Genomic DNA, 71,207 nt, shown 5'->3' with positions numbered 1-71,207 from the left:
GAAGGACCTGATCGCAGTGCCCAACATAGCAGACAGGTTGAAGGTGCCGGTGAATACTGATAAGGTGCTGGGACCGCACAAGGATACATGGTGTGAGTTCCACTAGGCGTTTGGTCATCTGATAAACAACTGCTTGGCATTGGGACATCAGCTGGATGAGCTTGTGAAGAGTGGTTTTCTGAATCACTACCTGGCGGGGCCATCAAGGACCGAGACCTTGGCAACGCCCGCGGAGGACCAAGCCCACGAGATGCCCATCCATGGGGAGATCCACACCATCTCAGGTGGATTCTCAGGTGGAGGGTGCACTGCCTCTCAGTGCAAGAGGTATGTGCATTCAGTAATGTCAGTGGAGGAGCAGATGGTGAACGACTCGCTCGATGTCGACCTCACGTTCACGAAGGCCGATCTTCACGACGTCGTCCCCCATGATAACGATCCAGGGTGATCTCTGTTGTAACCGTTGGGAGGAAAGTACATCGAGTGCTTGTAGACCAAGGCAGCTCGGCGGATGTGATGTTCTGGTCTACATTTAATAAGTTGCAGTTGTCTCCTGACCAGCTTAGGCCATACACAGGGTGTTTGTATGGTTTCGCGGGAGATCAGGTAGAGGTGCGTGGTTATTTGGAGATAAGGACGACCTTTACAGATGGCTCTGCATCTCACACATAAAACATAAGGTACCTAGTGGTAAATGCCCAGTCAGCGTACAACATCTTGTTGGGAAGGCCGACTCTAAATTGATTAAGGGGGATGTCGTCTACACGCCACATGAAGATGAAGTTCCCCGATCTGAGTGGGAAGTTGATCGTGATTAAGTCCGATCAGTAAGAGGCCAAGAGGTGCTATGAGAATAGTCTCAAAACGAAGAGAGGTGTGTTCATGGTAATGGAGCGCCCACCCATGGAAGAGGACCGTGGAGGCGTCGCTCGCGCAGAGAACGCTCGGGAGAGGCGACCCAAGCCAGCTGGGAACGTTATGGAAAGGCAGATTGATGGTAAGACGTTCAAGCTTGGGAAGTCATTGGACCAAGTAGAGCAAGATCTAGTAGTTGGGGTGATAACGCGACACTTAGATGCCTTCGCATGGTCTGTGATATGAATCCAATAGCATGATAGAGATGATTCTTTGACATTCTATGGAATCAACTTGAGTTGGAGATAGCTTAGGCACTTTTAATAGAATTGGATCAAGGTTCTATGTTTCAAGAACTCACCAAAACTTGCACCAAAAACCAAACTCATATGGAAGATCCATCTATTGCCAATTGAACCGATTAAAATGTGTAAAAAGGCAAATGAACTGATTGAAACTCTTAAGAACACAATTGAACCGAACAGAATATGAAAAGAAGCTGCTGAACTGAATTAAAACAAAAGGAAATGAAAATAGCCGAACATAACTGCAAGGAAAGGAAGATGAACCGAATAAAAGAAACTAAGACATGTTTAAGGAATTTCATATGAATATGGAGATGAAAGAAAGAAGAACTTATGGAGATGGATGCTTTGGTTTGATGATCACGCCACTTAGAGGATGAAGGCTCCAAGATGAGTGAGCTAGTGCCGCCACTTGAGAGAACCAAATGCACTCAAGATAAGACAAGGTGAAGGAGAAGACAAGTTCTCACAAATTCTTTCTCAAATTGAGTAGAGTTTCTCTATTGCTAATTTCCAATCTGAATTATAAAGGACCTAAGCCCTCCTTTTATAGGAGCAAGGGTTGGTCATTTACATAGCTTATTCCCTAAGCTACCCAAAATGCTCCTAAGCTTACGCCCCTCTTACTAAGCTCACTCCCCAAGCTTCTAGAATTTTCTAAACTAAAGCCTAGAGATGTTTTTACAAAAGAGGTGTCTAATGTTTCCCTCTAAGCATCTTTCTAAACACTATTCTACATTATTTACAATTTAAAAGAAACTATAAAGAGAGATATTTAATTGAAGCCCATTCTTGAAAGCTTGTAGACTTCTTTGGCTTTAGGCTTGATCCTCTCTTTATTTTATGTCTTCTTTTAATTTTGAGAAGACTAGAAGGAAGAACTTCAAATGTGAGGGTGAATGCTCTCTTCCTTCATTAATAAAAGCCTCCTTTATTTTATTCTCATCAGTTTGCCTCGGACATGCCACGCATCGACCCCGGTTTTCTATGCCACCGTCTCACCATGGACCCCAAAGTCCGACCTGTGCGCCAGAGAAGAAGAAAGTTTAATGAAGAGAGGCAGCTGGTCGTACAGGAAGAGACAGGGAAGTTGTTGAACGCCGGCCACATCAAGGAGATTCAATATCCTAAGTGGTTGGCCAACGTGGTCTTGGTGAAGAAGGCCAATGAGAAGTGGAGGATGTGCGTAGACTTAACTGACCTCAACAAGGCGTACCCAAAGAATTTGTACCCTTTGCCGAGCATCGACGCTTTGGTGGACAACGCCTCGGGCTGCAAGATGCTCAGCTTTTTGGATGCGTTCTCCGGGTACAACCAGATCAAGATGCACCACCGGGATGAGTGCAAAACGGCGTTTATGACTGAAACATCTTGTTACTGTTACACAGTGATGCCGTTCGGTCTGAAGAACACGGGCGCCACTTATCAGAGGTTGATGGACAAGGTCCTCGCACCCATGTGGGAAGAAACGTGCAAGCCTACATGGATGGTATGGTGGTGACTTCGCAGGAGAAGGGTCAGCATGTGTCCAACCTGGAAGAGCTATTTGCTATAATGGCTAAGTATTGTTTGAAGTTGAACCCCGAAAAGTGCGTATTCGGGGTCGAGGCGGACAAGTTCTTGGGGTTCCTACTCACTGAGTGTGGGATAGAGGCGAATCCAGACAAGTGTGCGGCGATCCTCGCCATGAGGAGCCCCGCTTCGATGAAAGAAGTACAACAGTTGACAGGGCGCATGGCAGCCCTGTCCAGATTCGTATCCCCTGGAGGAGATAAGGGTCACCCCTACTTCTAGTGTTTAAGAAGAAACAGTCGGTTCGTGTGGACCGAGGAGTGTGAGGAGGCGTTCCTCAAGCTAAAAGAGTACCTGACCGCTTCTCCCGTGTTTTGCAAGCCACAGATGGGCGTGCCACTCCGGTTATATTTTTTTGTGACAAAGCGGGCGATCAACTCAGTCCTCGTCCAGGAGCAGGACCAAACACAAAGGCCAATATACTTCGTGAGCAAGGTACTACAAGGACCAGATACGAGGTATCAGGTCTTAGAGAACGCAGCTCTGGCCGTGGTGTTCTTGGCTAGGAGACTTCGTCATTATTTCCAGAGCTTCACAGTGGTAGTGATGACGGACCTCCCTATTCGAAAAGTGCTGCAAAAGCCAGACGTGGCGGGAAGGATGGTGCGATGGGCGGTGGAGCTATCGGAGTTCGACGTCCAGTATGAGCACCGAGGCCCCATCAAAGGCCAAGTCTATGCGGATTTCGTGGCAGAGCTCTCCCCAGGAAATGCGCAGCAAGAAGAGGAGGTTAGTTTCTTATGGGTGTTCTCTATTGATGGGTCATTCAATTAGCAAGGGAGCAGAGCTGGTGTGAATTTGGAGGGGCCTAATGGGCTGTTGATTGAGCAGACCCTAAGGTTCGCCTTCAAAGCCTGTAATAACCAAGTAGAGTATGAGGCCCTAATAGCTGGAATGCTCTTGGGCAAGGAGATGGGTGCACGGAGCTTGCTAGAAAAGAGCGATTCCCAGTTGGTTACGGGTCAAGTGATCGGGGAGTACCAAGCCAAAGATCCACAAATGGTTGCATACTTGGGCTATGATCAAGTCTTGAATGGGGCGTTCATAGTGTTTGAGTTGCTACACGTCCTAAAGGAGCAGAATGCCCGTGTTGACCTGCTCGCCAAGCTGGCCAGCTCGGACAAGGGGGCAAGGCAGAGGACGGTAATACAAGAAACCCTCGAAACACCACGAACGTTTGTTGCAGAGAACATGGTAAGCGTCCTTCAGATCATCACGTTTAAGGGAAGGGCGAGAAGTCATCGGTCGCTGACTCAGGAAACGCTGAGGACGCCCAGCGTAAGTGTTTATCCGGTCTCACTGGGACGGGAGGATCCTATGTAGGTATGCGTGCTTGAAGATGGGGATACGTGGATGACGCCATATAGGCGCTACCTTGCCGATGGGATACTCCAAGTAGAGCCCGAGGAGGGCAAGAAGATAAAGAGAAACTCATCAAGGTACACCCTTATGGATGGAGTGTTGTTCAGGCATGGGTTCACACACCCGATCTTGACGTGTGTGAGCGGAGATCAGTGCACGAGGATAATGGTTGAGCTCCACGAGGGGATTTGTGGGAGCCATGTTGGTGGTAGGTCCTTAGCGTCGAAGGTTGTCCGTGCAGGGTACTATTGGCCAACAGTAAGAGAAGATTAAGTGAGGTACGTCCAGCGGTGCAAGCAATGTCAATAGCACGCCGACTGGCACAAGGCACCACCAGAAGAGCTGAGATCCATTTATAGTCCGTGGCCCTTTCCGTTAGCAATAAGGCAGATGAAGTATTTGATAGTGGCCATTGAATACTTCATGAAGTGGATTGAGACCGAGTTGGTAGCACAGATCACAGCCACAAGGTACAACACTTTGTGTGGAGAAATATTATGTGTTGCTTTGGCGTACCGAGGCGTCTTGTCTCTGACAATGGTACACAATTTGCGAGCTAGAAATTGGGCAAGCTCTGTGCAGAGGTCAGCATAAAACAGGTGTTCATGTCTGTCGAACACCCCCAGACGAATGGGCAAGTGGAGTCTGCTAACAAAATCTTGCTTAGAGGATTGAAGAGAAGACTTGAGAAAGCTAAGGAGACCTGGGCGGAAGAGGTTCCCAGGATAGTGTGGGCTTACCACATCACGCCTCAGTCCTCCACTAAGGAGACGCCCTTCAGCTTGGTGTATGGGTCGGATGTGATGATCCCGATAGAGATTCAAGAGAGCTCGCCACGTTTTTAAAGTTTCATGGCCGAGGAGTCCAACGAAGAGAGAAAGGTGAATTTGGATTTGTTGGACGAGGTCAGAGAGGAAGCGAGGATCAAAGCCGAGGCGGTGAAGAGAAGGGTGGAGCACCAGTACAATTCAAAGATAAAGCCCCAGCAATTCCAAGTTGTTGACTTGTTAATGCGAAGGCTCATCCGTGCCAACTGGAGAACAAGCTTTCCACCAAGTGGACTGGTCCCTTTAGGGTAACCGAGGTCCTAAGAAACAGGGTGTACAGGCTTGAGACCTTGGAAGGAGGCGCCATCCCTCATACTTGTAATGCAACAAATCTCAAGTTTTATTTTAGTTAAACACTCTGCATTGTATACAGTTTAAGGGGACGCTATTTTTCCCTTTTTAAGGGTTTTTCAATGAGGTCACCCAATAAAGTTACATTTTGAGCATATGTACCCTCAAGTTTTCTTTACAATGTAGGGAGGAGCACTTTCACTTTGGTGTTTAGACACCTCGGGCGGGAGTAGTAGCTTCCTTTAAGATGCCTTCCCGAGCGTGGGCACCAAGCGAGGACTGCACGGTTTAGTAAGAGACGAACTCGTGGCCTTGATGTTTAGACACCTCGAAAGGAAGGGACGGGGGGGGGGGGGGCGCCTGGGCATCAAGCGCGAAAGGTAAGTTCAAAATCAGTGATGAACTGGACGCCTTAGTGTGTGGACACCCCAAGCGGGAGTGGCGGTGTCCTTCGGGAGACCTCCTCCTCGGGCGTGAGCACCAAGCGCCCTAGTCGTCTTGGTGCTTAAACACCTCGAGAGAGAGCGGCGGGGGACGCCTCCTCCAAGCATGGGCACCAAGTGCACTGATCGCCTTGATGTTTAGACACACCGAGGACGGGCGGTGTTGCTCTTAGCACACCCCTCCTCGGGCGTGGGCATCAAGCACAAATAACAAGGTCTGATCGGTCGTGAACTGGTTGCTCTGGTGTTTAGACACCCCGCGGGAGAGTGGAAGCGCCCTTTGGGACACCCCCTCTCCAGGCGTGGGCACCAAGTGCACCAGTCGTCTTGGTGTTTAGACACCTCGAGGAGGGTGGCAGCTCCCTTCAGGACGCCTCCTCCCCGAGCGTGGGCACCAAGCACATCGATTGACTTGGTGTTTAGACACCTCGAGAGAGAGCGGCAGGGGGGGCGCCTCCTCGAGCGTGGGCACCAAGCATGAACAGTAGGCTTCGGCCAAGTTAAGTCCTCCTTCGCCTTTGAGCGATGATGAGGCCAGCAACGCACCTTAAGGCTGGACACCTCGAGATCGCGAAGTACGAGTAAGTGCTAAGTAAAGGAGCTTCCATGCCCACGTAAGAAGGAAAGGTAAGGACAATCGAAGGTTCGTGCACACTTGCTTCATTACAGATTGTTTAAACAGTTAAGTTAAAAGGTGAAAGGGCGTGTTACCTATAGTTCGAGAAAGCAAAGTTACCCAGAACAACGAATGGTGTTAGTATCAAGCCCTATTAGTGAAGGTAACAAGTTGAAGTCAGTAAACGAGGAAGAGTTAAGCAGAACGAACACAAGTATATTCAAGTTATCGAATTTTGAAGGCACACGAGTTTAAAGTTACATGAGTGTGAAAGCATAAAAGTACAAGTTTAAACAACGTCCTTCTTAGCGCGCCTTGGCACTAATTGCCCATCAACGATGCAGTTCTTCGTCGAGAATGGAGAGACGTCCATGTCAGGATGCTTAGAAGCAAACTGGGCGACGACATCTTCAAACCCAATGGCGTAGGCGTCGGCAGCATCGTTGAGAAGTCCAGCTTGGCCTTCTTAGCCTCTTCAGCTTGGGTGGTAAGGTCCTCTTGAGCCTTCTTCAAGGCTTCATTTTTCTCAGCAAGTTCACCCTCCACCTTGCCTAAGTGCACTTCTCGCTCAATGGATCGCTCAGAAAGCTTAGCCATCTTGGCTTTCTCAATTGCTGAATCTTCTTGAAGCTCCACCAGCTGAGTGCGCAGTGACACGACTTTGCCTAACAAAGTGGTGTTCTCTTGGCCCTTGTCGTGAAGCTTCTTGTTCGCTTCCAGCTCAGCTTGATGAAGGGAGACCAATTCTTGTTTGAGCGCAATCTCACAAAGGAGAAATCGTGAGCTTGTTTCTCAAGTTGCTCTTTCGCCAAGGTTGCTTCGCCCAGCTGCTCCTTGATCATGGCCAGCTCTTTCGCCAGGGCTTGGTATTCTTCAGCTTTTACCTTCGCTTCGCTGAAAGAGGCGTTGGCGCGAGCAAGCAGTTCTCCAAAGCCGATGGCCAAGGTTTCTAGCACCGCTTCGGAGTGTGAATTTCCACTTTCCCCTGTTGATAGCCCTTCAGGAGATGTTGAAGGATAAGAGGAAGTTCAGGAGCAGGGGTCGGCATTAGCTCAGGCGCGCTCTCCCCCCCACCTTCAAGCGCAGGATGATATTGAGGCAGGGAAGCGCTAGGTGGGTGATCCCTGAGAGAGCCAGCGCGCCTAGCAGAGAAGGAGTGGGAGGTCACCACCTTCGTTGTTTTTCGCCTCTTAAAGACTGGGCCCTCAGCAGAATCCTCATCAAAAGGGCCACCCCTTGGTTCACCTCAAGTGGGGCTGAAGGTGGAGGGACCCTAACCGCCACCAGAGGCACCGCGGAGATAGGGTCTGATGAGGAAGGTGCCGGAACAGTTGGTGTGGAAGGAGGTGTTGATGTGGCATGAGCAGCGATTGGGGGAGGGGGGGCTGAGGTGCCCACCCCAACGTCAACATCCTCCCGAGAGGCTAGGAGTTCAGCCAACCTAGTCCTTTTCTCAGCATTCAACACCATCCCTGCACCAGAGAAAACAAGTTAAATCCATAACAATGAGTTAAGCATGAGAAGAACAACATAAGTATGAGTTAGCATATAAAAGCATGGTGATGTGTTCCTGCGGTTGACTCGAACACCTTCGTGCGTCTCTACAAACTCCGCTTCAAGAACCCCTTTGCTTTTGTTCCAACGTTCTCCTTCTTCCGTCGTGAACACCTGAAACAGAGAGACAAATGGCGCCCTCACGGTCGTTTGCACTCCGAAGGTCAAGTCAGCTATTGGACAGGAAACACCAAACACTTCTCGTCGCAGAACACCGTAAGGTCAATGTTCAGAGAAATGCGTAACTGAATCGTAACAAAAAATTCTAGCTTATAGTTCAAATGTCTTTGAATGTGTAAAACGTACCTTATTTTGTTTATCATAAAACCTTATATACCTTCCCGGTGTTTTTGTCCACGTGTCAGCCTGAGACTTGTGCATTCTGTGGGTGCTCCTTAGCAACTTTGTTCCCAGTCTTAGGGCCCTCTCAGTGTGTAAGGTTGCCCTATCGAAGTACAACTCGCGCGAGGGTAACTGCATGGGTGCCAACTCATGCCCCCATTCTCTGAGTCATCCACCCTGGGAGTTCCCTGCCTTCCTCACGTGCCATGCATGCAGATCACCCTCTGGGACGTGACCCTCCCATGGGTCGTCTCTGCCCTAGTGGTTTTCCAACGGTGGTGCGTACTGTCGCGTCCCTACACCTCATGCATGGATCCCTCGTGAGTTGGGTCTCTCCCTACTGGTAACTAGGGGTGTGACTTGTAAACCACCTTTCTTTATCTATTATTGTTGTCTGGGGTGCGGAGGCCCAAGGCCTCCACGCCCCTACCGTGCCACCTCCTACTGTGTCGCCTCCTCCACGGTTATCCCTACCCGTGGGTATCAGGAAGGGACACTTCCCTGGCCTGCCAAGTTTCCCAGGCGCCTTTATTATGCTGGCCCTGGGCGACGCCCGAGGCCGTGGACCTTAAAGAAACTCCTTTCTGCCCTGCAGTACTTTCTAGTGGATCCCTCCATCGGGGTCCCACCGCTTTGACTTTGGTCAACGCCCGAGGACGGTACGGTACACAAGCCCCCCAATCTCGAGCTGACAACTTGTTCAGCGAAGAGACTATGGCCTCGCCCTACCGTCCTACGTGGCATCCTGTGACAGGACAGGCACAGTGCACTGAAGTGACGCCTTCCTGTTCAAGTTGTGATCAACGCACACGTGGCTTAATCGTGCGGTGGGGACTTAATGTCGCTTGTGCTTCTCAAGTTTACGTTAAGTCTTTCAAAATTGCACGCTCCAGGAACTGTTCCATCACTTGCACTTGTTCTTACACTTTTCACCTTCTTCCTCGAGCTTTCTCTGATTCCTTCTTGCGAATACCGAAACTTTCGCTGATCAACCATCAAAGGTATGATTTTTACGCTTTGATTGCTCTTTACTCTTGATTTCATGTGTTGATAAACTGCCTAGGACTGTTAAGATTTCTTTTATTTTTTAAACTTCCTTTGCATCTTCTTCGCTCCTCTGTTTCTGGGTTTTTCGCTAGAATAGGGTTTTTCTGAACTTCTCATTTCGCACCGTAGTTCCCCTTGTTGAACCTTTGTTTCTTCCTTTCTTTGTTTTTCTTAGCTTCCCTTCATCATAGTGCGGACTAAAGTCACTGTCAATCCTCCTCCTCCTAGCATCAACTACAAACCCCTGTACCCCTGGGCCTCCGACGAACTCCTCGTCGAGCCCTCCTCCCTAACCTCCATTGTTGACTGGAGGGCTCACTTAGATAGTGAACGTGACTTCAAAGGAAGGGCATTCGGGAGGGAATGCGACGCCTACATCTCCGTTCACCCTTGTATAGCTGGTGAACCGGTTTGCATCGATAATCACTCCAACAACGGGGAGTCGTTCTTCTTTTTCTACCAAACTGTATTTAAACGTATTAGGCAACGCCTCCCCTTCACTAGCTTTGAGAGGAAGCTCCTAATGAAGATCAACGTTGCTCCGGCTCAGCTGCACCCCAACAATTGGGCTTTTATCAGAGCCTTCTCTATTCTTTGCAACTTCTTCGGCCACGCTCCCTCAGTAGATGTCTTCCTGCATTTCTTCGAGGCAAAAAGCCTCGGGAAGAATCTCTGGGTCAGCTTCAGTGGGATAACGGGAAGAGTGATCCTCACGTTATTCCAGCAATCCTACAAAGGATTCAAAGGTAAATTCTTTAGAGTGTGCTGCTCTGAGCATGACCAAACTGCTTTGGATGGATTCCCCCTGTACTCGGTGAGGGCACTAAAACTTAAGAAGGCCAAGACCTTGGATGAGCTATCTTCAGCTGATCGCGAGGTGTGCCAGGTCTTGGCCAGCCTGGGGGTAATTTTCAACACTGCTGAACTCATCAAGAATGTGTATAGCCCAACTGGGCTCGCTGGATATATCGGTATGGGAATCCTTTCCCAACCTTCTTCAAACATTGCTTTGTTTATACCTCTTCTGTACCTCTGCACACCCAGCCCCGCCTGCCTCTCCTACCATTCCTCTTGCCCCTTCTGCCCAGGCCATTCCAACACCTGCTTCACCACAAACAACTCTCAACCTTGTTTCTCCATACACTGTACCTGACCCCACCTCACCACATACAACACCAACCCCCACTTCTCCAACCCCAATCGCGACTATTCCTTTAGCCACGCTCAGGGCTTCTCCTCCACCAGCCTCCTAAAGAAAAACAAAGGGGTGGTGGTCATTGCCTCTGACGACGATGAGGACTCTGTGAAGGGCCCTAACTTCAAGAGGAGGAAAATCATGATGGTAGCCACCTCCCACTCATCTCCGAAAGACGTCCTGCCTCGCTTAGGGATAATCCTCCCAGTGCCTCCTCACCTCCACAATATCTTGCCCTTAAGGAGGGAGCTGAGACAGTTCCTGAGCCCACTCTTACACCTGCTCCTGAGCTTCCCCGGGTCATCCAGCACATCTTGAGGGGCTATTAGCAAGAGACCCTGGGGAACTTTACTGATGAGGCGTTGCAGAGAGTATGGGCCTCAGCCTTGGTGGGTTCCTTACTCGCGCCAACTCTTCTTTCCACTAGGCTGAGGTGAAGGCCAAAGAGCAACAGGCCCTTGCAGATAAACTGGCCTTAGTGAAAGAACAAATGGCCAAACAGGCTCAACGTTTCTTTATCCAGGAGGCCGCCTTGACCAAGGAGATGGGAGTTCTTCGAAAGGCTGAGCTGGAGGCCAACAAGAGGCTTCACGATGAAGGTCAGAAGTACACCACACTTCTAGCCAAAGTGGTGGCTCTACGAGTTGAAATAGCGGAACTCAAAGATGTTGCGGCCAACCAAGCCAAGATGACCAGCCTTGAAGAGCGCTCTGTTACCCGGGAGGTACACCTGGGTAAGGTTGAAGTTGAGCTTGTGGAAAAGGCTGAAGCCTTAGCAAAAGCCAAGGAGGAACTGGCTGCACAAACTGAGGCCCTTGAGAAAGTCAAGGTTGAACTAGCTGAGCAGGCCAAGAACTTTGAAGAGACTAAACAAGAGCTTTCACAGAAAACTGAAGCCCTTGTCCAAGCTGAGAAAGAGATGGTTGCCCAAGCTAAGGGCTTCAAAAAGGTTGAGACAGAACTCATCGACGACGTTGCGGATGCCTACGCTGCCGGGTTTGAAGATGCCCTGGCTCAAGTTGTTTGCAAACATCCTGAGATGGACACTTCGCCCTTTGCTACAACGAACCACGTCGTCGAAGGAGAAATCGTGCCAAGGAGCCTTCCACATGATGCTGCTTAGCTTTTGCAGTCAAAAGTTGTATTCTTAAGAACTCTTCATACTGTTAATGTATCTTGCACTTTTAACTTAACTGCTTTGCTTATTCCTGCTTTACTAACAACGCTTTTAATGCTTACTTCGCTCATTACTTCGAGTAGCCTTGTCTTCTCAAACTATAGGTAGCACGCCTTGTATTCTTTTAACTTTGTTGTCAAAACAATCTGTAATGAGACAAGTGTGTGTGGACCTTCAATTGTCCTTAACTTTCTCTCTTACTCGAGCATGGGAGCTCCTTCACTTGGCACTTACTCGTACTTCGTGGTCTCAAGGCGTCTAGCCTTAAGAGCATTACTGGCCTCATCATTGCTCAAAGGCGAAGGAGGACTTCTCTTGGCTAAAGCCTACTGTTCATGCTTGGTGCCCACGCTTGAGGAGGCACCCCCTGCCGCTCTCTCTTGAGGTGTCTAAACACCAGGTCAATCAATAGGCTTGGTGCCCACGCCCGGGGAGGAGGCGTCCCATAGGGAGCTTCCACCCTCCTCGAGGTGTCTAAACACCAAGTCGACCGGTGTACTTGGTGCCCACGCCCGGGGAGGAGTCGACCGATGTACTTGTTCTCCAGTTCATATGGATGAGCCTTCCGCATTACCAAATCAGCAACTTGGAACTGTCGGGGCTTTATCTTGGAGCTGTACTAGTGCTCTACCCTTCTCTTCAACACCTCGGCTTTGATCCTCGCCTCCTCTATGACCTCGTCCAACAGATCCAGATTCACCTTCCTCTCTTCGTTAGACTCCTCGGCCACAAAACATTGAAAGCGTGGCGAGCTCTCGTGGATCTCTACCGGGATCATCGCATCCGATCCATACACCAAGCTAAAGGGCGTCTCCTTAGTGGAGGATTGAGGCGTGGTGTGGTAAGCCCACACTATCCTAGGAACCTCTTCCGCCCAGGTCCCCTTAGCTTTCTCAAGCCTTCTCTTCAATCCTCTAAGCAAGATTATGTTAGCAGACCTGCTTTATGCCGACCTCTGTACACAGCTTGCCCAACTGTTGGCTTGCAAACTATGTACCGTTGTCGGAGACAAGATGTTTAGGTACGCCAAAGCGACACACAATATTTCTCCACACAAAATGTTGTACATTGTGAGCCGTGATCTGCGCTACCGGCTCGGCTTCAATCCACTTCGTGAAGTATTCCATGGCCACTATCAAATACTTCATTTGTCTTATTGCCAACAGAAAGGGTCCCAGAATGTCGATTCCCCACGTATGGAAGGGCCACGGACTATAGATGGACCTCAACTCTTCTGGTGGCGCCTTGTGCCAGTCGACGTGATGCTGGCACTACTTGCACCATAGGGCGTACCTCACACAATCTTCTCTTACTGTTGGTCAGTAATACCCTGCGCGTACAACCTTCGACGCTAGAGACCTACCATTAACATGGCTCCCACATATTCCCTCGTGGAGCTCAGCCATTATCCTCGTACACTAATCTCCACTCACACACGTCAAGATCGAGTGTGTGAACCCATGTCTGAACAATGCTCCGTCAACGAGGGTGTACCTTGTGGAGTTTCTTTTTACCTTCTTGCCCTCATCGGGCTCTACTGAGAGTATCCCATCGGCAAGGTACTGCCTATAGGGCGTCATCCACGTGTCCCCCTCCTCCAACACGCATACCTGCATAAGATCCTCCCCTCCCAGTGAGACCGGATAAACACTTTATGTTGGGCGTCTTCAGCGTGTCCTAAGTCAGTGACCGATGACTCCTTGCCCTTCCCCTAAACGTACTGATCTGAAGGACGCTTACCCTGCTATCTGCAACAAACGTTCGTGGTGTTTTGAGGGTTTCCTGTATTATCGTCCTTTGCCTTCCCCCCTTACCCGAGCTGGCCAGCTTGGCGAGCAGGTTTGCACGGGCATTCTGCTCCCTTGGGACGTGTACCAGCTTGCACACTGCGAACGCCCCCTTCAAGACTTGAACATTGCCCAAGTATGCAGCCATCTGTGGATCCTTGGCTTGGTACTCCCCGGTTACTTGTCCCGTAACTAACTGGGAATCGCTCTTTGCCAGCAAACTCCGTGCACCCATCTCCTTGGCCAAGAGCATTCCAGCTATTAGGGCCTCGTACTCCGCCTAATTGTTACTGGCTTTGAAGGCGAACCTCAGGGCCTGTTTAATCAACAACCCATTTGGCCCCTCTAAGATCATGTCAGCTCCATTCCCTTGCTGATTGGAGGACCCATCAACTTAGAGTACCCACTTGAAACTAACCTCCTCTTCTTGTTATGCACTCCCTGGGGAGAGCTCCGCCACGAAATTCGCGTAGACTTGGCATTTTATGAGGTCTCGGGGCTCATACTGGACATCGAACTCCGATAGCTCCACTGCCCAGCGTACCATCCTCCCTGCCACGTCTGGCTTCTGCAGCACTTTCCGGATAGGGAGGTTCGTCATCACTACCATCGTGAAGCTCTGGAAGTAATGACGGAACCTCCTAACCGAGAACACCACGACCAGTGTTGCCTTCTCTAAGACTTGATACCTCGCCTCTGGCCCTTGTAACACCTTGCTCACGAAGTATATTGGCTTTTGCGTCTGGTCCTGCTCCTGAACAAGGACTGAGCTGATCGTCCGCTCGGTCACAACAAAATACAACCGGAGGGGCACACCCATCTGTGGCTTGCCCAGCACGGGGGGAGCGGCCAGGTACTCTTTTAGCTTGAGGAACGCCGCCTTACACTCCTCGGTCCACACGAACCGACTGTTTCTTCTTAAACACTGGAAGTAGGGGTGACCCTTGTCTCTTCCAGCAAATACAAATCTGGACAGGGCCGCCATCCGCCCTGTCAGTTGTTGTACTTCTTTTACCGAGGCGGGAATCCTCATGGCGAGGATCGTCGTACACTTGTCTGGGTTCGCTTCTATCCCACGCTCGGTGAGTAGGAACCCTAAGAATTTACCCGCCTAGACCCCGAATACGCACTTTTCGGGGTTCGGCTTCAAACGATACTTGGTTATGGTAGCGAACAACTCTTCTAAATTAGTTATGTGTTGTCCCCTCTCCTACGAGGTGACCACCATGTCATCCACATAGGCCTGCACGTTTCTTCCCAACATGGGTGCAAGGACCTTATCCATCAACCTCTGATAGGTGGCGCCTGCGTTCTTCAGGCCGAATGACATCACTGTGTAACAGTAGCAGGATGTCTCGGTCATGAACGCCGTTTTGCACTCGTCGCGGGGGTGCATCTTGATCTGATTATACCCTGAGAACGCGTCCAAAAAATTGAGCATTCTACAACCCGAGGCGCTCTCCACCAACGCGTTGATCCTTGGCAAAGGGTACGAATCCTTTGGGCACGCCTTGTTGAGGTCAGTGAAATCTACGCACATCCTCCACTTCCCATTGGCCTTCTTCACCAAAACCACATTGGCCAACCAGTCAGGATATTGAATCTCCCTAATGTGGTTGGCGTTCAACATCTTCCTCGTCTCTTCTTGTACGACCAGCTGCCTTTCTTCGTTAAACTTTCTTCTTCTCTGACGCACGGGTCGGACTTTGGGGTCCATGGTGAGGCGGTGGCATAGAAAATCTGGGTCAATACCTGGCATGTCCGAGGCGGACCATGCGAAGGCGTCTAGATGACGTGATATCACCTCTGCCACCTGATTTTGCTCCTCTTGGTCTAACGACCTACTCAACTTGAATGTCTTACCACCAATTTGCCTTTCCACAACATTCTCAGCTAGCTCGGGTCGCCTCTCCCGGGCGTTCTCTACGCAGGATGCGCCTACACAGTCCTCCTCCATGGGCGCCTCCTCCATGGGTGGGCGCTCTACTACCATGAACACGCCCCTCTTCGTTTTGAGGCTATTCTCATAGCACTTCTTGGCCTCTTGCTGATCGGATTTGATCATGATCACCTTCCCACTAAGATCGAGCAGCTTCAACTTCATATGGCGTGTAAACGACACCCCCCTAAGCCGATTTAGGGTCGGCCTTCCCAATAAGATGTTGTACGCCGAGTGGGCGTTTACAACTAGGTATCTTATGTTTTCTGTGCGAGATGCGGAGCCATCTGTAAAAGTTGTCCTCAACTCCAAATAACCACGCACCTCCACTTGATCTCCCGCAAAACCATACAAACACCCCGTGTATGGCCTAAGCTGATCAGGAGACAGCTGCAACTTATTAAACGTAGGCCAGAACATCACATTCGCCGAGCTGCCTTGGTCTACCAGCACTCGGTGTACTTTCCTCCCCGCGGTTACAACCAAAATCACCACGGGGTCGTTATCATGAGGAACGACGTCGCGAAGATCAGCCTTCATGAACGTGAGGTGCTGTGGATTTCCCCGTGGATGGGCATCTCGTGGGCTTGGTCCTCTGTTGATGCCGTCAAGGCCTCGGTCCTTGATGGCCCCACCAGGTAATCATTCAGGAAACCGCTCTTCATAAGCTCATCTAGCTGATGCCCCAACGCCAAGCAGTTGTTTATCGGATGACCAAATGTCTGGTGGAACTCGCACCATGCATCCTTGTGCAATCCCAACACCTTATCCGTCTTCACCATCATCTTCAACCTGTCCGTTATGTTGGGCACAACAATCAGGTCTTTCAGCTCCACCACAAAGTTGTGCCTCACCGGGTTATTCTCCCTTGAACGCCCCTTAGCCTGGGCCTTCCTTGGCTCGTAGGTTCGCTTTCCTCCTTGACCCTTCTTCCCCATCGTGGTGTCGTTAACCCTCACAGGGTTGTGCGTGCGACGACACTCGTGGACGCGCGGGAACGACGCTCGCACGCTTCTCGTTTACTTCACCTTTCGCTGCAATGTAGGCCACCGCACGACGCCTGATCTCAGCGAAAGTCTTGGGGCGACTTCTGATGAGCGACTCGCTAAACGATCCAACGCATGACCTATCATTGACTCATCTGTGGTGTTGACCCTCACCACCTGTGACCCAAAGCGATTAAAAAACTCTTTCAATGTTTCCCCCTAGTATTGCCTTACGTCGAAGAGATCGTAGGAGTTGGGTGGGGGAGCACGATTCGCTATGTACTTCTCCCTGAACAACTTCGACAATTGTGTGAATGAAGTCACGTGGCCATCTGGAAGGCTGATGAACCACTTCATCGTTCCCACCAACGTACTCATGAACAACTTACATCTGACGACGCCAAAACCGCCAATCAACATCATTTGAGTATGGAATGTTGTGAGGTGCGCCACTGGATCCTCCATCCCGGTGAACATGGCTTTCGGCCCCACGAATGTGGCAGGGATAGCAACATTCATGATTGCTTGTGAGAAAGGCATAGGAAACTCCCTGGGAGGCATTGCACACTCTTGCTCCTCTACTTCGCGACTCCCAGGCTGGTTGCGTAACCCGCGACGCAACTCTTCGTTGGTGCGGTGCAACTCCTCATTTCTTGCTTGCGACGCCGCAAGGTCCAGCTGAATACGCTCCTGCTCTGCCTTTGACGCCACCATCGCCTCCTGGAGGCCCTGCATCATTTCCATGATCTGCTGCAAGGTCAAACTCTCATCTCCCACATGCGTCGTAGAACTCTGCCTAGTATTCCTCATTCTTGGCATTTCTTGGCGAATCTTGAACTGTTTTATCGAATCTTGGAACTTTCTTCAGTGAATCTGAGCAAACCTCTTCGCCAAATGTTCCTGTCGGGTGACTCGAACACCTTCGTGCGTCTCTACAAACTGCGCTTCAAGAACTCCTTTTCTTCTGTTCCAACGTTCTCCTTCCTCTGCAGTGAACACCTGAAACAAAGAGACAAATGGCGCCCTCGCGGTCGTTTGCACTCCGACGGTCGAGTCAGCTATTGGACAGGAAACACCAAACACTTCTCGTCGCAGAACACCGTAAGTTCAATGTTCAGAGAAATGCGTAACTGAATCGTAACTGAAAATGCTAGCTTCTAGTTCAAATGTCTTCGAATGTGTAAAACGTACCTTATTCTGTTTATTGTAAAACCTTATATACCTTCCCGGTGTTTTTGTCCACGTGTCAGCCTGAGACTTGCGCATTCTGTGGGTGCTCCTTAGCAACTCTGTTCTCAGTCTTAAGGCCCTCTCAGTGTGTAAGGTTGCCCTGTCGAAGTGCAACTCGTGCGGGGGTGACTGCATGGGTGCCAACTCATGTGCCCATTCTCTGAGTCATCCACCCTGGGAATTCCCTGCCTTCCTCACGTGCCATGCATGCATATCACCCTCTGGGATGTGACCCTCCCATGGGTCGTCTCTGCCCCAGTGGCTTTCCAACGGTGGTGCGTACTATCGCGTCCCTACACCTCATGCACGGATCCCTCGTGAGTTAGGTCTCTCCCTACTGGTAATTGGGGGTGTGGCTTGAAAACCACCTTTCTTTATCTATTATTGTTGTCTGGGGTGTTGAGGCCCGAGGCCTCCACGCCCCTACTGTGTTGCCTCCTACCGTGCCACCTCCTACTGTGCCGCCTCCTCCACGGTTATCCCTACCCGTAGGTATCAGGAGAGGACACTTCCCTGGCCTGCCAAGTTTCCTAGACGCCTTTATTATGCTGGCCCTGGGCGACGCCCGAGGCCGGTCAACGCCCAAGGCCGTGGACCTTAAAGAAACTCCTTCTTGCCCTGCTATACTTTCTAGTGGATCCCTCTCTCGGGGTCCCATCGCATTGACTTTGGTCAACGCTCAAGGACCGTACTGTACATGATGTATGAAAGAGATCGAGAGCAGCTTCTTGTACCAATATAACCACCTAGCTCATATGGGTTATATTCCTTTTTTATGAGCGCTGCGGTGTCGAAGACGACTCCCAAGTTGGCCTGCAACTAGCATACGTTTCGATTGGTAGAGGAGAGCTCATCCAAGCTCTTAGCCTTTTTGGACTTCAGTTCGCTCACCCAGTAGAGGGGAAAGCCATCTAGGGCTGTGCGGTCGTGGTCAGACCAACACACCCTAAAGAACTTGCCCTTGAATCCTTTGTAGGATTGTTGGAACAAGGTGAAGATGACCCTCCCCGTCACCCCGCTGAGACTGACCCACAGGTTGTTCCTAGGGCTTTTGGCCTCGACAAAGTGCAAAAAGATGTCAATCGAGGGGGTGTGACCAAAGTAGCCGCAAAGGATGGAGAAGGCCCTGATGAAGGCCCAGCTGTTGGGATGCAGCTGGGCAGGGGCAACGTTGAGCTCAGTGAGTAACTCTCTTTCGAAGTGAGTGAAAGGGAGGCGTTGCCTAATGCGCTTGAAGACCGTTTGATAAAAGAAGAAAAAGGGTTCGCCGTCGTTGGCCCAATTGCTATGCACACGGGTTCGCCAGCAACGCAGGGACGAACTCATATGTACGCGTTGTGGACCCTACCAAACGACTTACCCACGAAGTTGGGCTCACTGTCCAAATGAGCCCTCCAATCGGCGATGGCTGTAAGAGAGGAAATCTCTGCGAGAAGCCTATTGTTCCTGCCGGTTGACCTGGGTACATCTTTCTGTGCGATCTTGCCCGTCTGTTATGGACACCCTTTTTTGGTAATCTGCGAACACCTGCAAAGAAGTGAACTAATGGGCGCCCTAGCGGCCGTTTGCACTCCGACGCTCAAGTCAGCTAACAAGAAACACCAAAACTCTGCACCTTCGTATCGGAGCACCGTGAAAGACGCTCTGAAGGTGGTAATGAACTGTATATTGTGTACTGTTTCTTATTCTGGCAAACAATCCTTCTCTAGTCCCTTGTCCGTAACCTCAGGGCTCGAGCAAGCAACTAGAGTGAGTTTTGGGGAAAATTTGCCAAAAGTCTCCCTTGCTTCAAACGCTCAAAAACCCTTTTAACACCACCCTGCATTAAACACGTCTTAAAGTGCATTTAAGGAGCTTTAAGGCGCATTTAACACGTTTCCTAAACCTTTTAATGGAGGCATTTAAAGCGCTTTAAAGCATTTAAAGCATTTAAAGCATTAACTGGAATAAAAACATACCTGATGAGCAAACATTTAATGTTTCCTCGTTTACTATCTCTGCTAACTTCTCGTTGACTCACTATCTTTTCTCTGACTTGATTACTATCACACGTGGAGGGCCTCATGGCGCCGTATCCCAATCTTAAAGACATCCTGTCGCGTGAGTTTCCTCCTTCTCGAAGTGCCGTCGGCGCAGGGGGTGACATTCTGGGTGCCAACTCATGCTCCCCAGGTTTCGGCCACTCACTCTGGGAGTGTATCTACCTTCCTCTCGTACCACGCACCTGGTTCGTACCTGGGCATGACCCTCTCTTGGGTCGTAACTATCCCAGGGATCACCCTAAAGTGGCGTGGACTTCACGAGCCAGTATACTCCCCACTGGTATTGGAACTGTGGTCTTGAAGCCACCTCTATTGGTATTATAACTGCGATCTTAAAGCCATCTTTCTCCTCTCTCTAACTTGGCCTCTGGCGATTTCGTCCCCTCCATAGTCTTTCCTACCCGTGGGTATCGGGGGGCGACGCCATCAGCGCCTCATGTTGGCGACGCCACCAGCGCCTCATGTTGGCGACGCCATCAGCGCCTCATGTTGGCGACGCCATCAGTGCTTTCGTTCTTTCTTACTCGAGTTAATCTTTGCTTGGTTATTCTGACTCACACAGGTTCGATAATGGACTCTTCAAAGCACCGCACACTCGCCAAGGCCTTGAAGCAACTGAAATCCGCCAAGGGGGGTGGGGACTCCCTCGCCCTTGACGTGCCTCCCCCTACTCCCCCGGCGCCCATCGTTTCCCTACCATCTCCACCATCCTCTCCCCAAACATACCAAACTCCTACTTCCCCTTCTCCCATTGATGCGGTCCCACTGGCCGCGGCGTCGACGTGTGTTCCAGCACCCCAGATAGTGAAGACTCGGAGGTTGGCTTGGTCTTCAAAAAGAGAAAAGCTACTAGGGTCCCTACCCTGCCAACCGCGTCTCCAGGTGGTGGCGTGGACTCTCTAAGGGACAACCCTCCAAGTGCCATGTCTCCTCCACCTCAAACAGTCCAAGAAGAACGGGATGAAGGGGGTGAGTCTGCTCCTCCGCCACTACCATTGTCTGAAGCAGCTGCAGCTTCAGGCTCAGCCCCTCCCGCGCTGCTCCTGTTTCTTCCCTCCCCGAGATTCTGATCCCCGACCCCGTCTTCAGGCAGTTTGCGCGGGGATTCAACGAGGGGATGTTGCCGGGAAACCCCAACAGGGGAGAAGGCATGCCCTTCTACATGGGGGCCTTCCTGTTGATAGAACTCGACTGGCGCTCCCAGGCCCAGAGCGTTGCGATGGGGAGGCAGGCCCTCCAAAGTCTGAAACAGGAGGTGTGGGCATTGAAGGAGGAGAAAAAGGCTTGGGGGCTTAGGGAGGAAACTCACCAAGCTTCACTGAAGATGACCCAAGAGGCCAAGGAGGGGGCCGAAGCATATGCACACGAGATCGAACAAGCATATGCAGACCTGCTGGCCCTCTTCACCTACCATCAAATCCAAAACATTGGCCTTCAAGAGGTGGTTCGTGCCTTCGAAGTGCAGCGGAAAGAGATTGAAGAGTTGTATGCCGCTCGGGGGCAGAAACTAACGGTGGGCGCCAAATGTTCCTACCGGTTGACCTGGGTACGTCTTTCTGTGTGACCTTGCCCGTCTGCTATGGACACCCTTTTTTGGTAATCTGCGAACACCTGCAAAGAAGTGAACTAATGGGCGCCCTAGCGGCCGTTTGCACTAAGACGCTCAAGTCAGCTAACAAGAAACACCAAAACTCTGCACCTTCGTATCGGAGCACCGTGAAAGACGCTCTGAAGGTGGTAATGAACTGTATATTGTGTACTGTTTCTTATTCTGGCAAACAATCCTTCTCTAGTCCCTTGTCCGTAACCTCAGGGCTCGAGCAAGCAACTAGAGTGAGTTTTGGGGAAAATTTGCCAAAAGTCTCCCTTGCTTCAAACGCTCAAAAACCCTTTTAACACCACCCTGCATTAAACACGTCTTAAAGTGCATTTAAGGAGCTTTAAGGCGCATTTAACACGTTTCCTAAACCTTTTAATGGAGGCATTTAAAGCGCTTTAAAGCATTTAAAGCATTTAAAGCATTAACTGGAATAAAAACATACCTGATGAGCAAACATTTAATGTTTCCTCGTTTACTATCTCTGCTAACTTCTCGTTGACTCACTATCTTTTTTCTGACTTGATTAATATCACACGTGGAGGGCCTCATGGCGCCGTATCCCAATCTTAAAGACATCCTGTCGCGTGAGTTTCCTCCTTCTCGAAGTGCCGCTGGCGCAGGGGGTGACATTCTGGGTGCCAACTCATGCTCCCCAGGTTTCGGCCACTCACTCTGGGAGTGTATCTACCTTCCTCTCGTACCACGCACCTGGTTCGTACCTGGGCATGACCCTCTCTTGGGTCGTAATTATCCCAGGGATCACCCTAAAGTGGCGTGGACTTCACGAGCCAGTATACTCCCCACTGGTATTGGAACTGTGGTCTTGAAGCCACCTCTATTGGTATTATAACTGCGATCTTAAAGCCATCTTTCTCCTCTCTCTAACTTGGCCTCTGGCGATTTCGTCCCCTCCACAGTCTTTCCTACCCGTGGGTATCGGGGGGCAACGCCATCAGCACCTCATGTTGGCGACGCCATCAGCGCCTTATACCGGTGACTCCCTCTACTGGCGACGCCTCATCCTCCTTCCTCGGGCCCCTCGACGGGTCCCACCGTACCTTTGACTTTGACTTTAGTCAACGCCCGGGGACGGGACGGTACACCTATCGTAGGCCCAAGGGTACGATGTTTTGTAATTGACGCTAGGAGGAGGAGGGTTGGCTGTGATTTTCGTTCTCGCCATGGTCAAGGAAGCTGGGAAAGAAAAGCAAAGGTTCAACAAATGGGGGTTATGGCGCGAAGCTAAGGAAAACCCAAAAAACCCTACCCACGCGAAAAAACACAGAAAACAGGGGAACAAGGAAAATGTTGAGAAAAGCGTAAATGTAAGAATCTAAACAGTCCCAGACAGTCTATCAATACATAAGATCAAGAGTGAAGAGCAATCAATGCGTAAAAACCATACCTTTGATTATGAGGAGGTGAAAGTTGCAGTTTTTACAAGAGCGACGAAGCAGGGAAGCTCGAAGGTGAAGAAGAAGATTGTAAGAGAAGTTTCAAGTAGATGGAACAGTGAAATAGAGCGCGCGTTGAGAATAAATTTAACGTAAACTTGGAAGCACAAACAACGTTAGGTCCCAGCCGTTGGATCGAGCCACGTGTAAGCTGTTTAAATGTAAGCAATAAAACGTCTTTCAGTGCACAGTACACATCCTGTCGTAAGGTGCCACGTGGGATAGCAGGGCGAGGCCATAGTCTCTTCGTTGTGCAAATTGATAGCTCGAGACTGGGGGGCTTGTGTACCGACCAGTCCTCGGACTCGAAAGTTAACCAAAAGTCAAAGTAGGACCTCGAAGGTTGGGCCCACTAGGATGTTCAGTTGGCAAGGGAGGAGCCTTGCTAGGCTCACAGATAAGGGGTGTCGAGGAGAGGGCGGCATCGAGTTACGGCGTGGAGGCCACAGACCTCGGCATCCCAAGAGTAAAGATGTGTCAGAAAGGTGGTTTCCAAGCCATATCCCAGTTACCAAAAGAAGAAGCCCAAGTCACGAGGGATCCGTGCATGGGGTGTAGGGAGGCTGATGAGAATTAAATAAAGGAGGCTTTTATTAATGAAGGAAGAGGGCATTCACCCTCACATTTGAAGTTCTTCCTTCTAGTCTTCTCAAAATTAAAAGAAGACATAAAATAAAGAGAGGATCAAGCCTAACACCAAAGAAGTCTATAAGCTTTCAAGAATGTAAATATCTCTCTTTATAGTTTCTTTTAATTTGTAAATAATATAGAATAGTGTTTAGAAAGGTGCTTAGAGGGAAACATTAGACACCTCTTTTGTAAAAGCATCTTTAGGCTTTAGTTTAGAAAATTCTAGAAGCTTGGGGAGTGAGCTTAGTAAGAGGGGCGTGATCTTATGAGCATTTTGGGTAGCTTAGGGAATAAGCTATGTAAATGACCAGCCCTTGCTCCTATAAAAGGAGGGCTTAGGTCCTTCACAATGCAGATTGGAAATTAGCAATAGAGAAACTCTACTCAATTTGAGAGGGAATTTGTGCGAACTTGTCTTCTCCTTCACCTTGTCTTATCTTGAGTGCATTTGGTTCTCTCAAGTGGCGGCACTAGCTCACTCATCTTGGAGCCTTCATCCTCTAAGTGGCGTGATCATCAAACCAAAGCATCCATCTCCATAAGTTCTTCTTCCTTTCATCTCCATTATCATACGAAGCATAAACATGTCTTAGTTTCTTTTGTTCGGTTCATCTTCCTTTTCTTGCACTTATGTTCGGCTGTTTTCAATTATTTTTGTTTTGATTCGGTTCTGTAGCTTCTTTTCATAATCTGTTCGGTTCATTTGCTTTCTTAAGAGTTTCAATCGGTTCATTTGCCTTTTTCCACAATTTGTTCGGTTCAATTGACAATAGGTGGATCTTCCATATGAGTTTGGTGTTTGGTGCAAGTTTTGGTGAGTTCTTGAAACATAGAACCTTGATCCAATTCTATTAAAAGTGCCTAAGCTATCTCCAACTCAAGTTGATTCCATAGAATGTCAAAGAATCATCTCTACTTTGATAGTGGAATCATATCAGAGGCGGTAGTACGCACCACCATCAAAAAGCCACTGGGACAGAGACGACTCGTAAGGGTCATGTCCCAGGGGTGATCTGCATGCATGGCATGTGAAGGGGTAGAGTATGCTCGAGAAGGATGACCCCTCAGATATTGGGCGTATGAGTTGACGTCTGAGTGGTCATTCCGCGCTAGATGCACTTCGACAGGGCAACCTTACGCACTAAGATGGTCCTAAGACTGGGTGATAGTGTCGCTAAGGTGCGCCCACAGTGCGTGTAAGTCTCAAGTTGACACGTGGACAGAAACACTGGAAAGGTATATAAGGTTTTACGATAAACAAAATGAGGTACGCTTTTACACATTCTAGGACATTTTCCAGAAGTTAAGATTTTTAGTTACACACTGCTCTGAACATTGACCTTACGGTGTTCTGCGACGAGAAGTGTTTCAGTGTTTTCTGCCCAATAACTGACTTGAGCGTCGGAGTGCAAACGGCCGTGAGGGCGCCATTTGTCTCTCTGTTTCAGGTGTTTACGGTGGAGGAAGGAGAACGTTGGAGCAGGAGCAAAGGGTTCTTGAAGCGCAGCTCGTAGAGACGCACAAAGGTGTTCAGGTCAACCGGCGGGAACAAAAAGCAAATCTAAACAGAAAACACAAAATTGCATGGAATCCTACACAAAATTGCACACAGATTGCTTAAGAACAATTGAACAAGATGCACCGATTGGAATTTCCAAACAACACACCAAATCAATTCGAAAATTAAAAAAAAAAACAGCAAGACAATATAAAAGTGATGAACAACACGAAATCAAGAATCAACATAAAAATTTAAGACGAAAAGAAGAAGGCACACTTAGCTCTTGAAGAACCTTGGCTCTAAATACAACTTGATGGAGTAGTGCCTTCATTCCGATTGGATTTTCTTGGTGGAGATATGCGGAAGCTTCATGGATTGAAATGGACAAGGAGCTCACGTAGAACTTGTGGATTATGTGAAGGTGAAGGCTAAGTATGGAGAGTGATAGGTGAGGCCTAATCACTTGATCTAGTGGAAATTTGAAGACTAAGTGTCTATCCTAAAGAGGTAGAGACAAGAGTGAAATTGGCTAGCAATTTGGGCAGCAATTCACTCATTCATTAATCTTGAAATTACATGAACCAAGCACCTCTTTATATAGCATGAAAGGGATGGATTTGAACAAGTAGAAATGGTGGGAAATTTCAAATGAAATGGGTTTGAATTTGGCGCCTAAAATGAGCTCACATGGAAGGTGTGACATGATGTGTAGCAAGTGCTTATTTTAGATCTAATGGGCCGGCCTAGATTTAATTAGGAGTTTTCTAGAAAGCCTAATTTAACCTGGGTTGGTCTTTAGATGTCATGGGTGTAATATATGACCCATATTACACCGGTTAAACCATCCAACCAGTGTAATATATGACCCATATTCAACAACTTTTTGAATTTTTCTTTCATAAATAGTGGGTGACCATAAACGTCATAGAAGTAACCACTTACAAGCACATAGGTAACCAGTTTTGCGTGTGCTAGAATGTGGTTGGGTAACTAGTTCTGGTAGAGTGGCTGTAATATACGATCCATATTACACCGGTTAAGCCATCTAACCGGTGTAATATATGTGCTTCCAGCTGCTTCTTTCTCCCTCCCTCCAACTAGGTCGCTGTTTCTTTCTCCCTTTTGTTCGACCTACCCACTTCTGCTTCTGCACCCCCACTCAAACGCTAAACTCTTACGCTCTTACAAAACTGCCACAAAATTACAAAAAACCCTACTGTCACATCCTCACCTAATATCACGTATGCATCAAGTCTGTTTTAGTTGACAAAGAGTGTTAACAAAACATTATTATTTACACTAACATTAACATTGTATGGAAACACATTCTTCAACAACAAACATCTAAAACGGGTGTAATAAATAATTATTACATTAAGTGTCAATTGATTTTTATGTTTCATGTTTAATAGCTTTATTAAGTTAATAATGACGTGCAAATTGTTTGCATCCTTAAGTTATATCTGTACTTTTAAATAAAGTATTTTTATTTTAAAAGTATAAAAAATAATTTAATATACATTTTTATCTATTTTATATTGTAAGTTTATATATTTCTGAGATAATTATTTATGTTGTTTATTAAATATATCTTAATTTCATATAGATTTAGTCCTTACAAGTTTTGGGTTAGGTTGTAGTTTTGTTTGTATGAGAATGAAGTCCCATATGAGTTGAATCTTCTTCATCTTTGAGTTGAGAGGTGATGGTTAGCAGGAGCATGAGCAACGTATTCCTAAAGCCCTATCTCATTCCCCTTCCCTCAAAATTCTTGTTTCCCAACACACTCAAACCCTCCCTTGCTCTTACCCTTAAAACTACTTTCTTCATCCCACACTTCTCCACAACTCCTCTCTCCTACGGGCCCTCCCTCCGCAAGGGTACAATACCTTCCCACTCCCAATCCCAATCCTCCCAAAATCAAAACGACGCCGTCCTCCGGGAAGAAGCCTTCACCCGCGTCTTCCTTCTCGCCGCCCTTCGCGTCCCCTCCGCCGAATGCTCCGCCCTCGAAGGCCGCCTCCGCGGCCACCTTCTCAACTGGCCCCGCGTCCGCAACATTGCCCGCGTCCCCGGCGACGACCTCGACCCTAGCCTCGCCCCTCTCTTACCTCAACCAATTAACGGTGACGGCGAATTCGAAAACGAAGAAGAAAGAACTCTCGTCTCGGTGCAGCGCCGGATCCATGGTAAGGCCGACGGAGATGGCGAAGTTCTGAGCCCCGTTCTGTACCGCGACAAACTCGCAAGGACGTTCAACTCGCGCGGATTCGTGAAGTTCCGCAACCTCGCGAAGATTTCGCGGCCGAATAGGAATAAGAAGAGGAAGAAGATGAAGGAGGCGATGGAAGTGGAAGAGGGTAGGCGCGTGGGGCAGAATGGTTTTGCCGTGGTTGAGGTTGTTGAGGAGGAAGAAGAAGATAGTGTTGGTATGAGGAGGTTACTGGGAGAAGAGTTTGCGAGTAGCAAGTGGAGGGGCTCGACGAGGTTGCTGCTTCTGGACGAACGCTACGCGGGTCGCAGTGTGGAGGAGTTGCCCGAGGCAATTAAGGTGGTGCCTCTGTTCTTTCAGTAGTCACTCTTTCCTATTCTGTGAGTTTTCACTGTTTGCAAATACGCCTTTTCTGCGCCAATTGTGGTTTGTTTGTGTGATTCGTTTTTCAACTTTTTGTGTACATTACGAAGAGAAGATATGATTATAGTTATAATGACGTTTGAATAAACATTTTAATAAGCACTCTTGGGAGAAGAAAAATCAGAATGAAAAATAAAATAAAATTGTAAATTAGTTTAACCATAAGCTAAAAGACATTAACATTTTTTAGAGAAGCTGATGCGAGAGAACTTTTACAAATTAATTTATGTATAAACTAATTTTAGTTTATGAAGAAACTCATTTTCATTATTTTTTTCTTGTCTTAAAAGTACCATGAAAATGTTTATCCAGACAGGTTCTAAGCATGTTCAAATCATAAATGTGATAGGTGCTGCTGTTGGTACAGCGAAGTTCCTTGTAAATGCTCTAGCATTGAATCTTGGTAGTCACATATTTTCTGTTTTCAAAGTTGACTAGATTTAGTTATATGTGTTTAGCCATAATGTAGCTTCCCGTAGGAAATTTTGCGAGAGTCGCGTGGGTTCTAGTCTGTCATTCATTTGAATGTAGATATGTATGGTCAAAGAGCAATAATTTTATTTGATAGTGCACAAACTTATCTAACTTAGTAAGGAGGGATTTGTTTTTATTTTCTTAGAATAGATAAGTGTGTCTATAGGAAGTCCATGCACTTGATTATTTTAAAGATAAGAGTTAACTGCAGAAGTAATTTGTTTTATAGCGGCAAACCCTTCTACAAGGAGATTTTTTTAACTGGTGTTGGTCAAATTGGATGATGCAATAAGGGAGGTATTCAATCCACAAATATGCAGTACATTGTGATGCCAAGGTGTACTGTAAAAATCTGAAATCATATTGGTTTAACTGTCATGACCTTTTGTTTGATATTCTTTTTAGTTTATTGGACTTTACTCAGGTTATGTTGGCCTTCGTGTAAGTTTAGGGTTATTTTGGAAGAAAACTTATATTGTTTGTTCTCGAAGTCCATAGTACCAATCTTATTTTACGGCTCTCTACAAGTTTCAATAGTGGTAGGTCAAAGGTGAACCAGTGAACAGTTACCAAACTATATTTAGTTTAGAATTTTTGTTAGATACTATACTATTGAGTATTGGCCTGATGTTGGATATCTCCTCGTTCTTTCATGTTCCATCTCTTAGTTTAAAATCGGATCAATCACTATTATATGTATGTTTTTCTTATTATTAATATTTTGAAAATTTGTCCTATATGTGCTTTTGACATTTGATATTTCATCTAATAACTTATATTCTGCCCTGTCTTCAGGCTGTTTTGAAGGAGTATGCAGAAAAGAGTACAATGTTGACCCTTGAGCTAGTTAGATGCAAGCTGACACTATTCTATGATTACTGGCAGATGACCGAGGTACAAGGACACACTGTTATACACATAATCTGGGTTGACACTATTCTATGAAGTTTGGGTTTTTAGTTACAATTGATGTCTGGTTTATATAGTTGGGAAGTCTCACCGTGTCGGTTTCAATTTCTTAAGTGAAATTTAAGCCTAATTCAATTTCACAAAACCAACTTGTAAGATGTGGTTTGCATCCCACTTTATATATATATATATATATATATATATTATGATTTGGCCATATCCCTAGTTGAGTGGGATATCCAACATAATTCGGGGAGGGCAACTTATATATTTGTTGAAGAAATTTCACTTAATCTGATATGGTATTAGAGCTTATAGTCTTTGTAATGGCCTATTCTTTGATAGGCTCACTTGGTTTGGTAAGTATTTGTGGAGGGGGTATTGGGAAATTTCACATCACTTGCCTTAATTCTTGGAGTATGATTTATATATCTGTTGGGCAACTTTGCTCAATGCCATTGGTTTTAGGATAAATTTTGACATGATATCAGAGCCTATAGCTCATCTTGGTAATTGTCTATTCTGGTAGACTTGTTAGTTCTGGTAGATATCTGTGGAGAAGGGCTGTTAAGGAAGTCCCACATCATCTCCTGACTCAATTCTTAGGGTGCGGTTATGTATTTGTTGAGCAACTTTATAATGTCAATTGGTTTTAAGATAAAATCTGATATATATCAGTAGTTATTTTTTAAATTTAAATTCACATTGATGTATGCAACCAAGAATGTTTTTTGATCAGTTTTACCTGTTTGGTGTTCTTTATTCAACTTCAAATAGTGAATAAAATAAAAAATTATCAGGTCTATATCACTGTTGCAGGTATTGGAGACCTTGCTGCCTGCGGGTATGATTATTCCTTCAGCTTTTGAGACTGTTGGTCATATAGCACACCTAAATTTGAGGGATGAACATTTACCGTACAAGAGGCTAATTGCAAAGGTTTTTATTTTAGAAATAATTTTGGTTTTTGCATTAAATGTGAAATGTAAAATGTATTGCAAATTCTTATCTGAGTTAATTTATGAAAGGCTACTTTCATATCCAGGTTGTGCTGGATAAAAATAGGCCAAAGATAGGAACGGTTGTGAACAAGATTGATTCCATTCAAAATGAGTACAGGACCATGCAGCTTGAGGTTTTGGCAGGAAACCACTCTCTTGTGACTACAGTAGTTGAGAATGGAATTCGCTTTCAGGTTGACTTAGCAACAGTGTATGCTCTTATTTCCATCCCTGACCAACATAGAAGACTTGATTTACTAATTGCTCAATTAATGTCATTTCATGAAAATGGTTTGATATGGTCTAGGCATAACCTTAATAAGATACTATGATTGGATTTTCTGTTTGTGTAAGACTGGTGAAACAAGTATATCCTTCCCTGATCTGAAATCTATGTGTAGGCTAGGAATCTTAGTAAGTGGGTTTATGCCTAACTCAACCTTACAAAACCGGTTTGTAAGTTGGGATTACATCCCACTTATATATTATAATTTGGCTAATTCCTAATCAATGTGAGTGTGAGATTAAATATTTATGAGTGGTCTAACAGGAGTCCAATAATGGTGGCATAATAGCTCCAAAAAACTTGATTAGGATAAACTCGGAAGAACTCTGATACTATCTTAGTGAGTTTATGCTTAACTTAATCTCACAAAATTGGCTTATAAGGTGAGGATTGCACCTCATTTATTTATTATAATCTGGCCTAATTCCTACTCGATTTGAGATCTCCAATAGAATTATGTGATAGGTAGCTACAATACAAGCAAGAAAAACTAGAAGGAAGGACTTATGTATGAAAATGTTTGTATTACAGTGACATTAGAATAAAAGATTCTGGTATATTCTACGTACTGTGGTATATGAATGAAAAAGACTGACAGTTCCCATTCCAAACCTAATTCCATCTTCTTTGATTAATATTCTCTCTCTCTCTCTACAACAAACCCACATGCACTCCCCTCATGCTCTGCTGCTAGGTTTGCAGTTACTTAATATTTCTCTATCACCCCTAAGACTGACCAGGTGCATCACACCTTTTACCTCCTTACATACACCATAGGCATCTCGGGCCTTGGGGCTGCATCACGATTAAGAAATGTAGATTTTGATATCACGATTAAGAAATGTAGATTTTTGACTTTTTGTTGAAAAGTTTTATAAGGAGTTTTCTTTGGCAGGCATTGGTATTTGGTGTTCCTATGAATTATAGATAGATTTACATTTAAGATTCTCCCTTTCTTTCTACTCGTTCAGACATAGTTTAGTTTGTTAATATGGTTATGGGTATTGATACATTTACTTGTATCTTTCTGTTTATAAAAACGTCTTATAAAAACTGTACATTTTAGACCCTTTAGTGTCATGTGTACAGTATATGTTGTCTCAATCTGTCTTACTGTCCATGTGTTCTTCATCTCTTTCCTTTAAATTATTGCTGAAGACAGACAACTTTGTGCACTTCATAATGTTGGAAATGATGTTTTCTAGATGTTATGGCATATGTATTGTTGCTTTTCTGGATACTAAGAATCAGTTCCCCCTTCAATGCATATAATTAGTACATGGCGAGCCTTTGTTGTGACCTCCAAATATTCTCTGTATTCCTCTTTTAATTACAACATTATTCTCCATATCTAGAATCTGGCAAGAGAAAGCCCTTCATGTTGTACTGGTTATTCACATGAACGCTTTCAATTTTTCATCACAATTGTTCACTATGTATGAATGGTTTTTTCATGGAAATTAAAAAGTTGGTTAACTAAGATAATACGAAGGGTAAGAGGCAAAAAAATGTATATACAAAAAACAGTTACAAAAATCAATCCCGGTTATTACTTGTTTGTTATAGATTACAAAGACATTATCTGTTTTGATTGATTTAGTACCTTTGAAAAAGGTAGACAATGAGCCAAAATCTTATTTAGGAAGGTATGATTCTGTATTTGGAAGTTTATAATATTAATTCCAGATTAGTAAATTGTAGGGTATGGTGTTACTTTTGAGTGTTAGTTAAGTCTTTTGTTAAAAAGCAGTTATGGTGGATTGTGATGGCAGATTTCTAACCAGCTGTCATTCTATAGAGATGGCGTGCCAGGTCTCATGTCATGACCATACCAGAAGTGGCTGCCATGGCAGAAATGGTGGAAAGACGGTGCTTGACCTGATCCAACCCAATCCTTAATTAAGATATCCCCTAGAAACCAAATCCAGGCCCCAAACATTAAACAAAAACTTAAACTGCTTCTGTAATAAGGCATTGATGGCCTAAAATCTAATTTGGACAGATACTATTCTGTTTTAGGAAGTTATTAGGTTGTTATTATTATATTGATTTGGATCAGGCAGTTAGATGTTATGATGTAACTGCCTGCTACAGTGGTATACAGGTTGTGCTACAGATTTGTAAAAGACAATTAAGGCATTAGATTATTATTCCTTGTGTTTTAAAGGTGGAAACTCCTTGTTAGGGACCCTGTTTTTGTACTCAAATGGCCTAAAACAAGATTATTTCCATTATTATTCTGTGTGTTTATTTCTTGAGTCAAACACTAGATTGGTTGCTTTGACTCTGGACCTCAATGTCGTTCAATAACCAATAACGGTTATAGCAATGTAACACTATAATATGGTGTATTTTACCCTTCCGCCATTGGCAGCTTGAGAAGTGAGGCCAGCTACGTGTTGCCATAGGCTGCATGTTTATATGGCAGAACTTTGGCTTAAGAACCTTACTGGACCTACATTGTTACAGTATTGCATGCGAGTCAGTTACTGGTTTCACCTTTTGCATATATTGATTATTGTTATGAAATTTCATTCAATGAATATGGAATCTAAAATAAAAGGTAAATTAATATCTATTTTTTTTTTCAAATTTCAAAACATACTCAGGAAATTAGGTAAAATAAATAAATGCAAGAGTATGAATGATCACTTTTGTTTCTTTTCTTCTTTTTGTGCAGATATTGGAGTTCTAGGCTTGGAACTGAAAGACAAAGGCTTCTGAGTGGTTTCACTCGGACAGATGTTGTCTGTATGTGTCTACCCTTGTAAAATAAGCCTACTTATGTGATACCACTTTCAATATCTTTTAATTATTGTCATTTTGATAATGGAATCTAGCTGGTTAGAGCATCTGATGTGAAATGTTGATGAGTGATAACAATTGACAACATTTTGGTTTGTTTGCTGTGAGTCAGAGTTTGAAAATAAAAAATCTGTCAGAAATTAGAATATATGGACATATATTATCATATATCTGAATCTGATCAAATTTTATATTACCCTTTAGGATTAATTTTCCTATTTTCCTTTATATTTGGATTGGTCTCCGTGTTTCCTTGTCTCATGATTTGTTTCCCCGTTTAGTTAGAAGGACTATGCTTAGTATAAATAAGAGTTAGTACTCTAAATGTAGGAATGAGATTGATGTAAAATGCTAGGAAATGGAATATTATCCAATGGGGATTTTAAGTTATTCAACAACATTTTGGTTTTGGTTCAAAAAGTGCTCACTAATGTCATTTTAGTAATTTGTTACGACATAATTTGTAGCCTGCTTCTTGTCCACAAGAGATTAGTTGATTTATTTGTATGATATCTGTTAGAAAAACTGTTTCAGATATTATTCAGAGTAGCAATTGCTCTTAAATGGAATACAAAGACTTAACTAAAAATCCTAATCTATGATGGATATAATCTATTCCTACAATTCAGAACCAATGACCCCGTACAAAAAATATAAAATATACTGTCAGCTTATTAATCTTCTTAATTATGGAATGTAATTAAGTATCCTAATTATGTAACTAACACTGTCCAAGGAAATATTAACTACAACATAAATCTGGGATTTTGACACTCCCCCTCAAGTTGGTGAGTGGATGTCATCCATTCCCAACTTGCCAATAATAGACTGAAATGTAGCACTACTTAGTTCTTTTGTCAATACATCTACAAGTTGATTTCCAGAGGGTACAAATGGTGTACATATTGTCCCATTATCCAACTTCTCCTTTATGAAGACTTTTTCTACTTAAACATGATCATGTTGCAATAGATTATGTGCAATATTTATTATTGACTTGCTATCACTATATAATTACTTAGGCTTCTTCCAATCAATCTTCAAGTTTTAAAATTATCTTTAACCATAGTATTTCACAAATTCCTAAGGTCATGGCTCTAAACTCTGCCTTTGCACTTCATCTCACCACAACATTTTTGTTTCTTGCTCCTCCAAGTGACTAAATTTCCTCCAATAAAAGTGCAATATCCAGAGGTAGATCTTTTGTTGTCTATAGAACTTGCATAATCAGCGTTTGTGTAGGCTTTTAATATCATCTCATTCCATTTTGTAGACATATATCCTTTTCCAGGGATTCCTTTCAAGTACATCTATTGGTCTATGGTCTGTCATGCCTGTTTCTTCCAAGATATTTAAAGCATATTTCCTTTAAGAAACTACAATATGCCTTTCTTTGATTGGGCCCCTTCAATGACTAGAAAGTATTTGAGACATCCAAGGTCTTTGGTTTGAAAGTGATTGCATAAGTGTTTGTTTTGCCGTGAGATTCTAGTAACATCATTATGTCATCAACATACACAATTAACATCTTTCAGAACAGGTGTAACAATAAAAAACTAAATGATCTTCTTCATTGTGTTTCAGCCTAAAGATTTGAACAATGTGAGTGAATTTTCCAAACTAAGCACGGGGAGATTGCTTGAGAACACAGAGGAATTGGTGTAATTTACAAACCAAGTTAGACTCCCCTGAGCAACAATTCCAAAATGTTGCTCCATGTAAATATCCTTTTCTAGATCACCATGAAGGAAAACACTTTTTACATCTAAATTATGAAAAGGCCAATGATGTTTAGTTGGCATGTTAAGGAAGAGACCCACAATAGTCATTTTGGCTATGGGTGAAAAAGTATCACTGTAAGCAAGGCCATTAATTTGAGTATATCCCTTACCAATCTAACTTCAAGGCGATCAACTTCACCATTTGCCCCAACTTTAACTGTGTAAACCCAATGACAACTAACAACCTTCTGTCCAGGTGGAAGAGGATTAAGTGCCATGTACCATTATGTTCAAGAGCCTGCATTTCAACAATCCCGACTTGTCGCCACCTAAGATGATCAAGTGTCTCTTTCGCATATTTAGGAATGGTAATAGAAGATACTGAGGAGATAAAAGAACAATAGGAAGTAGTCAAATGATGATAACTTAAAAAATTGTAAATAGGATGAAGATTGCATGTAGAGTGAGTATCTTTTTGAATGTCAATAGGCCAATTTGAATCTTCATCATAAAAAGTCTTTATATGGAACAATGATGGTGAAGGACTTGATGAAAAGGACTCATTATATAGTATTGGACTACTCATTTGAGTCTGTTGTTGGTAGGTGATAAAAGGAGGGGGTGATGGTCTAGGTGATGTTTGAGGAGAGTAATTAGGATTATTGACAATGTTAGGAATATGATACACAAAGGTCTCAACTAAAGGCAAATGCAAGATTTGTTGTATAAAGTTAACATCTTGTGTGGACGAGGAGAAGAAAGGAGTTTCTTCGAAAAAAAGGTGACACTTGCAGACATGTAATATTTTTTAGTGTCAAGGGAATAACATAGATACCCTTCTTAAAGATGAGAATATCCTGAGAAGACACATATGATAGTTTGGGATGAGAGTTTGTCCAATACACAACCAAAGGCTTGAGGAGAAATGAGAAATAGAGGTTCATTTGGAAACACAATGGAATATGGAACTTTATTGTCCAAAGAAGTAGAGAGCATTCTATTAATATGATAACAAACAATAAGGATGACACCACTCCAGTGATGGACATGTATATTGTCACCAAGCAATAAGGTACGAACAATTTCAGTTAAGTGTAATTTTTTTCTCTTTGCTATATCATTTTGCTGAGGTGAATGAGGATAGGTGGACAGACGTAAAATGTCATGTGAATCTAAAAGAGTGGAAAAACCAAAAGAAAAGTATTCTTTTGACATTATCGCACCTTAACTTGGCCAATTGGCTTTTAATTTCATTAAGGAAAGGCACAAAGATATTGAAAAGTTTAAACCTACCTTTCATTAAGTAAAACACAAGTACAACAAGAATATTCATCAGTAAAAGTGACAAAATAAGGAAACCCAAAGGATGTGACTTGGTGTGGACCTCAAATGTCAGAATGAATTATAGAAGAGACAAAGCTGCATCTTGTTTCAGTTCTTTTTTGGAAAAGAAGACTCAATATGTTTTTGTAATTGACATAACTCACATTTTGAGACATGGAGTTTGTTAAGTTCAGGAATCATCCTTTTTAATTTTGATACGTGTGGATGACCCAAACGATCATGCAAAAGCTTGGGATATGGATGCTAAACAAGACATTGATAGTCCAGTGCCAAGATAGTAGAGTTCTCCGGATTCATGTTCTTCACCAATTATGACCTTGTATAACAAAAGAATTTGCATCAAAGGTTAACTTACGGAACAATTTAAAGATTTAGTTAATTGACTTGAGGAAATTATATTAAAAGGATAATTAGGGACAAGAACATTCTTTAGGTTCAAAGAGGGAGATTTGACTAATACCTTGAGAAGTAACTTTGGATCCATTGGCTAAAGTGACAATATGAGAAATCTTTTGGACAAGAAATGGAAGAAAATAAGGAAATATTACTAGAAATGTGGACAGAAGCACTTGAATGAAATATCCATGGACTTTGACACTCCAAGGTTTGAGAAAGGCAAGCTTTTGACAAAATTAGATTGTGTGAAAGATTCTGCTTGGCTGCTGGATTTTAACTTGAGATATTCTTGATATATTTCATCTGTATATTATGGTTCAACCTTATTAGATTGAAAGGTGTTTGTTGTCTTGTGAGGAAAACCATATAACGAAAAACAGTTATTTTCAGTGTGCCAATTTTCCTACTAAAGGAGCATTGAGGATGTTTGCATTCACTTTGAGAAACGGAAGGCATATAGGAAGAGGAATCCACTAATAATCAGAATTTCAGTGACAGTAGCAAACCAACAACTTAAATCTCTCGCAAAAGGAATGGGTGTCAATAGTCAGAAACAGCAACACTGTACACCCTGCAGCCAGTGCCATCTGTAAAAGACAATAAACAATGGCGGAGGAAGAGTATGAGAGAGAGAGAAGATGAAACCCAACAGAGAGGAGATATAAGCCTCTCAGCCAAAGCTGAAAATAGAGAAACAAGGGTTGAAACAGAAACAAGAAGGTCCAACGAGCCTTGTGAAGGAGTCGTGGAGTTGCTCTGTTGATGGGAGGTGGCACATGGCCTTCATGCGCCAAGTTGTAAGGAGTAGAGAGGCTACATGTGGCGGCGTGTGGTAGAGAATCAGAGACTGTTAGGAACCAAGAATTATAAAGAGAAGAAAAGAAAGGTTTTTATTGAATAGAATGAAAAAAAACAAGAAATAGGAGAGCTAAAGTTCAATCTACAAAAATATTACACACTGCCCCACTCCCCTCTCCTTCTTTCTTATTTATATCTAACTAGCAAATCAATTAACTAATCTATTCTAATTCTGACCTACTCCTCTCTGTATCCTAACAGTATCCTAACAGAGACACACCATATCTTAATGAGAAGGAGGTGGTCGGCAGGGCAACAGAAGATTACAGGATTCACTGTATCTTAATGAGACGAACTAGACTAGGTGTTCGTAGTGGAAAAAAAAAAAGATGACCAGTGGAGGTTAATTCTGCACGGCTGTGGAAAATCACAACATAAGCAGAGTCGGATCGACCTGCACTGATACCAAATTAAGAATGAAAAAATGATAAACAAAGGCTTGACAGATTGATTCTTTTTGCTGTTCCATGTTATTTATAAAAGTAAATTACATCAAGAATACCAAGAGTGTACAAGGAAAAGGCTATATCTAGCTAATTAATTCTAATAAGAAAAAGCAGCCTTTTAGGACTGACTTCTTAACCTATCTAAACAAGTTAAGTTATATAATCAAGACAATTCTAACACATAATAACATCAAATTCCTACATACAGAATCTGGACACAAGTATGTCATCAATGATGTAATTCTTTTCGGAGCTTTCCAAAGATTTTAATGCATGTGCATATCACGGTTGGATAGTATTCTGGAGAAACTACTTGAAATCTCTAAGACATTGGGATATACAAGGTTGACCAGGGAAAAGAAAAATTCCAGAGGCTTGTCAAGACTAGGTTTTTTCCCTTATAGTTTTCTTAATTTAGGTAATGAATACCTAGTCTGCACTAACTTCATTTAAAAGTTGCTGTCAGAGATTTGAAAAATGAACGCATCCTTCCCCCTTGCAACATTATGGATTGTTCTTCTTTATGTTAATCGTGATGAAAAAGTATCCATGGCTTGCTTACATATCTATCATCATTTGACAGGTGATGTTTTCTCGGGAGTTGGTCCTTTAGCCATATCTGCCGCGAGGATAGTTAAGCGTGTTTTTGCTAATGACTTAAATCCATATGCAGTTGAATATCTGGAAAGAAATAGTGTTCTAAATAAACTTGAGAAGAAGATTAAGGTATGATTGCTTGTTGAGTGAGTATTTTCGTTAAGATGTTTTATGGACTTTTCCACATGAATAGATAATAATGAAAAAAGTATGTTGGAATTGGAATCCAAACTTGGAGTTGCAATTTCTTGGTTCATGTTAAAAGAAATGCAACTTATTCTTTTCTTCAACATTTTTAGACTTCTGTAGATTTTTTAAGCCTATTTGTGAAGCCAAGAAGAATGGACACAAAAATACACACGGAAATAGTAAAATATGAAATGTCCTATTAGGATTTGAAATAGTGCATCGTCTGTCATAAGTGTCTTCAGGCACTACTCCTTTCTTGAAGTGTTCATGATTTATAGGACGTGAGTGAGTAATGGTTAAAAGGACGTGCTGTTTATTTTAATGTTATGAAAAACCCTGGCAGAAGTTGCATTTGAATCTGCATGTGGTAGCACTACTTTTCTTGATGAAATTTTATGCCAACTAAGGTCATTGTTTGTTTCTCTAGGTCTTCAACATGGATGGAAGAAGGTTCATTAAGTCTCTTTATGCCAGTGATATATCTCAGTCCATCACACAAGTGGTTATGAACTTGCCAAGTGAAGCTGCAGAATTTCTAGGTTGCCTTTCTTGACAAGATCACTATTTCTTTATCGGCACAATATTTTGTGACACTGTCCAATTTTGATCCATCCCACTCTTCTTTCTGGATAGTACAATTAAATACGTTGAACTTTTCTTAATTTTTCCCCATCAATGGTTGATAGTTCTGGAGTGTAGGGTGAATGGGGGCAAACTGTTTTTCCCTTACTGTTTGGACTGTTTCAAGTAGTTCTGAGTAGTGAGGGTTGCAATGGTCTGTTCACTCCTGGCCACTGCATACATCATACATAAATATATTCCTTTATTGAGAGGAATGGTTGGAAATTGCAAAAAGCAGTGTCTCGATGAGTTAAAGCCTTGTCCAAATGAGTTTGAAGTTGTATATGGTGTTTTCGATTTAACTACAGATCATGAGCTCAAAATCATCCTAATGAAGGTGACAGTAAAGGCATTACCACTCGTTCCTATAATCCTACTCACTCGTTTTAAATTTTTGGTCATAAGATAATCTTACTCTATAAACCTAATGTGGGTTAGAGTAAGAGCGTTAACACTTTTGCGAACGAGATAATCCCTCTTTTTTCATGTCTTGGAAATCTTACTATATAATTGCTTAATTAATGGCTTGGTCATTGATGTGCTGTTTGTCTATGTATTAGTGGAGAATTAAATTTTCTGTGAATGAGATTAGTTACTAGAGTTTTCTTAAATATATTATAAACATGCAATGATCAGCAGAGTTGGGAGCTGATGTACACGGTCTGCTACAATTTTTTAGTTACTTTCTGTAGGAGTAAACAACTATAATATCTAGATTTAATTTCTGAATATGCTTGGCTTCCTCTGCAGATGCATTTCGGGGAATATACAAAAATAGACCTAAGGATGGCGAATATACTTTTCCAATGATCCATGTTTATGGATTCTCCAAAGCGCGAGATCCAGAATTTGATTTTCACGAGGTTGGTTGCTGATATTTTGTGTATATTTTATGTAGGGTCTTTGATTAGATATCGCTAATCACTTTTATTTTTGACTTTGCTGTTGGGCTAGTGTTATGTGTGAACCTTTCTCTAAAGACAACATCTTAATAAACCTCTTCTGATGCAGAGAATAAGAATTGCGCTGGTGGAAGTAGCAGTCAAAGTAGACGTGCGACGGGTACGACTTGTTGCTCCTGGAAAATGGATGCTGTGCGCATCATTTATTCTCCCTAAAAGTGTAGCATTTGCTAATTCCACAGTTGATACCTAAACAGTATTTAATTCATTGCACGAAGTAAATTTTTGTTGCGTTGCATGAGTCGTCTAAATTGATATTGTATATATTGGTAACATGAGGTATTTACTCATTTATTTTTCCAACCTTTAGGTCTGTAGCATTACTAACTAGTGGATATAGAAAAAGTAACAAAGCCCGTAATATTGAATTGTCAGAGCTGCAACCGGCTTGTTCCAAGTTTAATTTAAATTGCTTTAATCATATGGACCAAATTGTTATACTATATATGATTAATTCATATTATTAATGCTATCTCGGTGTGTAACCATTCAAACTTGCAAATTCTTTTAATTGAAAATAGCCGAACATCCGAACATAAAAGAACGTTTATGGTAGAATTATCGAATGGACTTACTACTAGTCCGACGCAGTGCCTTGTACCTTAGCAAGAATGGAGACACCGCAGAGTCTCAGCAACACCGCAGAGTCTCAGCAACCAATCTCAGAAAAAAAAACATGTTATTTAATTTGAATTTTAAGACGAAAATATCTTAAACTAAATCTGATTTTGAAGTTTCACAGCATGGGAAGATCCTTTCATGTCATTTTTAGTGGCTCTTGAATTCGCTCCCAGAAGTTTCTTGTACAGCTGATGCTTAACCTGTTTATGCACGTCTAACGGGGTCCACTGCATTTCTATTCTCTCTCATCTTGTTGTGGCCCCCATGCTGCTAGGTATGCCTCCTCCCAACCCTCAGTTGAAGTACAGGTTTGTACTAATTTAGGTTTTATTATGATTTATGAAATGCCATGTCTTTTAGCTTAGTGGTTATAAACTAAGGATACTGTTTGTACACGTATTGTTCTATAAATTGAGAAAATCAAAATGATATTTGGACCAGTCAGTTACAATTTGGTGACAGGTTCCCTTTATGAACGAGCTAGACTTACCTCTATTGTTGTTAGACGATCCCTCACCCCCAATAAGACCTGTGTGTGTACATGATGGATCTTTACTATGTACATGTACGTACTTGTATACGTATATGATCGGTAAAACTGTGATAGGTCGCAGGTGGAGGACAGCTGAGGGATATGTGGGTGTGGGTTTTATTTGCTGGGAGTCTGGGGCATGTGCCAGACACATTGCTTTTATGTCTGGGCCTTTTGTTTTATAATTGTTTTGCTTTAGGAAGGTCCAGCACAACTACCAGGTGACAGTGACATTTTCATGCATCCAAAAAACACGCCCTTTCTGTTCTGCAATGAATGCTCTCTCAAGCACATACTCAATTCTTTGATCCTGTGATCCCTGGATGGTCCGGATAACACTAGCCAGCCAGCCCAGGCAGCAAAAATGCTATTCTACGATCCTGTTCCTTTCATCAAAATCTTGTGTGATACATGTACTAAATATATCCAACCCTATGTATTATGTTTGTACTCCCTGCCCACTATGCGGTTGGTTGTGTGAAGGAGAAAAGAGTCCATTGGGATGGTAGGTGAGGGCAGAATGGTAAAATGGAAGGGTGAAAGCAGAACAAATCTCAGTTCAGATTGAGATCTAAATAATGATCTCTGTGGGGTGGTCCTTCCCTTTTGATTGTCTTATTGGTATGGATATGTGAGGGAAAGGGGAATGGGAGTTGTAGGGGAGGGATCTCTTGCAATTTAGTACAAAAATGGATTGGTCCTTCACAAGTTGCATAAAGCCAGAACCAACAGTTACTCTAACTGCTCCATTCCTTTATGGCAATCTCTACAAACAAACAATTTGTATTAGTTGCTTACCTCCTCCACTTCTCTTCTTCTCCCTCATTAAACCACCCCCTTTTGTTGCTAAAAACAACAAGGGGAAGCCTCATTTCAGATGGTGGATTCCTCTATATTTATGAAATAAAGTATGATTATATGTCTAGAGCACATAAGACCACTTCATGGCCACTCGATCTTCTTTTTCATCCTTATTCACATCGTAAAATAAACTCCAAACAGAAGCTTCATTTGTCGAGCCACAGTGGACAGATTAACCACCAGACATGCCCACGGTAGTTATTCTAAATTTTTAAATTATTCCATTAAAGCTGATGAAGCAATGGTTTTTAAATTATAGGTGATCATTAAATTAGGATAATATTAGTTCAATGTTCATTAATTCAATTATAATTGAACCATTTGTCAAATAATAATTAAATACAAGATTAGTAGTGTTTTTAATACTATATATTTAATGATTAATATTTAATTGATATTTTTAATACAAGAAGTATATTATTTAATGGTTAATAATAGTGGTATGAAGTGGTCCCCAGTTAGAAAATGCAAATCAAGGCCCCACCACAGCATCAAGAAGAGAGAGTGATCCCAAACAAACAAATGTCAATGATTTTTTCTTTTCCATGCAAATGAAGGGCACAATCTGCTTTCCAGGAACCCAAGAATCCACCTATGTCTGCTCAATCCCAGCAATGCCCTCTCTCACTCTCACTCTCTCTCTCACACGTGCCAATTCTCTCTCCTCTCAGCCGCCTATATTCTGTACCCACCTCCCTCCACGTGGCACAGGGACCACATCTTCTAGTGGGCCCTACCACACAAATAAATAGTGTTCCTCTCTAAGACCACCTTCTATTGTATGTACATCAGATAAAAAAATCTTGGGTTGGTCACGTGGTTTGGGTTCTATGTCCCAAACACACACTCCTCCAAACCAATTCTTAGTTAAGATTTGCAATACTGGTTTGGTCTCATAGGATTTGCGTGTTGGTATTTCACTTTTATGAATATCTTGTAGAATACCTCCCACAGCATTATTGGCGTGCATGTCAAAATTAATTGCTATATATCAGATACTACTAAGTTAGATATAGTAGTAATATTCCATTGTTGAAGACTTTCCTAGCATATTAATAAGGAATAATAAATTAAAAATAATTAATAATTCTATTTTAAAGAAAACTAATAGAGTTTAAGTATTTCCTATTATTTGAGAATGATGAAAGATTTAGAATTTTTGTATTTGATATTAATGTCTGGTTTGAATTCAGTCATTAATTAATTAGTTGGTTTAACATGGTAAAGGTTGAGTTGCAAAATACGTGAATTTGTTGCAATGCATTAATTGATGGAGGAACATTGGATATTGACTGGTTTAGGGATTAGGCGGTATGAAATGATGGTGAAAGATTTTATACACAAAGAATAACAGTGAATGATCACGTTTGAATAGATTTGGCTTTCATAAAGAAGTTGTGAGTAGTGGAAAAAACACATATATTGATCAAATATTAAAATTCCAACAAAAGAAAATACTAGCACAAAAAATTCAATTGTCTAGTTAAGTATGGATACAAGTGGAAGTTTTAACATAGGATAAGTTATATAAATTTCATGGCAGTGATACTTTTACTGCCATTAAACAGCTAAACCAAAAACTTCTCACAACATTTACTCATTGATTGTTTCACGTGATGTGAATTGCAAGATTCTGCATATTTTCAGAGGCTAAGAAAAATACCGGATTGCATGGAACAAACAATCACAGAATCGTGCCTAAAATATAGGTAAAACTAAGAGGTAAGACTTACTTTTATTGGTCTGAATCACATGAACAATGCTAGGACTGACTAAATAAAAAATAAAAAGAATAAACAGACTAATATAATAGGGGACAATGATTTAAGCTACACATTAATGATACAATTAATAACAAGTTTAGTTGCTTTATTAGGGTTTTAAACAAAGTGAGAAGTACATGAGATCCTTGATCATATTTGAGAAATATTATAGATTGAAGTCTACTAATATAACCAATCACATGCATGTTTTGAATAAAACAATTACTTGGATGAATAGAACATCCATTGAGTAAGTAATCAACAATAGAAGATGACATTAACTATATCTTGAAATCACAGGGAATTATATAGGCTTTGCGTGGAAACTGTGTAGGGAGAGAAATTTTCCCACATTAGAAGGCACCACATGGGTTCAACTTTTTCTCATTTCCAAATATGAGAATAGAAAGGCCATCATTGCAAGCCTATTCCATAGGCAGATTCTCATAATTCATGATCAAATCTTACTTCATATGATTGCCAAAAGACCGTTTTCTAAATGCATTTCCACTTAGACCGATAGAAACTCATAATAACATGAGCACGGTGTTGATGTGCCCAAAATCCTTACTTAATTAAGACAAAAGAAGCTAAGAAAGAAAACCAAAAGGAGATTGTTATCTGGAAGAAGCAGAAAAATATGGGAGTGGAACTAGAATAAACACAAAGCAAAAACAAAAATCAAATACAAGACCCAAAAGCAACACACACGTATAACCATTGTCCTTTCACCATTTCACACAGGCAGTTTCTGCTTTGTTTTCACTGAACTCTCTCTCTTTTGTTTTTCTCTCTCTATATATATCGCTCCTCCTTAAAGCCTAAAGCATTTATCAAACAGATTCTCTCTTCTGTTGCATTGAGTTTTCTTTTCTCCTCAAACAGTTACCATGGCTTCTGAGCACAACATGTTCCATGAGGAAGAAGGAAAGGATGAAGCTGGAAGAAGCAGAAGCAGGAGCAGGAGGACAAATGGGAAGGGTCCAAAGAAGCCACCCCAGAGAGGTTTGGGTGTGGCTCAGTTAGAAAGGTTGAGGATTCAAGAGTCTTGGAAGAAGATGAGTGAAGGGTCTTCTGGAGTACTACCAGTAACTGCCCTCCATGATCATCATCAACAACAACTTTTTCAGCGTCACCCATCACCAAACCTTGGCTTTCAGTTTCAGTGCCCTCAACATGTGATCAGTGGAAACAACAATATTGGTGGGGACTGGATAGTTCCTAACAGGGTTGTTGGTAATGGTTCCTATGGATCTGGTCCTCCACTTTTGGTTGGAACCCCTCTTGAGACCTCGAAAGAGCTCTCTTCAATCCCAAATCTCCATTCTCAACCTGAATGTTTTGATTTTTGCCTCAAGGTATACATTACTCACTTCAACACCATGGCATGTGTATTAATAAATTATATGTTAGGTCATTAATTTGGATGTCAACCAATCATGCTTCTCATTAATGGCTTGTGATTAAAAATGTTTTGTTTAATTTCTGTTGAATGTTGATGATAATCCTAGTGTTGAATATTTCATTGTTGAGCATTTTTGTGTGTGTAAGTGTATTGTTGTATTCGTCTCAGAAAACACGTTTCAATGAAGACAATGAAAAGGGATCAAATGCAAGGAGAGAGAGGACTTTGGAGATATGGCCCAATGGTCATGATTTTCTCGGATTTATGCCTCAATCTTCTGTCTCAAACCTTGTTGGTGAAACCAGTGATTTCTACGACAAACTGGCCAGGCATGATTCTGCTAGTGCTTATGCTTGTGCAACTCCCAATGATGAGGTAGATTCACATCTATTGATTTGTTTTATTTTATGATGGTTGTTGCTACATGTTTAATGTAACATTCTTTAGTGTAGCTATTTTTTTAGAAAAATGTGTACATTTTGAAATTAAGGTTGTATAATTAATATCTGGGTTTATAAATTGGTTGGTTTTTTTATTGTGTTAGTGTGTAGAGGTTGTGGCGGTTCACAGGAGGGGAAACTCAACAAGTGGCAGGGTTTTCATGGAATATGAGTTTTTCCCAGGAAAAGATGGCAGAGGCACTACTTCCAAGGAGCTGGAATTTCCCACAACAGGTTCAGTTGCTGTAGGTAGTGGTGAAGCTTCTTCTATCACTGCTGCAGCCTATGGAGATTCAGCTTCTAATTATATTGATTTGTCTCTGAAGCTCTCACGCTAGAAGCAGATGTAGTGACCCCCTTTTTGGTGTTTGCTCAAGTACAGCTTTTATGTTTATTTCTTTTTGTTGTTAAACTAATACCAAGCTGAGCAATTCTATGTATGTCCTCCTTAGGAAAATCCCCTCTATGACTCTATCCTACACAAGATTATGTCATTTAATATTTTCCCATTTGTTTTCTCTTCTTTGATCCATACTCTTAACTAATGTTTGGTATATATATATACTCACATGATATTACTGTGTAGTAAGATAAGAGAAGTGTACATAATAGTTTTCCACATGTATGACAAATGCTCTAAACAAATAAACAGACAGAAAATAACATTATGAATTGGTCAACTTGATATACGGGCTAGGCATTTCTTGGTTCTGGACTCTAAACCCTAGCAACTGTTTCATATGATACAACACTTTGCAGGCTTCTCTTTATTTTATTATATGTTACAAGGGGTTTCTGTTTTAAAGTTAATTTACATCTTTTATGTGCTGAAACACATGACTGGCATCTCTGTCTTGCCGTTTATGGGAGTTAAGTAGTGCCTTCAGAGAATGCTCCAAAAACCGTGAAAAGGGTTCATAAGAATGGATGCAAATGCCAAGGACCATACACTGGCATTCTCATCTGGCACCTACAAAAGCAGGAAAATGAATCAAAAAATGAAACGAAAATACAAAGAAAAAAATTTGAAAACAATGCAAGAAGTTACTGTCTGAGCACAATCACCTTTTGTTTCTTTTTCCATAGTAGTAGGAGTGGCTGCTGGTGGTGAGTACTGAGTAGTGAGTAATATACTGTATGCCTCACCAGGCTATGGCTATGTGTTTGAAGCCATGCTGAGGACAAGTCTGCGACGGGTATAAATATGTTCAGGCAATAAGGCAGGAGACTGTCAGTAGAAGTAAGGATGTGGAAGCTTTTTCCACCTCTTTTTGATAGGGTGCCTTTATCATCTTGTCCTACTTATGCTCACCTTTTCCTTTTGTTTTCTCTCTAGCTTGCTATTGTATTTTTGGTCATGCTCTCACTGCTCATCTCTTCCTCTCACCCTTTTCTCACAGCTCAAAGATACAAATACTCATACTCTCTCCCCTATGCAGCTGTTGTATTGTACATGTCACTGCATAGATAAGCATGTGATCAAAGGTTTAATTTATAAGTTATAAATGAAAAAAAAAATATGTTGAAAGGGATCAACATAAGTGAGTCTTCAAGAGATTAGTTTATCACCCAGAAATAAAATCTCTGGCATTACATAAATGCGAATATATGACATTCCAAAAACTTTTGTGCAAAAAGTTTGCTAGACATGTCATAGAGTTGATGCACATACTGTAGTTGTGGTCTAGTCCTCAGAGTAGGGATTGGTTAACATGTTTTTTTGGTCAAAGTTACATGTTTAATCTAGTTTTCAGAATCATGAAAAACTATTAAACCACTGAGTTTTATCTTTGCTTTTTATTGACACATAAAGCACATACTCAAGCTCTCAATCATGATCTTCTTATTGAAGGATGTAATTGAGTGCTCATTATATGTTGTGTGTACTTTTTCACACTTTTTCATAACATGCATGCTGATGATAGATAAAACCTGAAGTAGGGTTTAATTCGGAATTCATAGAACATTGATGTATTTGGTTTACATAAGGTGGAAGAGAAGGGCAGAGGTGAAGAGATATCAAGATTCATGATTATTTTTGTTTAGCAGAAGGAAGAAATTAACATGAAAGAATATTATAATGATAAGATATAAAAAAAAATTATGAACAAAGAATAAATAATATAAATGAAGTATTTAAACATGCTCAAACCCATAAACAAAATATATAATTAATTATATTATCTCTTAACAGTTTATCTGTATTTTTATTTCTATATTTAATCAATTATAGGCATTTATAATTTAAAAATAAGTATTATTGAAGTTTTATTTATACTGTTTATTTCTTCTTTCTTATTTTAAATACATATTTTTTTTATATGTAATAAAAAAATTAAATGAAAGTACTATTAAATACACACATTTTTTTCTTATTTATTTATACTCTTTTTATATCCTCATTCTCTAACTAAAATTGTGATGTATATGAAATGATATGCATCTTGAACATGATAAGGTTGTCTCAGTCATTTTGTTTCTTGTTACTGTCTAAATTTGGATTACAGGATCTTTAGTCCATGAGCGTTCTTAGAGTGGAGGTTGTCCTGGAATAAATATTAAGATAGCGTTAATGATTATTTTTAATCATACTTTTATTTTAAATAATTTGCAATTATGTAATCATTAGAAATAACAAAGAACAAAGTAAAAATCTTATAACTATTTTATTAGAATAAAAACCTATTATATTTCTTTTTTGTTTTCATAAACAAAAATATAACAAAATCATTCAATAACATTTTCTTTAAAATAATTGTTTAATAAACTCTTTATTATTAGAAGATAGGTTTTACATCTTATTTATAAGTTCTACCCACAATTATATAGTTTTCTTACTAAAGTTACGTTACTAAATTCTTCATAAATTATATATGTATTGACCAAAAGATATATTTTTTATAAGCGTATTGACCAAAAGATTAGTAAGAAGACATTAAGAAGAGTATTTATGCAACGAATAATCATCTTATTATTAGAATTGACTTTGTCCCAAAATTTGGCAATAACTTGTCTTACCCTAATATTACTTCTTCATGTTTTACGTCTATAGTTCGTTCAAACCTAAATTCCACTTCTTTGGAAAATCCCCCAAATTTGTGATAAAGTCGTTTTGGGATTGCACATATTTTATCCAATAGTACTCTTCTAATTGGAAGGCTCATTTTTACTTCACTTTAATAATTTCTTCCTTCATCTAACTATCTCAATTGTTCAGGGAATCAAAACATTTTGGATTATATTTGGATTAACATAATCCATTATACATTTATGAAGTTGAAAATATATTCTAAATTATATAATCTGAAAATTATTATGGTATAATCCAAAAATATAATTGGTATAATCTAAAAATATATTTTGAAATTGTGTAATTTTAAATCTACAAATTTGTTACGGATTACACAGTTCAAATTTATTTTATATAATATAATACAAAATATGTTTTTATATTATATAGTAAAAATATTATTTAAATGTAATAGTTTATATTTTTCAATATGAAGGAACTAAGAAAGTAAAAGTCAATCATTTAAACCAGAAACAAAACATAGTGACAATTGTATGGTGTATCTAGGACATAAGAACGAAATTATTTTCAAACAGGAGAAGGTCCTAAAGAAATTCCATATATGTCCCAATTTAAAGTTTGGACTTTGTTGAAAAGTAAATTACCTATCTTTACTCACTATTCTTCAAATTACCCTAGTGCAAAATGAAGAAAAGAACGTTATTTATTTCGTGCGGCTTTACGCTTAAACGCATTCGTAAAAAACGCGGTGACATTTTTGAAATTAATTTGATTTACAAATGCGGCTAAACGTAAAAACCGCATTTGTAAATCAAGCGCTTTGATTTACAAATGTGGCTGTGTGTATAGCCGCATTTGTAAATCAAGCGTTTTGATTTACAAATGCGGTTGTGTGTATAGCCGCGTTTGTAAATTAAGCGCTTTGATTTACAAATGCGGCTGTTTGTATAGCCACATTTGTAAATCAAAATGTTTTGATTTACAAATGCGGTTGTTTGTATAACCGCATTTGTAAATCAAAGCGCTTGATTTACAAATGCGGTTTTTACGTTTAGCTGCATTTGTAAATGCTTTTTACCCTAAATTTTTTTACGCGCCTCACCACTTTCGTAGTTTCTTTTTGTTCTTGCCTTTCGTTTGCGCTGTTCATCCTTTTCGTTTGCCTCTCGTTTGCACTGGCGTAAGAAGTTCATCTCTTTCGTAGTCTTCATTATAAGTTTGTAAGTTTTTGAATCGCTTTCTTCTTCTCAATCTTCACAAATGTATGTTTTTTAATGACTTTCGTTTCCTTGCATTGGTGGTCGAAGGTACTATTCCATTGGCTCTCCGTCGCTGCTCCGCCACCGCTTCCGCTGCTGCCGCTGTTGCTCTTGCTCCCCTACCACTCTTCACCACCAACTTTGGTTCACGCACAAGGTTGGTGTATACTGTTTTAAATTTTTTAAATTTTTTTTGCATTTTTTTTTGAATTTTTTATTGATGTATTATAATTTGTATATTTTAAATTTTATATTATTTAGTATTTATAATATTTTGAATTTGTATGTTTTTTATGTATTATAATTTGTATTTTTAAAAATTTATATTATTTAGTATTAGTACTTATTATATTTGAATTTGTTCTTTGTAATTTATATTAAAATTTATATTATTTAGTAGTTAGTTGTTACTTTATATGTTATATTTGGCAATAATACGTTCTGGTATTGAGTCTGAGGGTGTTCGACCCTCGGCAAACGTGAGAGATAAAATACTGATATAAAAATCCTAACCATTCCAGAATATATAATGGATCGAAATTGGATGAATTCTGTTCGTTTAAGTGAGGAGTACGAAAGAGGAGTAGAAGAATTTATACAATTTACACAACGTAACGCGATTAATAGTGGTCATGATGGAGCAAAGATCAGGTGTCCGTGCGTTAATTGTTTGAATGGAAGGATACTAGATGTTAATATAATGAGGGAGCACTGACTATGTGATGAGTTTCTTCGATCTTATACAACTTGGTGAATTATTAAATTTACCACGTGTTTCCGTAACTGAAGAATACGTGGGTCCACCATGGATGAAGCAGTATGATGTAGATGACGATCGATTGGAAGACATGATTCGTGATGTAGGAGCTGAGTCTTTTGCAAAAGTGCATGGATATGGAAGTATGTCAACCGATGCAGAGACTCCATTGTATCCTGAATCAACTAACTTCACACGGTTGTCGCGGTGTTAAGATTGATGAATTTGAAGGCAATAAATGGATGGACTGATAAAAGCTTCACGAAATTGCTTCAGTTGTTGAAGGATATGCTTCCAGAGGGAAATACTCTACCTAATCGTAATTATGAGGCCAAAAAGATTATTTGTCCAATGGGTATGGAGTATAAAAAGATACATGCATGTCCTAATGATTGTATATTATACCGGAAATATTTTGAATTGTTGAAAAGTTGTCCGAGGTGTGGGTTATCACGTTATAAGTTGAAACAAAAAGATGATGATACTATTGAAGATATAGAAAAGCATGGACCCCCAATGAAGGTTATGTGGTATCTTCCCATCATTCCAAGGATGAAGCGTTTGTTTGCAAACCCAAACGATGCTAAGAATCTTAGATGGCATGTAGATGAGAGAAAATGTGATGGCATGTAGATGAGAGAAAATGTGATGGCATGTACCGACATCCAGCTGATTCTATTCAGTGGAAGAAATTTGATGATGAGTTTCCAGATTTTGGTAAAGAATCAAGAAATATCTGACTTGGTTTAGCTACAGGAAGAATGAATCTGTTTGGTAATATGAGTACAAATCACAGTTCATGGCTTGATTTACTAGTTATTTACAACTTACCTCCTGGATTGTGCATGAAGCGAAAATACATGATGTTGTCTATGATGATATCCAGTCTGAAACAGCCAGGGAATAATATTGATGTTTATCTAAGTCCTCTAATTGAAGATTTGAAGTTAATGTGGGACCAGGGTGTTGAAGTATTTGACGGATTTGCTAATGAAACTTTCAAGCTTTTCATGCCATGTTATTTTGCATCATCAATGACTTTCCGGCATATGGTAACTTATCAGGTTATAGTGTTAAGGGTCATAAAGCATGTCCAATATGCGAAGAAGACACTACTTTTCAACAATTGAAACATTGAAGGAAAACAATATATCTTCGGCATCAGAGGTTTCTTAGAAGTCATCATCCTTACCGGATGTTGAAAAAAGCCTTTAATGGACACCAAGAGGCTAGTGGTCCACCAACTCCATTAACCGGTTTTGAGGTTTACGAAAAGGTAAATAACATAGACCACACCTTCGGTAAGTAAAAAAGAAAGTCATGTGACAAACATTTGGAAGAAGAAATCAATCTTCTTTGATCTTCCGTACTAGTCGAGGTTAGAAGTCAGACATTGTATAAATGTAATGCATGTTGAGAAGAATGTGTGTGATAGCTTAATTGGTACACTTCTTAACATTAACGAGAAGACAAAGGATGATCTAAATGCTCGTTTAGATTTGATTGAGATGAACATACGCGGTGAGTTGGCACCCATAGAAATGGGTAAGTGTACATATTTGCCCCCAGCCTGTTACACAATGTCAAAAGATGAAAAAATTAGTTTTTGTCAATGTCTAAAGGGTGTGAAAGTGCCATAAGGACATTCCTCAAATGTGAAGAGCCTAGTGTCAATGCAAGATTTGAAGTTAATTGGGTTGAAGTCTCATGATTGCCACATCTTGATGCAACAGTTGTTGCCGGTAGCTATCCGTGGGTTCTTACCAAAAAATGTTAGACATACCATAACCCGTTTGTGCTCATTCTTCTCTTCATCTGTTGTAAAGTCATTGATCCATCAAAACTAGATGAACTTCAAAATGAAATTGTTGTTATCTTGTGTGAATTGGAAATGTTTTTTCCTGCATCTTTTTTTGACATCATGGTTCATCTAGTGGTGCATCTGGTAAAAGAGGTTAGATTGTGTGGACCAGTGTACTTAAGATGGATGTATCCTGTTGAGCGGTATATGAAAATTTTGAAAGGTTTTGTGAAAAATCATTATCGTATCGTCCAGAGGCACATAGCTGAAGAAATCATGATTGAAAGGTACATAGCTTAAGAAAATATTGAATTTTGTTCAGAGTACATGACAAAAGCAAATCCAATAGGTCTTCCAGCTAATTCATGGCACCACAACGTTCTACAAGTAAATGTTTACGTGGTGTGAATATTGTAAGCAAATCTTGATCAGAAGTCTTACAAGCACATTTGTACATATTGAATAACACATATGAAGTTATACCTTACATAGAAGCTCATAAAGCTATTGTGAAGGCAAATAACCCAAGACAAGCAGAGAAATGGGTCTTGATGGAACATAATAGAACTTTCATGCCTTGGTTTAAAGATGAGGTGTTCAAGGATTCAACAGCATCAGAGACCTTGACCTGGTTGGCTACTGGATTGAAGTTTGATGTCATCTCATGTACAGCGTACGAAGTGAATAATTGTATATTTTACACGAAGTCCATGGATGAAAAGAGTACAGTTCAAAATTCTGGTGTTACTCTTAAAGCCGAGTCAATGCAGTTTTCGACTTCAAAAGATACAAATTCAGTACTTGGATCAATGTCATACTATGGGTTTATAGAAGAGATATGGGAGGTTGACTACACTAAGTTTTTCGTTCCAATTTTCAAGTGTAAATGGGTTGACAATAAAAGTGGTGTTAAAATTGATGAATCAGGATTCACACTAGTGGACTTTCGAAAGATAGGGTATCGAGATGAGCCATTTATAATGTGAGGGTTGATGTCCTCTTCCTCCATTAATAAAAGCCTCCTTTATTTGATTCTCATCAGGTGGCTGCCTTGGAGGTGCAGGTTAGGTATGAAATGAGATTGGTTAAGCCATCTCTCTTTGGTAGAATGAAAGTTGAAGATCAATAGTCTAACCTTGAGAGGTTTTTGACAAGTAGTGACATTGGCTCAAATTTGGCAGCAATTCACTATTATATTAATCTTGTGAAAACATGAGCCAAGCCACTCCTTATATAGCAAGTGAAGGTTGGTTTACATCAAAGCAAAAAGGAGGAAAATTCAAACTACACTACTTTTAAATTGGCGCCTAAATGGAAGCACATGGAAGGCATGTTCAAAGGATCTAGAACGTGAACTCCTAATGGGTTTGCTTTGGACCGGCCTAGATTTAATTAGAAGTTTAAGAAACCCTAATTTAAACCTAGGTTGGGATTTAGGTACCAATCTTCATTTTAAAAAAAATTACAAATGAAATTTCCTATGCTAATTTTGACAAGAATTTAAATGCTACTCTACTCTAGAATCTATGGCATCTTGAACATGTATAAGAAGGTTTCTCTGCCATCAGTAGCTATATTCCAATCTTCTTGAAGCTTCTTCGCCATGGCTCTAGTGGTTTGCCCAATTCTACACTTTGGTGGGCTTGCATTCGAGTTGATGTTTGGGCCTCTTCCATCATCCCCTCCCTCTTGAAAAGGATCTGTCCTCAAATCCAATGCTTCTTCTTCTTCGTTATTACCTACAAAAGGGGACAAATCAATGACATTAAAAGTATCATGTACTCCATATTCCGCTGGTAAATCAAGTTTATATGCATTGTTATTGATATTCTTGAGGACTTGGAAAGGTCCATCACCTCGGGGACTAAGTTTAGATTTTCTCTTAGTTGGAAATCTATCCTTCCTAAGATGAAGCCAAACTAGGTCTCCTTCCTCAAAAAAGATTTCTCTCTTCCCCTTATTGTTATGTTTTATATATTTCTCAGTTTGTTGTTGTATTTGTTCTTTAACCCTCTCATGCATTTTCTTAACAAATTCAGCTTTTGTAGCTCCTTCCTTATGCACAAAAGTTTGTGGATTAGGAAGGGGTAACAAATCTAAAGGAGTAAGAGGATTAAACCCATATACAACTTCAAATGGAGAAATATTAGTAATCTTGTGAACTATCCTATTGTATGCAAACTCAATATGGGGAAGGTACTCATCCCAAGATTTATGGCTACCCTTAATGACCGCCCTAAGCATAGTAGAAAGAGATCTATTGACTACTTCCGTTTGTCCATCCGTTTGAGGATAACAAGATGTTGAAAATTGAAGTTTAGTGCCAAGTTTTTCCCAAAGGGTTTTCCAAAAATGACTTATGAATTTTGGATCTCTATCCAATACTATGCTTCTAGGTAACCCATGAAGTCTTCCCACATCTCTAAAGAAGTGTTTGGAAACATTTTGAGCATCATCCACCTTGTGGCATGGAATAAAATGTGCATTTTTCTAAAATGATCCACAACAACAAAAATAAAGTCAAAACCTCTTGCAATCCTAGGGAGTCCTAGAATAAAATCCATGCTAATGTCTTCCCATGGAGCACTTGCAATAGGTAAAGGAGTATAGAGTCCATGAGGCATTGTTTTAGATTTATCTTTTAAACATGAAATGCATCTAAAACAATGTCTTTGAACATCTCGTCTCATATGAGGCCAAAATAATTTTCCTTTTAAAAGATCAAGAGTCTTATCAACTCCAAAGTGGCCCATGAGACCTCCTTCATGAGATTCCTTTACAAGAAGTTTTCTATGTGTTCCTTAGGGTATACAAAGTTTTCCTTCTTTAAAAATATACCCCTCCGACACATAAAATCCTCCTTGTGCTCTATGTTCACACTTAGCAAAGATGGATGCAAAATCATGATCTTCTTTGTAAAGTTCTCTTATGTTGTCAAATCCAAGAATTTGGGCTCCAAGTTTTGAAAAGAGCACATGTCTCCTTTAGAGAGCATCGGCCACTATATTTGTACTACCCTTCTTGTATTTGATGACATAAGAAAATTGTTCAAGAAATTCCATCCATTTTGCGTGGTGTTTGTTCAACTTATGTTGTCGTTTCAAATATTTTAAAGACTCATGATCACTATGAATGACAAATTATTTAGAAACTAGATAGTGCTCCCAATTCTTTAAAGCCCTCACAAGTGCATAGAGCTCTTTGTCATAGGTGGAATAGTTGAGGGTGGCTCCATGCAGTTTTTCACTAAAATAAGCAATGGGATGCCCACCTTGCAACAAAACCGCACATATGGCTACTCCTGATGCATCACACTCTAGCTCAAAAGATTTTCAAAATTTGGTAAAGCTAGAATGGGTGCATTAGTGATTTGAGCTTTTAGCCTCTTGAAGGCTTGTTCGTGCTTCTCGGTCCAACAAAATGGAGTGTCCTTCTTCACTAACTCATTGAGTGGTGAAGCTAGACTTGAGAAGTTAGGCACAAATATTCTATAAAAGCTTGCCAAACCATGAAAGCTCCTAACATCTCCTACATATTTTGGTGTTGGTCATTCTTGGATGGCTTTGATTTTCTTGGGGTCAACATGTACCCCATTTTTGTTAACTACAAAACCCAAAAACACTACATTATCAACACAAAAGGTACATTTATCACTATTAGTAAACAAACTATTAACTCTAAGCACTAAGAGAACTTCCCTAAGGTGTCTTAGGTGGTTTTCTAGGCTTTGACTATAGACTAATATATCATCCAAATAAACTACTACGTATTTACCTATACAATCCTTTAAGACATGATTCATGAGCCTCATGAAAGTGCTAGATGCATTAGTGAGACCAAAAGGCATCACTAACCATTCATATAGTCCAAATTTGGTTTTAAAAGCAGTTTTCCACTCATCACCCTCTTTAATTCGAATTTGGTGATATCCACTTTTAAGATCAATTTTGGAAAATATGATGGACCCATGCAATTCATCAAGCATATCGTCTAGTGTTGGAATTGGATGCATATACTTGATGGTGATGTTATTGATGGCTCTACAATCACAACACATTCTCCACTTGCCATCTTTTTTTGGCACCAACAAGACAGGTACAACACAAGGGCTTAAGCTCTTTTGAACCCAACCCTTCTCCAACAAGTCTTGTACTTGCGATTCTATCTCCTTAGTTTCCTCAGGATTAGTTTTATAGGTTGGTATATTGGGTAGACTAGCCCTCAGAATTAAATCAATTTGATGTTCTATACCTCTAAAAGGAGGAAGTCCTATGGGGTCTTCCTTAGAGAATATATCATCAAACTCTTTCAAAAGCTCTTTTACTTGAGGAGGTAAAACACAAGTCTCAAGAAGTGTGGCAGTGCATGTAAGTGTTCCTTTACAAATTAAAAGGCTTGAAGGGTGTTCAACAAGAAACATATTTTCAAATGTATTTTCAATTTTTTCTTATTGTTGAATGACCTTGTGGGAAGAAACACTCTTCTCCCACGCCTTTTGCTCTCTAAGGGCTTTCTGTTTTTCTAATTTTTTTTCTCTTCATCCCTCTTCTGTTTCATTTGTACTTGATCTTTTACCACTTCTGAATGTGATAAAGGATTGAGTATAAACTTATTTTCTTTGTGGGTGAAGGTGATCTTATTGGTTAGACCATTTTGCATAGTTTTCTTGTCAAATTGCCAAGGTCTACCCAACAAGATGTGACAAGCTTCCATGGGGACTACATCACATAAAACGTTATCTTTGTAGTTGCCCATAGAAAACTCGACTTTCACTTGCTTGTCTACAGTTAGTTCCCCATCTTCATTGATCCATTGAATTTTGTAAGGTTTAGGATGAGAGACTAATTGTAGATTTAGCTTTTCAACCATTCTAGCGCTACAACAATTGCAGCAAGAGCCACTATCCACAATGAGAGAATAAACATTTTCTAAAACCTTGCATCTTGTATGAAAGATATTCTCTCTTTATGTCTCTAGGTTCACGCTAGATTGATTGTTGAGGGTTCTTCTAATCATCATTAATTCCCCCTCACATGGATATACTCTCATTGTTCTCCTCCTCTTTCCCACTAGGTTCATCATCATAACTACTATACTCATTTACCCCTTTTAAAAACAAAGTTCTTTGGTTTGGGCATTTGAGATTGAACATGACCTCTACCATAACATTTAAAGCATTTGACATCCCTAGTGCGAATAGGTGGAGTGAGCATATCTTTCCCTACACTTTTGGGAGTTTCTCTTGGTTTTTCTTTAGGTACACTTTCCTCCCTTTTAAATTCTCTTTTTGGATAAGAGTTAGAGTATGAGCCTTCCCTACGACTTGAAGTTTTCCTCAAATTTTGTTGTTCAATTTTGATACACAATTGAATTAAATCATTCAAGTCTTGGTAAGGTAAGAGTTCAACTCTATCTCTAATCTCAAGATTAAGCCCACTAAGAATCTTGCTATGGTGGTGGGTTCAGACTCCCTAATTGAGGCTCTCATCATATATAATTCCATTTTCTGCCTATATTCCTCTACACTCATTGTCTTTTGTTGGAGTCTTTGGAGCTTGTCCATTAACTCCCTATTGTAGTAGGAGGGAATATGGCGGCGTCTTAAGGCTCCCCTAAGATCATTCCAATACTCTATGGGAGGGTCCTTATGAAGACGCCTATCTCTCTCAAGGGCCGTCCACCAATACATAGCATTGCCTTGAAAACTTAGAGTGGCTAGGGGTACTTTTCTCTCCTCACTTACTCTATGGCAAGCAAATAATTGTTCTACCTTCATCTCCCAATCTAAATACACTTCTATGTTTTCTTTTCCATGGAAATGAGGTAAATATACCCTAACCTCTTTTAGGCTTTCTTTTTCTTGTCTTTCTCTTCTAGTTCGCCTAGGGGATGGTTGACAATATTCATTTATCCCAAGACTTTCTTCCTCAAAAGATTCATGATATTTAGAACTAAATGCATGTGAACTTTTTTTTTAGATTTGCTAGAGTTTTCATCCCTTTCTTTAGCCATTTTCAGCTCTTTGGTTTGTTCCTCATGTTCCAAATAACTATATGAGAATGATTGAAAGTCCTTTGATAATTGTTTTAAAAGAGTTTTAATAGACTTTAGATCACTTTCACTAGATCTAGAAGAATGGGCTGACATGGTTAAAGCTTTGTGTTAAAAGTAATTTTCCTCAAAAAAGACAAGGAGAGTAATGAAGGTAGTTTTCCAGGAAAGAGAGGTGGATCACTAGGATCTCTTAAGTACCAAGTCTTTCCTTGCTAAAATCTATCCCTCAAGACTTTTCAAAAATCTTTTTCTAAGTAATTTACTTAGATCACAATTAAGAATGAAAAACACTACTTTATGCAAGAAAAATGCAAAACAATTAAACAATATGAAGCAAGTAACAAAGCAAAGCAATTAATTAAACACAATTAAAGATTACTAACTAAAAAGCTTTAAAGCTAGGCGTATCCTAAAGTGAGGCTTCTAGACACTTAGAGCCATTGAAGACACACTCACCGTCTAATGCGTAATTAATCCACTAATTAATCAAGGTTTAATGCAATTACAATTCAAAAGAAATACAATGGAAATTGGACTACAAAAGTAAAATTTAGAATTCCTATTCTATGCACTTCTTTTGCTTTTGGTACTCCTTCTTGTTGTGACTCTTTCTATTGGCACCCACTTTTTGTGTATTTTTGTAAACTCACTTGCTGCAACACCCTTGTTCAACCTCTCAAGTTTAGTCAATTTAAATCTTCAAAACAGTACCTACTAAGTAGTAATGGACTCACCACAAAGGTTAATTCCAAACTTAACCAAGCACCACTTTTTGAAACTTTCACCAAAGAGGTCAACAAATTTAAAGCAAAGAAACAATTCAATTTGAAATAGGACAACAACAAAGGGAGTAATTATATGACACAACTTGAAAGAGTATTGAATAAATTTGACAAGCAAACAAATAAGGCACTCAACAAAAGGTGGCACACAAATTGAACCTAAGGAATGACACTAGAATTGATTAATAAAACCAAAACAGTACTACCTAATGCGCGATTTAAAATATTTATGCTGAGCTGTATATTTTGAATTTAATTTTTAAATTTAAATCACAAGCAGTTCAAGATCTTAGAAACATTTTGGCGCTGGAATCACACCAAAACAATACACCAATTAATTGTGATAAAATTTTCAAATCTGTTGCCAAATTACCGTTTCTGTTCGCGCCAAAATGCAAACTTTTTTCATTTGATTTATCATTTTTTTCTATTTTGAATTTTGACTTACTTCTTTTTTTCTTTTTTTTCTAATACATCAAACTGTTTAGATCTAGAATTTCATAATTGTTCTCCAACGAATTTTAATTTCATAAACAAAAACAGCCAGTACAAAATAAAAAACAGAGGAATCCTAATTCTGGAATTTAAAACAATTTTGAGAAACTTCAAAAACACAATGGAATTGATATGTAAGAACTTGTGTGGATCTATCACTCAAGCATGAACTCAAATCTAAAAGAAAAATGCACCAAAGGATCAAACAATTCAGATTATAAACTGGACTCAAAATCAAATCAAGAAACCAAATCAATCAAAAAAGTACTACTAGGATTTCATGACAATTCTTGGAAACACATGACTTGACATAACATGTATAGATTCATAAAATCAAAAGACTCAAGAACCAAAACAGTTTGCACCGATTGGATCACAAAGAAATACTCAAATCCTACAAAAAAAAACAGTTTACCACAACACAAATGAATCCTACATAAAATTTGCAATATAGAAGCTCAAGATCAATTTGAGCATGATTTCACTGATTGGATTGAACCAAAATAGCATCTAAACAAAATCAAGACTCAAAACAGCAAGACAATCAAGAACACTTGAAGAACAACACGGAATTGAAATGAACACAAAATTAAAATCAAGATAAGGCATTTATCTCTTGAAGACCATGGCTCTAGATACCAAATGATGGAAGAATGCCTTCATTCTTGGAGGATTGGTGGAATTTGCAGAAGCTTGATGGAGGTTCACGGACAAGGCTGTCCTAGGAGATGTGGCTGCCTTGGAGGTACAGGTTAGGTATGAAATGAGAGTGGTGAGGCCATCTCTCTTTGGTAGAATGGAAGTTGAAGATCAATAGTCTAACCTTAAGAGGTTTTTGACAAGTAGTGTGGCTCAAATTTGGCAGCAATTCACTATTATATTAATCTTGTGAAAACATGAGCCAAGCCACTCCTTATATAACTAGTGAGGGTCGGTTTACATCAAAGCAAAAATGAGGGAAATTCAAACTACACTACTTTGAAATTGGCGCCTAAATGGAAGCACATGGAAGGCATGTTCAAAGGATCTAGAACGTGAACCCCTAATGGGCTTGCCTTGGACCGGCCTAGGTTTAATTAGAAGTTTAAGAAAACCTAATATAAACCTAGGTTGGTATTTAGGTACCAATCTTCATTTTAACAAAAAATAAAAATGAAATTTCCTATGCTAATTTTGACAATAATTTAAATGCTACTCTACACTGGAATCTATGGCATCATGAACATGTATAAGAAGGTTTCTCTACCATTAGTAGCAGTATTCCAATCTTCTTGAAGCTTCTTCGCCATGGCTCTACTGGTTGGCCCAATTCTACACTTTGGTGGGCTTGCATTCGAGTTGATGCTTGGGCCTCTTCTATCAGGTGGCCTCTTGATAGACTTTTCCAATGGCCACCACCTGAGGAAGCATGCCGCCTCTACCAGTAGTTGATATTGGATCGTCTGGCCAATGATATCCTCCCCTGATGTTGTAGGAGCTGCACAACTTCCCTTCTCTTGGGAAAGGGACTAACAGGCATCTCAACCGGCTCAACATAAACTTTTTGAGTTAGAAACTCCTATCGCAACTCTAACCGCATCCGATCAGCCTCCTTTCTCATCTCCTACATTAATTCTTGACGTATCTTCCTCATCATTTTTGCTTTGGTCTTTGTGGGGGAGGACGATGAGTGTCGTGGTGCAACTCCAAAATATAGTTTAATTCCAACCCCTTTTATAGATGCACAAACACGACCACAGTGCCCAGGTCGTCCAATTGCTTCAACTAGGATATCACAACGACCTTTAGGGGCAAAATTACCTTGGGAGCTTTCCTCAACCAAGGAATCCTACAAGAAACCAAAATCATATAAGTTTTTAATATAATTAATGCTTTAAAATAAATGAAAAATAAGATAAAAATAACTTACAATTTTTTCTGAGACTATCTTTGATTGCTCAAAACTAAATGCACCTGACTTTTTAATTCGGGCCATCTTCCATTTTACATGGCGCAAAGGTGGTGGTGGAGGGCAAGTGACCCCTCTATCAATATCAGACCCAATCCCCTCTCTGCATTGCTCCTTTTCCACCATCAGTGATTGCTTGAGCTTTCGATACCCCTAACGAGACAGTACGTGCGGGGTAACATTCTTTAAAGCTATTGTAGAGCATGGGAGCTTTGATGTTTCAAATCCACATGAAGTTTGAAGTTGTGCTGCTTTTGGTTTGGGTTTAGTTTAGATTTTTAGAATATTTGTAAAAGACCAGTTTTTAATCCTTGCACAAAGCTTGACCAATCTGTTTTAAAGAAACAAAGTGTTTTTCCAAGCAAAGGGAAAACAACCGGTTGAATTATCGATATAATCGGTTGTTTGTCATTTAGTTGCTTAAAGGTTTTGAAATTGTTTCTAGATTTGGTTATGCAACTACCCGACCCATTCAACCGGTTAAATCATGGTTTCAACCGGTTAAATGTGTGTTTTCATAATAGATTTTTGAAAACCTGTTTTAACTGTTTTGGATGTAATCAAAACGGATTTAGCTCATTAAAACTGCATTAAACGGCTAGATTTCAAGTGCTATTGCTTCTATTGCATGAAGAAAGGATTTAGAAATTAAAAATAGTTTTGCCCAGTGTTGTCAGAGATAACACAATCGATTGTTTCGAATAAAAAATCGGTTGAAATTTTGCACTAAAGTTTTTTTTTTTGAGAAAAACAATTTTTAAACACCCATGCTATACTCAACCATAAAGGTTCTTAATGCACACAAATTAGTCTAAAGCATATAAGAAATGTTTGGTAATCATAATCCAGGCATAGAGAACAATATTGAATTGGATTTAAGAACTAATGTTCAACAAGGATAAGAACAAGAAAATTATCCTCAGATTACAGTTACACAAATGTAAGCAGTTCATGTAATCAGGACAGGGCTTTGACTTGTACAGTTATCTTCTTGAGGTCCTGATCTTTCTGACCCTTCAAGTAAAGTAAAAAATATGCAAAATAGAACTTGTTAAAGAACAAGGTTTGATCCCTTAAAGAACTTGGGACCCTTTGTGTTAGACCTGTCTATAGAACCATAAAAACATCTGGGAATCCATTTAAAGAACCCTTTAGGAACCAGAGATTTTTGAAACCTGCAGTACCTAATAGAATGGCCTTCATGCAATAGAAACCTGTCTTTTCTACAGTGTGCCAAAGTTCCTTTCTGATTTAAAGCTATGGTTGGAACTCTTCCATCTGGCAAAAGGATGAAGACCAGAGTTGTTAGAAGTGGTGGAAAGCTTGAAGGACGGTTCTTAGGAGAAGCTGAACTAATCAACAAATACCTACATGAAACTAGTAGGAAAAGTGTAAATACACCCAAGGTTGTCTCCTTCACTTGGATGAAACAACAAAATATGTCCACTGTGAGAAGCCTCCTCAAGGAGCAAAGATTAAAGAGATTTATTAAGCAAATTGGAAACCTTTATCCAAATTTAGTAAAGGTATTCTACACTAACCTCAAATTTGATGGTGACTCACTTGTTTTTCATGTGAAAGGTATAAAAATGGTCATCACAAATGATGTATGGGCTGTTGTGGATGGATTGAAATTCTCTGGGCTGAGGATCAACTGAGGAAACCTTGGAATTGTTGAAGAATTCAACAAAATGTAGTTCTATAAGAATTGTCTCAAGAATCCCCTCTCCAAAGTGAGAAGTTTTTCTGTTAGAGGGTTAAAGCTTGATGAAAGGCTCATAGCCTTCATAGTATCATGGATTATCACACCTAGGGAGAGCAATCACTCCACTCTTTCTGAAGAAGACCTACTGCTGATCTATTGCATCAGTAACAAAGTGAAGATCAATTGGATTCACACCATCAAAGAGCATATGAAAAAGTCCATGAGGTTATGTGATTTCCACTATCCCTATGCTTTTTTAATCTCTAAATTTCTTCACTATTTTGAAGTGGATATAGAAGGGGAGTTGGTTGAAGTTATCAAGCCTCAAGTGAGATTAATAGTGGATCCCTAAGCAAAATGGGATTTAATAAAATTGGTGGGAAATGGGTGAGCAAAGATGGTGATCAAGCTGGCCCAAGTGGAACAAATGAGGGTGATGAACCTGAAGATGCAGCAACACAAGATGAACCTGTTGCTGAGACAAAAGAGGGTGATCATAATGATGCTTACATGGGAGAAAGGATTATCACAATGTCTCCTTTTGAAAGATTGTTGATCAACCACATGTGTTGAACCAAGTTAAAACAACTGATTGTTTTGTCGAAAAAACCGATTGTTTATACTTAGATGTTTTGAGAAAAAGATTGAAAACTGTTTTTAAAATGGTTAAACTGTTAAGAACCAAAACAATCGATTTTTTGTTTTAGGACCATAACAGAAAAACTGTTTTATCTTTGACTGAGCTTTAAATGATTTAACTGATTACACTCCAGTCATTAAATGCTTTGACCAATCTTTTAATGCAATTTAAGAGTTTGTTAAGATTTGATAACAAACTACATCTTTGAATAAATTCAGAAAAACAGATTTGAGAAAAAATCTTTGACAAGTTTTTGTTAAGAGTTTTTGAGTTTTTCAAAGAGCTGAGATTGCTGAAAGTTTGTGATTGATCAAAGTTGTGGAATAGGATTCTGCTTGTATTGATTTCAAATTATCTTCTGTAATAAGTTTAATCCTTGTACTTGGTGAAACAAGTTTCGTTTCTGTGTTTGCTGAGATTGACTGTGTGTTCTTGAGGGGATCAAGATCAGCAATCTTGGTGTTGGTGTGTTGGTGTGTTGGCCAAGAAGAGTGTGTGTCTTGAGGTGTTCAAGGTCATTCTCTTGGTTGTTGTGTAAGTGATCAAGTTGTGATTGCTTAGTGGATTTCCTCAGGGTTTCTGAGAAGACTGGATGTAGCTCTGGATTTGGAGTGAACCAGTATAAACATCTGTGTGCAATCTCTCTATCCTTAACTCTTTAATTTCAGTTTTGTTTGTTGTTTGCTGGTATAAACAACCGATTGTTTCTGTGAAAAAACCGATTGTTTTTCTGGTTTTGCTGTTTTGTTTGCTGTTTTTTGGTAAACTGAATTTCTTATCAATTGTTTCCTGAGATAAATTCATTCTTGTTTTAAAAGTTTGCGAAAATCTTCTTTAAACAGTTCACCCCCCCCCCCCCCCCCTCTAGTTTAAAGACATCCATTCTAACAATTGGTATCAAAGCTTGGTTCTTGAAAGTTATTCAAGTTGATCCTAAAAACCTTTTTAATGGCTGATAGACTACCTTTTGGGGAAGGTGCTTCAATTAATAGACCACCTCTGTTTTGTGGTTTGATCTACCAATTTTGGAAAGTAAGAATGAAAATATTTATGGAATCACTTGACAAAGGAATTTGGGATGCAATTGAAAATGGTCCTTTTGTCCCAAAGTTTGAAAAAGATGGATTTGTTATTGAGAAGCCATGTTCTCAATGGACTGATGCAGAAAGCAAAAAGGCCAAATTTGATTGCATTGCCAAAAATATTATAACCTCTGCATTAAATTCTGATGAGTTTTTCAGGGTCTCGCAATGCAAATCATCAAAAGAAATGTGGGACACCTTGGAAGTCACTCATGAAGGAACAAATGAGGTAAAGAGAGCTAGAAAGCATGCTCTAATCCTAGAGTATGAGATGTTTAGAATGCTTAAAGGAGAAACAATTGCTGAGGTGCAGAAAAGATTCACGCACATCATCAACCACCTTATGAGCCTTGACAAGACCTTTGATAAAGAAGAGCTGAACATCAAGATCTTGAAATGTCTTGATAGAGCATGGCAACCAAAGGTAACTACTATTTCCGAATCTAAAGATCTAACATCATTAAGTGTTGCTTCTTTTTTTGAAAAGCTTAGGGAACACGAGTTAGAGATGAATAGACTCAATGTTCAAGAGAGTGAAGATAAGCACACAAGGAGCATAGCCTTAAAAGCATCCAAGCACAAAGGGAAACAAGATTCCAGTGATGAAAGTGATGAGGAAAACCTTAGCTTGCTGTTAAGAAAGTTCAGCAAATTCCTAAAGAAAAACCGCAACAAAGACAACAACAAAGATAGGTATGGAAACAAGAAATCCAATGATTTTAATTCCAATAACTATACTTGTTTTGGTTGTGGTGAGCAAGGTCATATAAAGGCAGATTGTCCAAACAAAAGCAAGGAGAAAAAGACCAATTATAAGGAAAAGAAAGGCAAGACAAAAAGGGTCTACATAGCTTGGGATGAAAATGAGATATCATCATCAAGTTCTTCATCAAGTGAAGATGAGAAAGCAAACATCTACTTGGTTGCTGAAAATGATGATGAATCTTGCAGCTCAAGTGAGGTAAGTTCATGTGCTGCCTTAAATGAACAAAATTATAGTGAATTACTTGAAGCTTTTCAAGAAACACATGATGAAGCTAATAGATTGGTTCTTTCAAACAACCGATTGAAAGATCTTAACAGTTGGCTTGAAAAGAGAGTTAAATCACTTGAAGAAGATCTGGAAAAAGCAAAATGTGATTTTGAAAAATTAGAAATACATTTCAAAAACTCTTCTTTGCAAGTGTGATACTCTTATTTGTGAAAATTGTGAAAACCTTGAAAAGAAAGTGCACTATCTTGTAAGTATTGTGGATAAGCTTTCGAAAGGAAAATCTAACTTTGCGAATGTCTTGGCATCTCAAAACTGTGTTTTTGGAAGGGCTAGTTTAGTCTTTAATCCACAAAACAAACAAGATAAGTTTTCAAAAAAAAATTTAAGATAGCCAGAAAAACAACTGATTGTTAAGACGAAACAACCGGTTGTTACATGCTTTTACTGCATGAAGAAAGGCCACTCTGTTAGGTTCTGCAAAATAAGAAAATATTCTGTTCCAAGAGGTTTTATGAAGTGGATTCCTAAGGGATGTGAAGTTTCTAACTGCAAAGAAAAGCCAAAAGGACCCAAAATTGTAAGGGGACCAAATCTTGTTGCTTGAAATCTTTTTATGCAGGAAAACTAAAGAAAAAGGAGGGACTGAGTCATCTGATCAAGTTCTTGAAGAAAAAGACAGTCATTGAAGCTGAATCAATGCTATGCAAAAGACCTCAACAGTGAAAAAAGGCTTCTTGATCATAAAGCACATGGCTCATGGAAGATTTAACATAAGGATAAGACTTTCCTTTATTTGTTCTTAATTTGTGGTGTAAAAGTCCTCTCTCTTGGTTAAAAATCTTTTTAATCCGCTTAGTATCATCTGCTTTGAACTCTTTCTGCTCATGGTTAAAATTCAAAAACAGTTTTAACTGCTGCAGAAAAACAACCGATTGTTTTGAGTCTGACAACACTGTGAAGAAATCTTTTTAATTGCTATTTTGAATTTCTATCCGTTGCAGATCAATTCAAAGAGAGAATCTTGGTCAAAGAATCTGTGTTGAAAGTTGATCATGTTCAGAGAGAAGTTACAACAGTGATAAAGGAAAATATTCCAAAATCTTGGAAATTCAATAGCCTTAATGACTAGTCAAATATCACATGTGAAGACCATGTGATTCTCAGCTTTTTATGACGTTTTCTGTGCAGAGCAGAGTCAAGTCCTCTCTCTGAAAATCAGGTACCCACTAAATAAAATTGAATGCTAATTGATTCTTTTTATGCTATAAATCTGGTGCAGCTGATCTCTTCCACAAGAACAACCAATTGCAACATCTCATGCAAAAATTTGTGAAGAGAGCTCTTCTCTGTTTTATTCTCTGCCATCATGGAATCAACTACTCCCACCTCAAAGAGAGTCAAATCCAGGGCTGTAAGGTCAGGAGGAAGGCTAGAAGGTTGGTTTTCTGGAGACAATGATCTTATTGAGAAGTATAGGTATGAAACAAGTATCAAGAAGATAAACAACCCCAAGGTTGTATGCTTTGATTGGCTGAGAAGTCAAAAGCTTGATAATGTGAGAAGGCTACTCAAGGATCAATCTCTCAGAAAGTTCCTGGAGATGAAAGGAAATATATATCCAGATTTGGTGAGGGTGTTCTACACAAACCTAAAGTTTGAGGGAAACAATCTAGTTTCTCATGTGAAAGGTGTAGAAATGGAGATAACTCATGAAGTATGGACTGTTGTTGCTGGTCTCAAGTTCTTTGGCCTTAGAATCAACAAAGGAAATCTTGGACTAGTGGAGAATTTTAACAAAAATCCAATACTACAAGAGTTGCTTGAAGAATCAACATGCTCAAGTGAGAACATGTTCGGTTGGAGGTCTCAAGCTTGATGAAAGATTGCTTGCTCTTATTGTGACTTGGATTCTAACTCCAAGGGGGAGTAATCATTCTGTTCTTACTGAGGAAGATCTGGTATATATTTTCTGCATCATGAAGAAGATCAAAATCAATTGGATTCACATCATCAAAGAGCACATGCAAAACGCTATGAGGTTAAGTGACTATCACTATCCATATGCTGTTTTAGTATCTAAATTTTTACTCTATTTTGAAGTGAACCTTGAAGATGAAACTTCTGAGTTGGTCAAGTCAACTCAAAAGTTGAACAATGGATCACTCAGCAATATGGGTTTTACCAAAGTAGGTGGAAATGGATTAGTAAGGATGGTGACCTTGGTGCCTCATCTAGTGGTGCTGCTGATCTTGAACAAGATGAACCTGCTAATATGGATGTTCAACATGAAGATCCACCTGAAGATTATCAAGATGCTGGACCAAGTGCTGATGCTGGAAATAAAAAAGAAAGGATGCAAACCATGTCTCGTTTTGAAAGACTAATGATGAATAGGCTTGATAGCTTCGCTGAAAATCAAGGGAGCCTTCATGATCTCTGTGTTAGTAATTTCCAGAGGATTGACACCAGGTTTGACAACATGGATGCAAGATTCATGACTTTAGATGAACAGATTGAAGCTGTCCAGAACCAAATCTTTGATCTTCAGTTTGCTGATGATGAAGAATGAAGAAAAAAAAAAGAAAAACAATCGATTGGTGTATCGAAACAATCGATTTTTTGTGTGCTTATATCGAAACCATGTCTCTTGGTTGTTGTGTAAGTGATCAAGTTGTGATTGCTTAGTGGATTTCCTCAGGGTTTCTGAGAAGACTGGATGTAGCTCTGGATTTGGAGTGAACCAGTATAAACATCTGTGTGCAATCTCTCTATCCTTAACTCTTTAATTTTTAGTTTTGTTTGTTGTTTGCTGGTATAAACAACCGATTGTTTCTGTGAAACAACCAATTGTTTTTCTGGTTTTGCTGTTTTGTTTGCTGTTTTTTGGTAAACTGAATTTCTTATCAATTGTTTCCTGAGATAAATTCATTCTTGTTTTAAAAGTTTGCGAAAATCTTCTTTAAACAATTCACCCCCCTCTAGTTTAAAGCCATCCATTATAACAACATGGACACCTTTGCTGAGAACCAAAGGAATCTCTATGACTTGGGTGAATCAAGATTTAATAATATGGATTCACATTTCTCCACCCTGGATGAACAAATTGAAGAGGTTCAAAATCAGATTATGGAACTCCCATTTGAAAGGAAGGACGATCCTTCTTTCTAGTTTGTTGGTTTAAATTTCTGTTTTCAAATTTTTTTCCTTTATGCTATTTTTTAATCCTTCCTTTTATCTATTTGTGAAGACAAATAGGGGGAGAAATATGTTGGGATTTGTAATGTTCTTTTTGTACTACCTTTGAACATTGCTTAAACACTATTTTAAATGGTTTAACTTTGAAATTTTAAAAAAACTGTTCAAAACTCTGATACAAAATTTCAACTGGTTATTCCTGCGAAATAACCGATTGTTTATCTATTTTTTACACCTATGTATGTTTGTTAGTTTCTCATCTGATTTGGTTTATGTTCCTTTTTGGAAATCACCTAGTGGGAACTGGTTTCTGGTGCTTATTTGATTGGAGTAAATTACCCTGTGTTTCTATGTTTGCTCATGAATGCAGGTTGAACAGATTCTAAACAAAGAACATTCCTAAAAGCATCCCAAGGATTTGTCTCCATCAAATGGGGGGAGATTGTAGAGCATGATAGCTTTGATGTTTCAAATCCACATAAAGCTTGAAGATGTGCTGCTTTTTGTTTGGATTTAGTTTAGATTTTTAGAATCTTTGTACAAGATCAGTTATTAATCCTTGCACAAAGCTTGACAATCTATTTTAAAGAAACAAAGTGTTTTTCCAAGCAAAGGGAAAACAACCGGTTGAATTATCGATATAATCGGTTGTTTGTCACTTAGCTGGCTTAAAGGTTTTGAAACTGTGTTTTGAATTGGTTATGCAACTACCAGACCCATTCAACCGGTTAAATCGTAGTTTCAACCAATTAAATGTGTGTTTTCATAACAATTTTTTGAAAACCTGTTTTAACTGTTTTGGATGTAATCAAAACTGATTTAGCTCATTAAAACTGCCTTAAACGGCTAGATTTCAAGTGCTATAAATATAGCCCTTCTTTCAAAGCAAAAAGAAGAAGTTTTGATATAGATTTCAGATCAAAGAGAGAGAGATTAGTTTTTGAAAGAAGTTTTTCAAAGTTGCAAGATTGTTGTTCAAGCTTTGCTCTGGTAACAAGATCTGATCATAGGACTTCCTGTTGTGTGCAATGTTAGGTGTTTTCTATCATTGTTTAGATTCTTGTAATTGTACTTTCTTAAAAATGTTGTGTGTGAAATCTTGTAAAGACAGAGGGTGTTCTGTCTTGAGGTGTGTTGTGTTGCAAAGAGGCTAAGTGGTTCTTGTGGTTTTCAAGGTAACCTCTTTGTGGTGTGTTGGTGTAATTTGGATTTGATTACTAGTGGAACTCAGAGGTTGTTCTGAGAATTGGATGTAGCTCAAGAGTGAGTGAACCAGTATAACTCCTGCTGTGTAATCTCTCTATCTCTATCACCTTATAACTGTTTGATTTTATTCTATTTCTGCTGCTGATATAAACAATTGGTTAAACCGTGATTTTAACTGATTAAAATTCTGAAAACAGTTTTTGTATCATTGATTGATTTCTTATCTGTGATTGTTTGATAAAGATTCATTCTTAGTCAAGTCTTTGCGAAAATCTTTCATAAACAATTCACCCCCTCTTGTTTAAGCCATCAATTCTTACAGCTAACTCTTAAGCTTTCTTCCGACGATCATGTCATAAATGAAATAAACAAAGTGAATTAAATAATATTAAGTTATTCATGTTATATAAATAAAAATAGTTAAGTAACTTCACTTACCTTCCGAGCTTCACATTCACAGCTTTGAACAAAAAGACGCCATGTATGTGCATCAATATGTTTTTGTACTTTAAACAAGGATTTTCACCTTTAAGCTTGCCAAAAATATATTTCATCGTCAGTGCTGACTTAAACTAACAAAATTTAAGTCCGATATTGGATATAATCTTTGATCGAAGCAGTTCCACATTAGGGATTT

At 40.3% G+C, this 71,207-nt stretch overlaps 4 protein-coding genes across 5 annotated transcripts; 3 read left to right on the top strand and 1 right to left on the bottom strand.

The window, feature by feature from the left end:
- Positions 1–3,278: 3,278 nt before the first annotated feature.
- LOC137834216 (uncharacterized) lies at positions 3,279–4,367 on the top strand. The gene is made up of 3 exons (XM_068642278.1): positions 3,279–3,461; positions 3,507–3,926; positions 4,056–4,367. Exons 1-3 carry the CDS (start codon positions 3,279–3,281, stop codon positions 4,365–4,367), a joined length of 915 nt encoding a protein of 304 aa, XP_068498379.1.
- Positions 4,368–14,583: 10,216 nt separating this feature from the next.
- Positions 14,584–15,852, bottom strand: LOC137834215 (uncharacterized). The gene has a single exon (XM_068642277.1). It carries the CDS (start codon positions 15,850–15,852, stop codon positions 14,584–14,586), a length of 1,269 nt encoding a protein of 422 aa, XP_068498378.1.
- A 10,513-nt stretch (positions 15,853–26,365) lies between these two features.
- On the top strand, positions 26,366–40,308 carry LOC137835352 (tRNA (guanine(37)-N1)-methyltransferase 1). Of its 2 annotated transcripts, XM_068643824.1 has the most exons (9): positions 26,366–27,306; positions 28,660–28,758; positions 29,593–29,712; positions 29,819–29,985; positions 32,741–32,811; positions 38,214–38,356; positions 38,844–38,955; positions 39,788–39,900; positions 40,049–40,308. In XM_068643824.1, the coding sequence occupies exons 1-9, from the start codon at positions 26,461–26,463 to the stop codon at positions 40,190–40,192; spliced, it is 1,815 nt and encodes a 604-aa protein (XP_068499925.1). In that variant the 5' UTR covers positions 26,366–26,460; the 3' UTR covers positions 40,193–40,308. The 2 variants fall into 2 exon arrangements, with proteins under 2 accessions (XP_068499925.1, XP_068499926.1); XM_068643825.1 differs by lacking the exons at positions 38,214–38,356; positions 38,844–38,955.
- A 4,299-nt stretch (positions 40,309–44,607) lies between these two features.
- On the top strand, positions 44,608–46,130 carry LOC137835351 (protein SPOROCYTELESS-like). Its single transcript, XM_068643823.1, has 3 exons — positions 44,608–45,134; positions 45,350–45,556; positions 45,726–46,130. The coding sequence occupies exons 1-3, from the start codon at positions 44,667–44,669 to the stop codon at positions 45,957–45,959; spliced, it is 909 nt and encodes a 302-aa protein (XP_068499924.1). The 5' UTR covers positions 44,608–44,666; the 3' UTR covers positions 45,960–46,130.
- Positions 46,131–71,207: the final 25,077 nt, after the last annotated feature.

The sequence above is a fragment of the Phaseolus vulgaris genome, chromosome 5 (genome assembly GCF_000499845.2).
Source record: "Phaseolus vulgaris cultivar G19833 chromosome 5, P. vulgaris v2.0, whole genome shotgun sequence".
Classification (NCBI taxonomy): domain Eukaryota; kingdom Viridiplantae; phylum Streptophyta; class Magnoliopsida; order Fabales; family Fabaceae; genus Phaseolus; species Phaseolus vulgaris.
Note: the sequence above shows the minus strand (reverse complement) of the source record. Positions and strands in the feature narration are given on the sequence as shown.

What these genes read in the sequence shown, in the direction of transcription:
- LOC137834215 (XM_068642277.1), bottom strand. Translation starts at nt 15,852, where the DNA reads ATGAAGGCTGATCTTCGCGACGTCGTTCCTCATGATAACGACCCCGTG.
- LOC137834216 (XM_068642278.1), top strand. Translation starts at nt 3,279, where the DNA reads ATGACGGACCTCCCTATTCGAAAAGTGCTGCAAAAGCCAGACGTGGCG. An exon ending in ATGCGCAGCAAGAAGAGGAG is followed by an intron (nt 3,462 to 3,506) that starts GTTAGTTTCTTA and finishes TCATTCAATTAG; the next exon opens with CAAGGGAGCAGAGCTGGTGT. An exon ending in CGTTTGTTGCAGAGAACATG is followed by an intron (nt 3,927 to 4,055) that starts GTAAGCGTCCTT and finishes GATCCTATGTAG; the next exon opens with GTATGCGTGCTTGAAGATGG.
- LOC137835351 (XM_068643823.1), top strand. Translation starts at nt 44,667, where the DNA reads ATGGCTTCTGAGCACAACATGTTCCATGAGGAAGAAGGAAAGGATGAA. An exon ending in GTTTTGATTTTTGCCTCAAG is followed by an intron (nt 45,135 to 45,349) that starts GTATACATTACT and finishes TATTCGTCTCAG; the next exon opens with AAAACACGTTTCAATGAAGA. An exon ending in GTGCAACTCCCAATGATGAG is followed by an intron (nt 45,557 to 45,725) that starts GTAGATTCACAT and finishes TTATTGTGTTAG; the next exon opens with TGTGTAGAGGTTGTGGCGGT.
- LOC137835352 (XM_068643824.1), top strand. Translation starts at nt 26,461, where the DNA reads ATGGTTAGCAGGAGCATGAGCAACGTATTCCTAAAGCCCTATCTCATT. An exon ending in ATTACTGGCAGATGACCGAG is followed by an intron (nt 28,759 to 29,592) that starts GTACAAGGACAC and finishes TCACTGTTGCAG; the next exon opens with GTATTGGAGACCTTGCTGCC. An exon ending in AACTTGAGAAGAAGATTAAG is followed by an intron (nt 38,357 to 38,843) that starts GTATGATTGCTT and finishes TTGTTTCTCTAG; the next exon opens with GTCTTCAACATGGATGGAAG.